Below are 72,089 nucleotides of genomic sequence, written 5' to 3'. Positions count from 1 at the left end.
AAATGAAATTATTAAATCAATATTGTAGGTGGAAAACATGAAACACTGTTAAAAAATTGAAACATAAATTACATAACTTTTAAAAAAGTATCGATCCTTTTTATAAAAAGTATGGACACTTTCAATATAATAGGTAAACATATGATGTAATAGGTAGCCCTTATATAATGTAATAGGTATCATTTATATAATGTAATAGGTAGTGGTTATATTGTAAAGTGTCTATCCTTTTTATAAAAGTGTCCATACTTTTTCACTGTGGAAAACATTAATTTAAGGTTATCTTTTGAGTGAGTTTTAAGATATTAATTTAGTAATTATAGGCGTATAATGATTTATTTTTTACGTTACGATATATATTATTATTAAATTAAAAATTCTAAATATTATTTTATAAAATATCAAAACAATCAAATAATTTTTTGTGCAAATGAAATTATTAAATCAAATAATTCAAATTGAAAATTAAACAACAAATCAATTAAACATTGTTGTGGGTACATTAATTGAACATTGTTATGGGTACATTATTTGGATTAATTTCGTTGAGATGGGTTATGTATAACAAAACAATCTATCTCGCATGTGAGTACTTTATTCCAACCATGTGACAAGTGTGACAACTCCATCAACTCACAACTCAGCTTTGAACTCAATCAATATTGTCTTTTAGCTTGATGATTCATAAAGCATGTTACTTGAACAGTATGAATCAATTATGCAATTTTCATGTTCAATTTAACCTGCATTTCAAATTCATTTCATATGTAATTGGAGTTTGAATTTAAATTTCAATTTGAGTTTGAATTTCAATATATATTTCGGCTCCACTATAAATATTAGCCCAAGCCAATATGCATGTTATCATTGATTATTCATAATTTCCATTGTTTTTTTCCAACGTATAAACGCGAGGGAAATCCCGACCATTTTATTTTTTGGTCAACTTTAAAGCGTCAGAAACGTTTCGGGCGTATGATCTGGGTGGTATACAAGAAATGTAACAAATAGCAACTAAAATCATAAGTTGAGTACCACCCAAATCATAAGTCTGAAATACTTCCGATGCTCATCAAAATCCAAAGCTCATATGGTGCCAAGCAAAAGGAAATCAAAATCCAAATCTCATATGATGCCAAGCAAAAGGAAATCAAAATCTACAACTTGAGTTTGAACATTGATATGATATGTTCAGTTGTTATCATGTTGGGATTTTCTCGTTTTTGATTGCTTGGATAGTTGTTCTCTTGCTTCTTCAAGTGTTCTTAAGGTTATCCTTTGAGTGAGTTTTAAGATATTAATTTAGTAATTATAGGCGTCTAATGATTTATTTTTTACGTTACGATATATATTATTATTAAATTAAAAATTCTAAATATTATTTTATAAAATATCAAAACAATCAAATAATTTTTTGTGCAAATGAAATTATTAAATTAATATTGTAGGTGGAAAACATGAAACACTGTTAAAGTATCGATCCTTTTTATAAAAAGTATGGACACTTTCAATATAACATAATGTAATAGGTAAATTTGCAATGCTATCGGTATAAATATACCGGTTTACTTATAAAATAGGTAAATATAAGCGCTACCTATTACATTATATAAGCGCTACCTAGTATGTTATTGTACTTTATAATATTTCCGGTTAAATAATATAACATAACCGGTCTAAATTTTAACCGGTCACTTGTTTAACCGGTCACGCCGTATATTAGCCGTTTTTTAGGCGCCGCACCGCAGAACCACCCGAAAAACAACCGATAATTTCACTATATATATATATATATATTCTCTCGATTTTCAAGATTTCGTTCTAATTAATTTGAATTATCCACGTATCATATATTTAATTTTAGTAGATAAATTTTTTAACAGAAATTTTTTACATATATAATAACTCGAAATTAACTTAAATAATATAAAACTATTTATTAGTTGAACCAAACTTAGTGATTCCATAAAATATAAAAACATGCTCAAGATTCCACTGTTTCGGGTTTTGGTCTTTGCTGGTTCCTCACGCCTCACAATTAATCTTGGGTCCACCCTGTTTATCTTTTGCAATTTGAATTTGCTCACTTTCTGCCGATGGATTCATTGTTTAGAGTAAACTTCAATTAAAGGTGTTTATGTTCAGTTTGTATATGTTTAAATTTTTAATGTCGTATTTATTTATCTATTTTTAAGGTATTTATATTTAATTTGTTTTGCGTTTAATAATGTGTTTGTTTATATGTTCACCAACAAATTGATGAAATTAAGTCACTAGTCTTTAAGCTTCTTAGATTTTATAGTTTGAACTGCAAAGTTCACCATGCATTTAATTTATTCCTTACTCTCTCTCCAATATATAAAATGTAAAGAATATAAGTAAAAGGAGAGTCGGGTGAACGAGCTTATAAACGAATTTATTTGTGAACATAAACGAGCTAAACACATCAATGTTCATGTTTATATTCTTATTTGTTTATTTATTAAACGAACATAACAATTTTGTTCCTACTCATTTATTTAACTTTATAAACGAATAAAAATAAATATTATAAGAACTGTTCACGAATAATTCATTGATCACAAAATAAACCTCTAAACTGGACACAGATGCATACGCCCAACTTGAATGATCAAAGTGCATATTAATACAAATGCATTACATAATGCAGTTTATTAGAATCATAGTGTAAAATTAGCATCTAATTAAGTTTTAAAATCTAAAATAAATGTATATTTTTATTGATGAAAACTATCATTAATTATTATAATAATTTATAATACTAACATGATATATATATATTACAAATTTTCGTATCCTTAAATTTTTTTATATTTATATGGTAATCAATTAATAAAATTTATTTAAATTTATTGAGTGACCTCAATAATTAAAAAGAATATTATTCTACTTTGAAAATTGAAACTCTAGGTTCAAGCAGGGACAAACTATGAAGGGCATGGGAGGGGCTATGTATCCCAACCCGACAATATTTTTTACATTTAATTTATACATAAAATTTAAATATTTATAAGATAATTATAAAATTACCCCCATAATTTTAAAAAATTATACTTTATCCCTTTAAGTTAAAATCCTAACTCCGAGTTTAAGTAACCGCATCTCGAGTATCCTGTTCCGGTTTTCATCAATTACATACCACCTCATGTGTCGCTTTCACTGCGGGCTTTGTCCTGTTAAAATAGATGCCAAATTGTTTGTTACAATATATGCAAGTTTCGCAATAAAATTCACTTTTCCATTTCTCATAAAGAAATTGGTTTTGCATTTCCTTGCTTTAAACAAACAAACAAAACAAGGTTCTGTTTGCAAAGAAAGCGTTTTGTTACATGTGCTGCTAACGTACAAAACAGATGGTTTTCTTATCAGAAGGGGAAAAAGTGGGTTCAATTTATAACTATCGAAAGTTTCAGTGACCAAAAGGATGTTATTTTCTCTTAAAATATTAGATTCGAACAATTGTATATGTAAAGTGTGTATATTATAAATAATTAGAAATATTTGAATAAATATTATGTTATAATCGTAGAACAATATACAACTTAAGTTTTAGTTAATTGTGGTTTGAAACCAAATATCTTAAGAGATATGATATGATCTTTCTTTCTTTTTTAAACCAAAAATACCATAGAGATATAAATTGATACACATTTAATGAAACGAGTCGTAATCTCAAAACTGGCTCACTTCAATGTGATTCTTTGGGACCACAGTATCCCATTTTATTCAATTTCCTATGATAAAAAATAGCCTGACCCTTCAAGTTGAGAGATCTGGGAACATCTACTACACTGTTTAAAGACTTGAAAGAGAGAGAGAAGGGTCAAAAGCCCTGGTCTCTGCAACTCCCTTCTCTACGGTTCCCAGATGTACCCTTTCGACTTTCCTTCTTCATATATCTCTTCCTCCTCTCCTGTTTCTTAGGGAAAAACTTAAAAAAAAGGAAAGCTTTTTCCTGCTCTACAATGGTGGTTTATGCTAATGCACTGTTGGGGTTCCTGGCTTTCTCTGTTTCCAGCTTCCATTGATATTGGCGGGTTATGTTTCTAAAGCTTAGCTCTAGTTTGCTTTTGTAAATAAGTTGCAGTTTTTGTAAGCTTGTTATCATTTCTTTTTCCTTTTGTAAAAGATGCTGTTTTGGGTTGGGTAAGAGTTGAATCCTGGAAAATAGGCTTTGGGTTTGAGTAAGAGTTGAATCCTGGAAAATAGGTTTTGGGTTTTAAAGTAGAAATTTTGGAATTTTGATTTGCAGTCGTATAAAAATGTGTGCTTTATATGTTTATACATTTTTTTCTTTTTATTATTGTGATAAGCACTAGAGTGTTTGAGTTACCTGCACTTTGTTCCCTGCAACGTGGTTTAGAATATTTACGGGTATTTCTTTTTGCTGACTGTTTAATGAACTTGAAGACAATGCACTGTTCAATCCAATATATCTTCAATATTTGGATTTAGCTTAATGGATACTAAGAGCTCTCGGTGTGAGGAATTAATGGCTAAACTGCTGTCATTACAACTGGATATTTATGGCTTGCGGTGTATGTTTTTGCTTAGTACAAATGATGTGGCAATGTGATTCCAATAGTATAGTGTCGATTTCCCACTGATTTAGATTTACAAATAAGGGCAGTCGAAGAGAATGCTGGATTTTAGGTGCTTTTATCTGGATTCAGTTAATTGAATAGGGTACTTTTCCTTATAATAATCGGTAACTAGTCCTTTAAAGGTTACAAAATTTCAACTATCATGCAAACAACGTCTGTCAAACACGTTTCTTGTCATTGTCGGTAATCTATTTTGCGAGTGATTTACTGTAAAGCAAAGATGATGATGTTTTCTTGGTTGAGTCGCTCACATCTGATCAATGGTCTTACTACTTCTGCAGATTGCCCCTTAGATTTGAGTGGATCAAATTTTACCCGTGTGGCTTCTTTATGCTCCAATAAAGATGACAGAGGAAAGTGTTGCCGCTATATGAATGCTTTCGTTGCATTTTCTGTTGCTCGATATGCAAATGTGACGAGTCAACTAGGAGTTTCATCAGAATTGTCTGACATCTGCATCCAGTCCATATTGCAAACTATGGAGCTGCACGGTGTGCCACGGAATGCCACCATTTTCTGTGGGTTTGGTACAAAAATTCCTGTTAGATATGATTGCAGGGGACGAACAACTGTGACACAGATGCTCGAGTCTCCAAAATTTACGGAAGTCACAGAGAACTGCAAACTGTCACTTACGCAGGAGATTGATTGCCGAAAGTGTTTAAATGCTGGCATTGTCTACCTTCATCATCTAGTTGGATCTGAAAATAATATGACATTGAGCACCTGCCGAGATGCAACCTTTGCCGCACTAGCAAGCAAAGTTGACAACACCTCAGCTGCTGAATTCGCAACTTGCTTTTTCCAAGTTCAGGGATTTAATATCCCACCAGGTATGAATATGTTCATATGAACAGTGATTTGATTTCATACAAGAACTGGGTGTAGGTCTATGGTCACATGGATAGTTTTTGAAAGGTTGCTCCCACTTTTTCAGTTTCTTGCATTGCTCAAATATCTACTATTCTTCTTTGCCTTTCCTCTTATCAGGTATAATTAGAGTCGAGAAGTGTTATTGATACATTCCCTTTCGGGTAACTGAAATAGGCGGTCTAGAACAATCATCAACTAAAATTGAGTGCTTTTATGGGGATTTATAATAAACATTATAATGCTTTGGTGCCTTGTTAAAAAAATTATAAATATATGAATATGTTTTCTATGGCTTATTTTTCTTAATTGAAAGAACTTTTATGTACACTGTTTAATCGGCTAGTTATTTGTTGCAATTTTGTTGCTAGTTTCAGAGTCATCTCCTTCTCCATCTCCACCTGCCCCGAAGGTTTCTCCTAGTTCATTGATTGCTGCTAGTCCAAGTCAACTCGTGTTGGGAGTACCTCAAAAACAAAACCGCCATACTTACCGCCTAACAATTATTCCTGGCATTTGCATAGCAGTTACAGTAGCTGCTGTGATGATGCTTATAGTATTTGTAGTTTTGATTCGTAGGAAAAAGAGAGAGTTGGAAGATTCTGAGAGTATGGATAAAAACTCTGCAAAACTCTTTCCTTCTGCTCGGCCCATGCGTAAATTTCAGGAAGGTTTGTTTGATATCACCTATTCTCCATTGATAATGACAGGTTTTGAACATCATTTTTCAAAGGGCAGTTGTGTAATCTGATGGGAATTGGTGTTAAAATGCAGGTACTTCTTTGATGTTTCGAAATATAGCTACAAGGAAACAAAAAATGCAACTGAGAATTTTAACACAGTCATTGGACGCGGAGGGTTTGGGACGGTACACAGGGCTCAATTTTGCGATGGCTCTGTGGTAGCTGTGAAGCGGATGGACAAGGTTTCAGAGCAGGCAGAAGATGAATTTTGCAGAGAAATAGAACTTCTTGCTAGATTACACCATCGTCATTTAGTTGCTCTAAGAGGATTTTGCATTGAGAAGCGTCAGAGGTATGGTTCCTTTGTGTATTTATTTCCAGGTGATTGATCCATATACAAGCAAAACTAAATGCTTTTGCTTTGGGCAGGTTTCTAATGTACGAATACATGCCAAATGGAAACCTAAAGGATCATCTTCATTGTATGCTTCTCCATTCCTTAAATTCACTTCGCTAAAGTTCAATATTATCCGTAAATAGGTTTGTCAAGGGGTTCTTAGGAGTAGTTGCAAGTTAGTTACATTATTTTTGTTTGAAAGAAGAATCTGTCTTCCATTTGAAACTGTTTTAACTTCTCTGATAATTGTATAACAAATTTGTATGCTTAAATACAGTAGAAGGAAGACTTTATCAACTGCTTTCCAATGTTGCTTTTCTATGTTCATCATTGTTCATTGCATGCCTTAAATGGATATAATCTCGTATCGTGCAGCCCCAGGACAAACCCCGCTGAGTTGGCAGACCAGAATACAAATTGCAATTGATGTGGCTAATGCTTTGGTAATAGTAGTTAATTCTGTTGCTTTTAGGATTTACAGATTTTCTTATACAAATTATCTTGCTAAACCAGTTTTGTTTAACTCGTCTGTGATTATTGTTTGCAGGAGTACCTTCATTTTTATTGCGATCCACCTCTGTGCCACAGGGACATCAAATCAAGCAACATTTTATTGGACGAGAATTTTGTTGCAAAGGTATTGCTTCTGTTAAAATGCTCAGTTTGTTGAACTGCCACTTGAATTTTGGTCTCATGTATACTAGGCATCCCCCTATGAAATTCGATAAGTTCCCTCCAGAATGTCGATATAGAAAGCTGAAAGCTGGTGAAAGAACAAAAGGCCATTGTAAAACAAAGAGAATACTTTGAACCTGTAAATGCCGACATCTGTGGAACTTTAAAGAACTTTTATTTTCTGGTGAAAGCATGAAATGACAGTGCTATCAATTCCTGCTTTCTGCTTTACTGTGTCCTCCAGGTTGCAGATTTTGGGCTTGCGCATGCTTCAAAAGATGGTTCTATATGCTTTGAACCTGTAAATGCCGACATCTGTGGAACTCCAGGTTAGACAATAAACCATTGGAAGTTTTAGTGTTTCATGTTGATTAAAGATCTAAACTTCAGAGTACTTTCAGGTTATGTGGATCCCGAATATGTGCTCACTCATGAGCTCACGGATAAAAGTGATGTATACAGCTATGGTGTGTTACTTTTGGAGATAGTGTCTGCAAGACGAGCCGTACAAGATGGCAGGAACTTAGTAGAATCATCGCAGATACTGATGGCATCGGAGTCAAGGCTACATAACCTAGTGGACCCCCAAATTAAGGACTCCTTTGACTTAGACCAACTACATACAGTTGTAACTATTGCGAGATGGTGCACCCAGGGAGAAGGGCGGGCTAGACCCTCAATCAAACAGGTAATTCGACTTCTTTATGAGAGTTCGGATCCAATGCATAGTGGGTTTATACAAGCCGTCGAAGACGAAGATTATGAAGGTAGTGATGGAAGAGGAAGAACAAGCGGAGGCAAAATTCCTAGGAGTGGACCGTATTATCACAGTGGGGATGGAAGGTATCTTGCTTCATCATCGAGTACATCAAGGTCATATTGTAGTAGAAGCTTTTTGCTCGAAACTGGATCACCGCAATCTCCTCATAACATGCTCTCTCTTTGACGTCAATCATACGAGACAGGCTCCTCGATTCGTTTAAGCTATAGTTGTGAACTAGGAGGAGGTGTGCGTGGTGTTTGTTATACAGAATCTTCCTGTTGCAGAGCAAAATGAGGCTTGTTACTTGTACAGAAGGGAAACAAAAGGATTCAAAAAGTGATCATCCTATAATTTTACAGTTTCTCTGCTCTAAATATTTTGGATAAATGGGACATGCATTGTTTTTTTCTTGTAGCATTGATACACAGACAAGGATTTGCAGCCAATCATCAACGTCGTCCTTTATTGATTCAAAAACTAATACATGCCTCACTGTGATTGTTTTATACTCATTATCACATTCTAAATGCTGCTGGTTTTTATGTAGGCAGTTTGAAATTTCATGGAGAAGTACATTGTATTCTTGGTTTGTCATTAAAACCGTGTATTGGATGGGTTTAGTGTTGTGTTATCCCAAACCCACCTTGGAGATGAACCGAGGGAGGTTGTTGGGGCCATCGTCCCTTAAAATTTTCAAATTATCATATGTTTTAGATATTTTTTTCTATATTTTTCATTGAATTTGATTTCTTTCCCTAGTAAGATCATCTATTTCTAAAATTTTAGAAGTTCGTCTCTCTAGCATAAAATCATGTGTCCATCTATGTCCATCTGGGTCAACATCACCCGTTGTCAGGTCATCTTGCAGCATATCATGAAACATTCGGGCAACTCCACACAACACATACCCCTCCACTTCTTTGATTGAAGAAACACTGCGGGTCATGGTCTGTGGTAGGATTCAGTGATGACATGATCATTGGAGTCCTTGACACGGGCATCTGGCCTGAAAGTGAGTTTAAATGATGAAGGCTTGCAACCGGTGCCGGAGAGATGGCGTGGTACATGCGAAACTGGTACTGAATTCAACTCTTTATATTGCAACAGGAAGTTGATTGGTGCAAGATCTTTGGGCAAAGGCATGCAGCAACAATAACATAAAATATCATAAATATTACTAATATAAAGAAAATCCTAATTGATTTGTTTACGGGGACAGAGCTAAGATTAAACGTTGAGAGGGAGTTAAATTATTTTATATCAAAAGTAAAAGGATCTATTAAGTATATAAATTTAAAAATTAGAATGATAAATATTTATTTAATTAATATTTAAATTCAAAAGGATCTAAAACATCACTACACCAAAATATTAGTATAAAGTAGATTATAACACAACTTTTACGTTTGTAATTCATTTTTTTTTGTAAAAGAACAATACTCTTTGAATTTTATTTTTTTTATTCAAATATGTATGTATAAAAATGTTGTGTTAATCGTAATAACGTCCATTTTTTTTATTATAATAGTCTAAACGAAATGACTTACCTCAAAAAATGTGACCCTTGGGGTCAGGATTTTGTTAAGTCGGGGGCTTGTAGGGTCAATTCTAGATTAATTTTAAGTAACATAAAATTTTCATGTGATATTTTTTATGTGTGGATGCGGCTCTTTAGAAGATGCAAATAAATTAGATTAGAACAAATAATAAAGTTTAAGAATAAAGATATTTAGTACAAACCAACTTACCTCAATAGTTAAATGAATCGTTGTTGTTCTTAAAGGGCACATGTTCGAGCACCAGCGATTGCAGGGTGATTGAGCGTTCATTGTCAAATGATTTAAGAGAATACTTAGAACAAATACTACTTTGTAATCACCTTTAACTTAATAAAAAAGAATAAAGATATTTATTAAGTAAAATTTATATTTTCATTATATTTTTATCAGTCCTAAACATATTAAAAATGGAAGAGAGTGTCTTATGCACCACTTTTGTTAACCGTTAACGGTTGGGAGACTAATAAAACTTAATGGACGAATAATGTAAGAGATCAAAACTATTTTTTTGAATCCGTGACTAAAATCGGTCAAAACGAAAACATAAGGAATCAACCGTAAAATTTACCCTAAAAAAGTGATATCCGACAAATTTAAAGTTTGAATCTTAAAATTAATTATCATGTTAGATTAAACTTCTTAGTAACTTGCTACAAATATTAAAAATTGAAAATTGATACTAGTCAAGTCAAATATCATATGACCATAGTAGATGATAAATTTATGAAAATTATTTTTTTTCCTTTTTCTTATAAATGGCTGTCCCTTTTTCCCATATGTATGGGGTAAGGGGGAGGTAAGATAGTAGGCTACCCCCAACACCAGGTTGAGAGCAGCTTCCGTAAGAGACTCCCTTTTTCTTATGTCTTGTGCATTGTATGCCAATGAGAAATGTTGATGTTGTCGTCATTAGCTCCCAGCAAGCCCTAGTTAGTAAAATCTATCCTATTACAGTTTGGCCCAACATCCAACCAGTTACCCTCCTAGCTGACCAGTTTTCCAGCCCATGATGCAACTCTGACTTGTCTGCCAACTCGAGTCCTCTGGTCCAACTAATCAACCCGATAAGATCATCAACTTACAACTCGAGCCTAAACCTCTGACCTAACTTGTTAGCCGGGCATATAGACCTTTGTAAACTTGTAAGTCCATTTGACTTTGAGCCTATAAATGGTCCAGCAAACTAGCCCAATACTTAAGCCAGCCGATCCCAAAGTTGTTTGCTAAGCCTGACCCATTTCAACCAAATTATATTTATGGACTCAACTGTCGAGCCGATACAGCCTGACCCAATGACAATGGTTTATACCAGTATGATTGATTGGACCTGTCGATTGTTGATTGTTGAGCATTGATCATTAACCTTGGGCCACTTTAATCGTTGACTATTGACTTTGATCAATGAACGTTAACTTCGATGTTGACTTCAAATTTTCAGGCTATTTTACTTGATTTTGATTCAAATTTCTGATAATGTGACATTTTGTTGATGTGGCATTGTGTCACATCATTATATGTATTAACCGTTAGTTAATTAATAATTTTTTATTTATGTAATATTGTGTGTAAATATATCACAACAACATGTATTAACCGTTAATTAATAATTTTCTTCTAAAATATATTATTTTGAGCAAAATAAATTAAAATATTAAGGGTTAGAGTACTAAAAATGATATAAACTAAAATGATTGGAACTAATTTTGATATTAAACCTTTTTTTAATTGAGTTCAATTTGACTTAGAGAAAAATTTAATGTAATTTGGGCTAAAAAAATATTTTGGTCGAGCATTATACATTATAGCCCAAATTTCTTTATTTTCCGGTCTAAACGGTATTTTACCTGGTTTACGGTTTTGGGTCAAGCTGTTCTTTAAGGTCCCAACTTCAGAATACGGACCTTATACCAATCTGTTCCCAGTCCGATTTCAGAAACTATTCTGCAGAGTTGAAATTTTTCACTGCCAGTATACCAAATAAAAATGCATATAATAAAATGAAACAACAGTCCCGTTTAACAAGATTTTGTTCCTTCTGTCTTTATTTATATATATATATAATCATTAGTATCGTCGCTAATAATTGGATACTGCAGAAATAAAGACGACTCTCAATACAATTTGTTCCATTTGTAAATATCAAGATTCAGATCTTTGATCTTACTTAAGTGTCTCATCCCACTAAACCAACTGGTTGTTGGTCCTTTTGTCTTTTATTATCAATCACTCAACCTCTGCTTCCCATCTTGAACTGAACATTTCTAACTTTGAACTTGAAAAGCACTTCATATATATTTGTATATAAGAGATTCAGACACCGGGGGGGGGGGGGGGGGGCGAGATTGTATAGATAGAACAGTTCGAAGATTTAAGGTACCAATTTCACTTGGAAAAAGGACAACCCTGAACCAAAAAGGATCAAACCAAACATTTCCAGCCATGTGTTAACATCAACCAGCAAGATACAACTAAAGGATGTACAATTTATGCATTTATAACCCAGCTAACAACACATATAGGCATCTGAGAGAAAAAGAAAAACATATTAAGGCAAGAAAAACTGAAACCTTCACCAGAGATTCTAGTTACGCACTATATCATTGTTTACGACTCCAGAACCCTCTCTATGGCAGCTATATAGAAGTCCTTCGGCATGGTACCAACAATGGACTCTTTTCTCTCCACTTTTGAACAGCAACACGACCGGTACAGCCTTAATTTTAATCTTCTGCAATTGGGAAGTCATTGTCGGTATTGAGAATAAAGCAGTTGAGTTTCCCAGCATACTCCCCGGCAATCTCATCAATAATCTGGTGAACCATTCTACAGGGGCCACACCAGCTTGCATAAAATTCAACAATAACAGGCAAATCACTGTTCAATATTGATTTCTCCCAAGTGTCTTTAGTAACAACTGCCGCTGTATTTAATCAATCAATGAATGTAGGTCAATTTGGCCTTCAATTTTTCGTACCGTCATCAGTAAGATTGCAGCAAAACCAAAGAGGAAGAAACACACTCAATATGGTTTAATGCTGAAGCTCCTGAAGTTTACAAAATAAATCGATATCACAAGTACAAAATCTCTATTCCAGGCTGCTGGTAATATCTCAACAGATCGACCGCTAAGATATATGACAACATCACAAAACATTGATAACCCTTAACATATGCAATTATAAGGTTACAAGGAGAACTGACCCAAGGTTTTAAATAGCGTTCGCAGCCGCGTTTTCGGTCGCGTTGCGTTTATCACGGTTACGGACATAACGGACGCCATAACGGTCACTGCGGGTGTGATGATCGTGAATTTTTTTAAATTTCACACAACTTATACTAAAACATAATAATTATAATTATAATTAATTATATTTATAATTAAATATAATTATAATGAGTCATTTTTAATATCTTTAGAATGTTTTCTAAATGAAAATGATATATATATATAATATAATTTAACCAAATAGAAGACTTTAACAATCCGATAATAGGGTAAGATAATTAATGATGAGTTGATGACATTGTGAATACATTATTATTTAAGAGAAATAAGATGTTCAATCATTAAAGTAAGAACATAAAACTATGGTGTAAAATAATTAAAGTAGCAACACGACTAAATTGAATAGAATTAAAATAAAAGTATAAACTTAAAGAACACAAACTTAGGATTAAATTAAATAAAAACTCTAAAATAAAGATTAAATTATAAATTCTAAAAGATTAGAGGGATGATAAATTAATATATCCCTTAAAATATTTAAGAATTTATTTTAAAAAAAAAATTTAAAAAAGAGAAAATGAGAAATAGAAGTAGACTGCCCAAAACAATATACTTATTGTTTTTAAATTAAAAATCAAACATAAAAGCAAAAGAAATTACCAGAACCTATTTAATATTTTAATATAATTCTCTCCAACTTTTATATCCCTTCTCACTTTCAAGTTAATCTTTCGTTTTTCATAGGAGCTGAGGAGCATATTCTACCATATTTTTCATCTGGCGACGAAGCTCATAAGACTCAAGATTTTCCCCAAAATAGCTTTGTTTTGTTGGTTTGTTCCCTTCTCGGTTTGATCTTTGCCTTGATGACCGGTGACCGGTGTGTCTTGCCCGATGTGTTTTCTATTTTTTTTAGAGTTTAAGAGCTTTTTTGAGTGATAATTCCAGCTTTTTTTACATTTTTTCTGATGGTGGGTCTTTTCCGGTTAGATCTTTGCGTTTTTAGGTGAGAATTCCAGTTTTTTTTTCAGAAACGGTTGAAAAACGGCGATAGCGTTCCGTTATCGGTGCTATCCACTGTTATCCTGTTAAATTGCGGGCGCGACGGACCATTACCGGCGTGAATCCGTTACCCACCGCTAAACTCACCAATATCAGTTTCGGACGGTGGCGTGACCGCGAAATAGCGGACGCAATTGAGTTTGCGTTCCGCTATTTGAATCCCTGAACTGGCCATCATTTTTCCAATATACTCACTTCTTTGTAGTCCATGATTTCAAACTTAAATTGTAGTTATAGATTAACAGGTGCTTAGCAGGACGCTGGACATCACTACAACAAATTTTTCAATTCTAGATCATATCCAGTTTACCAAAGGAGTAACCTGTGAAAACTTAAAGAACACATATAATTAACCTTTACAGCATGTGAAAGTTCTCCTGGGATCTAATCTGCCAATATAAAGAGACAAAAAAAAAAGCATCTAAACAGCCACCCTATATCACTGGTGCCAAAGAAAAAGTAAATCATTCTTGGATTATCAAATATCTCATCCAATGCCAAACAGTTCACCATTCCACTTCTCCACACTTGCTCTCTAAAGAGGGCTTATTAAGAAGGAAGGGGAAAGGCATTGCAAACAAGTGATACAAGACATGCTAGGACTAGGAGCTGAAAGAGAGGAAGATTGGAGCAAACACTGAACTATAGAGTGCAGCAACAAGGAAGGTAGAGGGTGAAGCAAGCAAGGCTACATAGTATGGAAGAAGGTTGTGAAAGAAATTAGAAAATAAAATATTACATGGATAGGTTGTAAATATGCAAAATAATACATTGCAGCATATTTAAAGTTTCAAGAATTACATATCATGAATATTGAATAAGAATAACGACAGAGATTGATTGTTATTAATGTTCAAATTATTAGGAATAGTGAGTAATAATACTCTGCATGTTCTAAAAGGATAGGAAAAATACTTATATCTAAGAGAAAGATAACGAGATGGTCTTTTAATTACCTTCATATCTGATAGATTAAGCCAAACTCTCCTAACTACGAAATTATGCAAAAAAAAAAAAATCCCTTATGTTCCTGGGCTACTTTTACATTTCGGTTTCTTTTGGTTAGGTTTCAAGGAGCTGCTCAGTGAATGAACTTTCTAATGGTTAAGGATTTTTGTGAAAGAACGTCAGTAAAGTAAAAATGAAACACCTTTATTCCTGTTATAAACCCCTTCACCTTTTACATACGAGAAAATAATTTCATACAGAGTATTTATTAATCTTCAATTAGCATCTTATTTCCGATCAGATTAATCTTCAATTAGCATCTTATTTCCGATCAGAAACACCAAACATTGAGAAAAGTAATAACATTCTCACTGTTGAAAATCAATTTGAGGTTTCAAATTGGAAGGCAACAGATCTTAGAAGTCAAACAATATCCTAGACTTAGTCGATAGTGAGTATAATAACTAAGATCAACTAGATATTTTAACAAAGGGACACACAGCCGGACACTCCTTCTATGGCTTTAAGCTAGATTTTCATAAATTCTGGGAGAACTTAATATAGAAATAACATCTTAACAACATAAATAATGTAGTAAAGTAGGATCAGATCAAAGGAAAACCCAGCGTAATGAAAAAAGTGGAAGAACGAGAAAGAGATTACCTCTGGATTGGCGAGAAGAGAATGGCTTGAGAGCGAGAGAAGGGTGTTTAGGAAGGTTATAGGAGCCGATTTTCAAAGGAAATGAGATCCTTGAAGTGGTGACGGCTGGTGGAAGCAAAATAAGACGGAGTAATCCAAGTAGAAGAAGCCATTGAAGAAAGCAAGAGAGGTTTGAATCTATTTTTTTTTAACCAGAAAACTACGGAAAGGAAATTGCAGGAAAATTTTAATTTCGAGTATAATTAAAGTTTTATAATTTAAATATCCAAAAATCAATTAACAAATTGGTGCATGTCCTCACTAGTCACTGTCCATTTAAAAATGGTAAATTGATTTTCTAAATAGAAAATTTAAAATATATTAAAATTTAAGAAATGGGTATAAAAAGTTTTTATACCAACAATTAATTGGTATTGTGGAATGAGACACTAAAGGTTCGAATTCTCATTTTTGTAAATAATTAGGGATCATTTTATAATCTTTAATAGTTAGGTATTCTATAAAATAATATCCTATAAACAGAGGACCATTTGTGTACTTTTACTCAATAATTAATTTTTGAGGTAACTGAAATTTAATTAGGTTTAAATATTAAATAAGTAAATTATTAAAGCTTGGTTATGATATAAATTTTTTTTTTTTATTTTCCTTTATATATATTATTTTTAAATTCAATTGATTTTCTTTATAAAAAATTAAATTATTGTTACCCAATAATTACTTTACCTCAAAAATTAATTATTGAAATTAAATTGAATTAAGTAAATTATTTTCTTTTATTTAACATTTTTAATTTAACTCAAACATATTTATTTAGTTTAATTAATTATTTAAACTCGAATTAAATAAAAAATTTAAGTAAAATTCAAATAATAAAAAAAATTCATCAATTCAGTTGATTTAATTTTTTCACTCGGTTAGACCAAATTTCATTTTAAAATCTCAGGAAAGATGATAGTTCCAGGGACGCCCCCTAAGATTTTGGAAAAAAATTTCTTAACCCCTCCAAATTTTAGAAAAATCTTACTTAACCCAAAAAATTATAAATTCTTATTAAACCTAAATTATTTTAAACATTTTTAAGTATTCCGATCAGATTTTCTATAAATTCTCATTGATCCTCTAAAAAATTAAAAAAAATAATCCCCAACTTCTAAGAAAATATTTTTTGAATGCCTTAATTTTTATTTTTAAGAAATTATTAGGCCTCCAAAACTTTTAAAAGTTTTAATCGAGCTTCTAACAATTGGAGCTCAGCTCAACTAGAGTACATTTATAATATATAAATATTGAAATTTAAGTCTCAAATTTGTTGATTGTCATCGTTTATAACTTTATGAAATCCATGGAATTGTGTAAACGATTAGAGAGAATATTATTCTCTTGAGATCCTGAGTTAGAACAACTGCATGATATGTGTGCTTTGTTTAAACCTGGAAAAGTTGACTCGTATCCGATTACCCGAATTGATTTACCTGATTTGAGACCCGATATAGATCCAAATATGATGACCCAAAATTGATCCGAAACCCAAAATAAACCGAATCGAAACCGACCTGAATTTTCATTGAACCAAAAACAACTCGAACCGAAAGCAACCCGAATCGAAATCAACCCGGACTGAAAGCAACCCAAACCGAGAACAACCCAAATTTAATTTACCGTATTCGCTCTGAACCGAATTTCAACCCGATTTTAACTCGATAATCGAGTCTAAGAAAATGAATAATTTATTATTATTATTATTATTATTATTATAATCATTATCATTAATATTATTATCTTTTTTAATAATTTGATAAATAATAAAATAATGCATATTTTATTCTCATTTTGTATATTACTAGTTAACTATTAGTCTATCACCTTAATAATAGTTGAATGGTTCAATATAACATTTCTCATTTAAATGACCCTCTTTATATTTGATCCAATAACTTTAAATATTTGAAATTATTTATATCATATGATGCTGCCAATATGTTATGCAATGAAGGTTATTTTGCAAGGCAAATCCACAGTAACCCAGGGAAAGTTACTATTGATGAGACCCTAATATGCTAACAGGATTTAACATTTGAAACAACGCATTATTGATTATGAGCTGCATTCCATTCTTATAGAGTTTGGGTACATAATCATTTCGGGTCGGAAGAGTACTGACTTACAAGATTACATTCGGAATACACCATATTTGGTATCTTCTAATGGTCGATTCATGGATGCAGAGATACAAAGCCCAACAATTTTCCTGGTATCAGCAGGATCAATAATACCATCATCCCACAGCTAGCAGTTGAGTAATATGGATTTCCTTCTCTCTCGTATGCCTCTTACCTTAGCCTTGAACTTCTCTTCGTCCTCACTCGTCCACTATATTACAGAGTCTGAATATAAGTTCTTGGATGCAGTAAAATGATAAACAAGCATTCACTCCTTGAGAAGAAACTAAAAGTTTACCTGAATTCCTTGCCTTTTCTTGTTGGCCCCTTCAATTTGAGACAGCACACCAGCTGCCTGATCGTTTCAGGAATAATTCAGTAAGTTCAAGCAAACAAAACTAACACAATAGTTAATAGATACCTGCATAACTATTAGATGTCTGGCTACCTAAGCACAAGGAATCTCACTTGCAACATAAATAGAGAACGGAAGATTCCAGAGTCGTAACATAATTCAAATGGTGCACATCCATCCATGTTTTTGATATACAGACAAGAAATCCTACTTATTCAGAAGTTAAGCCACAAGCACAATGAAAATTCATGGCATGAATAGGATGACAAATGCAATTTTAAGATTAGGACAAATAACTCTATTCTTATATGTGAGAAAATAATTGATCCCCTGTGCTCCGCCCATCACAGATATTCTTGAATTTGGCCAAAGGAACAGGAAATTGGGTTAAAAGCACGACCGCACATTGCATAATTCCCCGCACCAAAACTTCCACCTATCATAATAGTAACTTTTGGTACCTGTAAAATCATCATTCAAGAGATGTGCTTGTTTTAGAAAGAAATCTTTGATCGTCAATTCGTCGCCGATCATTGCTATGTTTTCGACACATCTCGCACCATCGTGTTCCTTGCGTTGTCTTGAGTCCACTGGTGTCCTTCTTGTCTCCGTTGTTGTCGGCGTATGAGGGGGTGAGGAAGATAAAGTTTTTGACGTTCGAAATCGAGCTATCCGTCTTCACCATTGTGAACCGAGCTTGGTAAGTGTCTCAAACCCCTTAAAACACACTTAGAATTTTTTTTTAGAATTTTTTCCAACCCCCGTAGGCCATGCACGCGCCCTCACGCGCGGCCCCTATGGTGAAGAAATCCACCGCCTAGTAAACTACTTGAAAATGGGCTGATCCGACCCGATCCGTTGACCCATGTCCGACGAGCCTACTCGATTCGACCTGACCCGACCTGGTCCAACATGGACTGTTGACTTTGACCCAAAAAGTCAAAATTTTTGAAAAGTCATATGTTATGCTTTTTGACGTCATGAGTCTGATTCCGAAGTCTATTTTGCCAAATTCTGACCCTAAAGCCCCGAATTAAGCCCGTTAATTTGAAAATGCTTAGTATTTTTAGTATTTTTGCTTATTTATTTGAGATTTGGTTATGAAATTGATCCAAGAAGATATTTTTATGAAAATACTCATGTTTCACCTGACCGAGGGTTAGTTAGATCGGTGTTTTCCGTCCGTCAGATCCCCTCGATCCGTATTCTACGAGAGTTACGTAGGTTCCGTAATTATTTAAATAAAGGTTAATATTATTCATTTAGGATTCTGATATGCATTTTTCGATTCGTAGGATCTAGCACTGCTGATCGATACAGTAGTAGACTTTCTTATTAGACTACTCAGACCGACACAGGTGTGTTTCCTGTTGGTTACATTACTATTTTCAGCTATCTGTCTGAATTGTTAGGATTTCTGATAATACTAAATATTTTTAAGACACAATACTTGATTTTCTGAACACAATTTATCTGATATCTGATTTACTGTATATTTATGATATGATCTTTGGATTACTGTATTTTCGTATCTGATTTCTAAAAATTGAATATTTTCATGTTTTAATGGATTAAACTACCGTTTTCATTCGACTACATACATATTATTTATGTCATTGGGGTTTTATTAGAGGAAGTATCTCATGCCTAGTCTATGACTTGTAAGACCTTACCGCTTACCACAGGCTCCTCAGCTTTGTGCTTAGGGTAAGTCCTTACTGTAGGCTCATCTGCTTTGTGCACAAGATAATACCTTACCACAGGTTCCTCAGCTTTGTGCTCAGGGTAAGTCCTTACTGCAGGCTCATCTGCTTTGTGCATAGGATAAGACCTTACCGCAAACTCTTCTGCTTTGTGCACAGGGTAAGCCTTTACTGGGTGTACAGGTGGGTGTACGGTTATGGGGAACCTATACATTCTGGTGATCGGATGGGGGTAATGTTCATATTTTGAAAACATGTCTAATAAATTGATTTTACTGAAAAATATTTTATTTGTATATTTTTATACATCGTAAGGAGCACACTGAGCTTTTTAGCTCATTTCGTAAATTTTAACCTTTTCAGATAACAACATACTAGGCTAGCAGACTTGGCATCAGGAGGATCGACTACTCCTACTTTTGTACTACTGTATATCTCTATATGCATTATTACTTTGGTGACACATGTTTTTCTACCGTCTTGATATATCTGTATTACCGGTATTTTTTCCGTAAAAGTTTCATACAGTTTTCTGATATATGTATATATATAAATTTATCGTATGAATCCTTATCATGAATAAATTTCATATTATAATGTTATATGGATTTAACGCTGTTTTAAATATAAAAGAATTTTTGAATGCGATATGTGACCGTCTAGATTTGAGCAAAACATCCAGGCCGAGTTTAGAGGGTTACAATCTTCTGTAAAAGAAGATTTGGCCCCTTAATAGCACTATCCGTAATAAAATCGATCATGGAAGCAAAGTTGAGAAAAGCACCCAACGCCACTCACCTCATGATCCACCATATCTGCCACAAACCTTTCCAAAATTAAACATAGTATGTGACAATACATGTTTGATTAAGGGACCTATTTCGGGACCCAATCATCATGCCAGAAATCACATTCATCCATTACCAATACTCCAACACATGTTATCACAGACATCACTCCAAATAATCCCAATATCTCCATAATCTTGAACAACTACCACGGCGTAAATAAATCGAAATACAATCCTCACATTTATATTTAGCACAAAGGAAACAGAACCATGAGGCGTCTTTTTTCGCGACTAAATTAAATGCCAATTTCACTTAAATGCTTTATTTTGGATATTCATCGACCAAAATCAAGTCCTCCTTGCAAGTCAGCCTACAACGTCTTCCCAGCGAATAAAGATGAACACCCTTACTATCCGTCACTATCCCCTAAATGAACCGGTGATTAGGTGCTCTAATTCAACATAATTTTTTTAGGAAGCCCCTTCGTTTGCATCGTAAAGACGGAATTACTGATAAGACAACTTTGGAGAGGGTAATTCTCCCATCAGGGAAATAGTTTGTCTTCCACGCACTTAACCATTTATGTACCATTGCAGCAAATATAGAAAGCCGCCGTAACCCTCGAGTAAGGAAGAGGAACACCCAAGTATTTCCCAAGATTCGAGAGCTCAATGAAGCCCAAGGACATGCTTATATGTGCTCGAATATCCAGGGAACATTTTGGAAAAGTACAAAGTAGTCTTTGCAATACTCACTTTTAAACCCGAAACACGTACCACTGCTAGTTGATCAAGAGAAGCTTCCGCAAACAATATCATATTGTCTGCAAAAAAAGAGATGAGAAATTGTCCGACATCGCTTTAAAGTACGAAAGGGCTGCCATCGATGATTATTAACTTCAATTTGAATTCTTTGGGCAGACGTTCCATACACGAGATAAAAAGATACAGGGAAATCAAATCACCTTGACGGATACCCCTAGAAGATTTGAAAGTCCATCATCGACCATTCCAGAGAATTTATGTAGAAACAGAGAATACACATTGCATTGTAAGATTACGTATGGAATTAGGAATCCGATGTCCTGAAAGTATCATTAATAAATCCTCATTCTAAACGATCATACGCCTTTTCTAAATTGATCTTGATCGTCATCCATCCATGCTTCCTAGTTCTTCTCCATTGTATGAATGTCTTAGGAATTATAATATTATCCGTAATTGATCGATAGAGAACAAAACTGGTCCAATTTCGAAACCCACATTGGAAAGAAACAGTTTTAGCCTGTTCACAATGATCTTTGTGATGATTTATAAAAACCGTGCAAATACTAATTGATGAAATTGATTAATCCCAACCGGAGAGGAAACTTAGGGAGAATAACCAACAAAGTTTTGCTGAACGAGTCATGAAGTACCCCATCAGTAAAAACTCTTTCATACAATCACATACCATTGACCCACAGTACCCCAATTCGTCTGAAAGAAACCTGCATTAAAACCATCCATACTCGGAGATTTCAGCGGTCCCATATCAAAGAGAGTAGGGGTGTTCAAAATTCGGTTTTAACTGAATTAACCGATCGAACCGAATTAATCGAATTAATTCGGTCGGAGAACGGTTAATGATTTTTTTGGATATTCGATTAACGGTTAATTCGGTTTGAAATCGGTTAATTAACCAAATTAACCTTTAAATATAATTATATAACTTTGCCAACACAATGCCCCAATCCATTTAAAACCCATTTAAAACCCAATTCAATTTTAATTAATTAAAATAATCTAAAAACTAAATATAAACCTTTCAATCTCATCTCACCAGTGACCCGAGCTTTCATCAAACCCTTATTCTCTCTCTCTCTCTAATCTCAGTTATGCTCTCTCGATTCAGGTTAGCTTCCTAACTTCAAAATTCTAGATATCTTTGATTAGTTTACTTCCCCTAAAAATTTTAATTACTTGTTTGATTTAGGGTTTGTGATTTGATATCGTTTCTGTGTTTGGGATTTTTGCTCTTTTCTTTCATTTGTTTAATGTTTCTGAAATTTGTATGATTTTTTCCTATCTATTAGTTATCACTCGAATCATTAGTACTATTTCGTTAAGTCTCGTTTTTATTTGAAACATATGTTGATCGGTTGGTTTGATTTCATGATTTAAACTATTTTGATTTGATTTGATTTTGATTCTATTAACTTTTGTTCCGTTATCCTTCATTTTTGGATTTGGATAATATCGATCTGAGTGTTTTCCTCACTTAAAATTATATGTATATCCAGCCTTCTTTTGTTTTTAAAATTATGTCGAGTAACCCCGTTCTACCTCTGTAAACCCAACATTGGCAAATAGCCCAAAGATATGAAAAATTGCATGAAGCTTTCTTTTATTTTAACAACAACACTTATTACAAGATTACTTAAAAAATTAAACTTTTTTTATTATGGGAAGGGAAGCAATATTCTGCAACATTACATACACTTTACAACAGTCAAACAATGAATAAGTGATGATTATAGTTCAACTACATTATCATGGAGTATATCCCATGTTATCCTCAATCTTGAAATGCATTACAACCTACCCTAAATTCATGAGCTTATAGGATTCTGCACTGGCATCACTGTGAGCATAAGTTAAGGATATACATTAATTGTAAATTGCATTATTGCAATGTACTTTTTAGTTTATATATGGTTTTTATACTATATTTTTAGTTTTAAAATATATCTTTTTATTGGAGAGATATTGTATATGAAATTTTTTTGGGAGATTCAATTGGTGCAAATGGAGTATTTGAATACTGTTTTTTTGTGGTAATTTCTTCTCATTACATTCTTTTAATTTCATTAGCCTGAGTAGTTACTAGTTAGCACAGATCTTGATGAAGTGATGATGTTTACTGAATAGATTGTATTACATTAGTTCAGTTAGCTTAGCACTTATAATTTTAGCATTGGTGATACTTAGATATATTTGATATTTATACCTTTGATTGTTTTTATTTTTTTGATGGTTCGTACTGATTTGCATCTCTTTATTTCTATGTTGTGTACTGTGCAGGTAATATGTTCTCTTAAGATATGAATTGTTCTGCACTTAATAAAGAACATCTTGGTTGGTATGGTAGCAGTAGTACACTTAGCAGTTAGCACAACCTTCACGCACCAACACTTTAAGTGTAAACTGTTTATATAAGACTGAATTATGCTTCCAGTTATGCACTTGTTCTGATTTATTTGTAGAACTGCAGTATTATTGGGTTTTTTAAACTAAATTGATAGATACAAATATCTTATTTTTAATATAATGTTTTGAATCAAATTAATTAGATATTGTAAAATGTTTTTTAATTAAAAAAGTATTAAATTTGAAAATTATAAAAATTTCGGTTAATTTTCGAATTAACCGAATTAACCGAAATTTATTCGGTTCGGTTAATACTTTCATAAAAAAAGTTTAATTAACAGTTAAAGATTTTTTTTGGTTAATTCGGTTGAAGGAATTTCAATTCGGTCGGCCACCGTTTTAACCGAATGAGCACCCCTAAAAGAGAGCATGTTTAATTTCAACATTCGAAATCGGATCTTCCAATAAAATATAAAAATAAATTCTAATATTAAAATAGTACAAGAACTGAAATACATTTAAACATAAAATATTTCAAAATTATGAAAAATATAAATAAGGAATTCTGCGAAATACCACGGTGCGGGGGACAGTTCTGCGGTGCGACGCCTTATACGACTACAATAAGGCGTTACGGTTTTGTTATTATTTTAAATAATCAAACCGATAAAAAATAACCGAAAACATCATTATTTTGGCCGATTCTAATTACCTATATAGATAAACAAGGTAGAAAAAATTCGGTCAAAACATAATGTTTTAGGTAGTACTTTAACGAAAACATCATTTTTTAACCGGATTTTATTTTACCACGTTTATCTATACAAATAATTATAACCGATCAAAATAATGATATTTTTGATATTTTTTATTAATTTTATTATTAAAAATAATAACAAAACCGATAATACCTTATTTTAATCTTATACAAAGTCGCTGTACGTTAGCGTTTTCCTGCCGTACTCAAATTTGCACCAAAAATGGAAAAGAGTAAAAGCGCGTGAATCCCAGATGCGGGACACCGAATATCCCAATTTGCAGAGAGGAAAAAAATATATGGTTGACATTGGGCAAAGATATTATCGTTCTTGATGACGTGGCATATAGCGATGGTATTTGACACGTGTAATGCGTCGCCATGTGGAGTCTTTATTGGCTTTCCCTCCCCCACCTCGACATCGCCGGCCTCTCTCCATTCTCTCTGCTATATTGAAGGTGCCATGTTTTCCCTTTTTCTAAAGTGAAATAATTCTCACGTTTTCTTGTTCAATTTGAAAGAAAATACAATGGGAGATCATCTGCGGCTGAGTTTTCCGTTTGCGACTCGGCGCTTTTTGGATCCTCAGCCTCGTGTACTTGAGTTGACTCGAACCGACTCGGATTCCTCCGACTCAGGTGTTACTATTCAGAGCTTCAGAGATCCTACTGCAGATGCACAACAGGTAGTTTCTCTTTCTAATTTTACCTTTTATTTTTCCTTCAAAGTTTCGGATTATGGTTTTGCATTTGTTATTCTTCCTTTAGAAAATAGTACTTAGTTTTTAAGTGTTATATAATAATTCTAGAATATTGTTTTGACCGCAGATAATCTGTTAGTTTAAAAAAAAATAATGTTTGAATAATTTCTGTTTGAAATCTATATAGGAAAAACTAGAGAGTTGTGAGCTCTTCATTGAAAAGAGTGCAGTTAATATTATTCTTTTTCAGTTTTCTTGTTTTTCGAATATAGAAGTTTTATTGTTAAATTCAAACATAACAAAAGCACTTAGTAATGCTTTTCTGGAATACAGCGACACTATTTTGATGAGTTCCTTTGAGTTGCTTAAGTTTTGAATTACCGATCCGTAATTGAGAAACCAGTTTCTGTGAATCTTATATATTAGGTATGATTAGCGGGTCTGGAGTGGAGAAATGGAATTTCAAACTTGCAGTTCTATAAAAGTATACTATATTCTCTATGGGTTCATATTTTGCACTGAATCATAGAACAAAAGTTTTGGTGTCTATTAACCTCATACTTGCTTGATATTTGTGGGGACCAAAACTATTGGAAGCAGTTCCTGCTGAAAGGTTTAAGAAAGTTTGCCCACGATATTAATGAAAAATGTGATATAATTTTAAACCATCCCCTGCAAAGAAAAGCTGATGAGCTCCAAGCAGCTTTTTTTTTACCTGGATGTGATTTCTAGCATACCAAATGAACCTGAGAGAACATAGCAACCCTTTGTTCCCTCTACAAGACAATATGGTTAATCAAGGTGCCTTAATTGTTAATTTGGCGTTTGTTTTTCTTTTTCTTTTGAAAGAAATTTAGTTTCTGATCATTTAATAGTGGAATTGAAGGCTGGATGTAGGTTAAAGTCAAATTTCTGGGTTCTAGTTAGAACTTAGAATTGGTTACATTTTTGTTTGAGATTGGTCAGGAATTGGTTACATTTTTGTTTGAGATTGGTCAGTTGTAGTTTTGGCATTATATTTTAAAATTGTTTACATTTTCATGTTCTTTTATATTTGAGGAACTTTTTTTTAAAGTAAAATCTGAAGTTTATATTAGGCATTTACCTTTGGAAAAGTATCTCACTTTCTAAACTGGTATGCAAATAAGGCTAATGCTAGGATTTTGGAAAATAGCCTATGCACCATTCTCTTTGTCCGAGGCTATGCTTTTGGTTTACAAGGGTATTAATCCTAAATGAAAGTAGATGTTTTTCACTTGGATTAAGTGATTATTTAACTTGTTTAAGTTGATCCTCCTCCATGCTTTGCTATTTCTGTGGTTCCTTGCTTCCTATAGAAATATTTTGTTTGCCTTTTTGATGAAGAAAAGGTTTGTACTTGTTATTTATGACCCTTGGGATCTAGTTCCCTCTAGATCTTTAGCATGCTCTTGTGCCCTTTATTTATACAAGACCATCATTTCCTTGTTCAAGTTCGTATATAAGATTGTGTTCTGCTAGAGGTAGTTAGGTTCCCTGTAGAATGCCTCAAATTTGTCGTGTTCATTAGTTTTTTTCTATCAGAGATTTCTTATCAGCAGCTTTAATTGTCCTGTCATCCAAGTTCCTCATGTTTTTGGATTGCGTTTCTGGATTCCTTAACTTTTAACTGCAATTTCCTCTTGGTCACCAACTAGTGCTTCTAACCTAGGCTAAGTATTTGTCAGCACCTTTTCCATCTGTTTCCTAATAAAATCTATCTGAGAAATCCATAAAAGTCAGCATGGTTTGGGTAGAACCTAGTTGTATAAAGCTGTCGTGATTTAAAAACTATTAGAAAATGAGTTTTTGTTTATCTTAAATTCTAACTTCAAATTTACATAGGATTTGGTTTTATCTTTTTAGATAATAAGTTTTCTTAGGAGATAAAGGTTAAGAAAAAGATACCTAGTTAAATTCTACTTTTGTAATTCTCAGCCTGTAAAAGCAATTCGAACAGAACTTAGGTTCTCTCTTCATTCAAAATCTCCCTTCTATCTTCTTGGAATATCTCTTCCATTCTTCTTCGAATATTCACACTAGCAGAATCTTACTTCAGCTATTCGGGCTCCCTGTGGATTGGATGGCAAGTTAAAGATTGTCCTCTTGCTGTACGAAACCATTTTTTTATTGATTAGCGTTATATAAATGGTTTAATTTGTCCTCTGCGTGCAATATGTTTTATTCAATTTTTCTCTTTATTATAAAGCTCTCATTTCCTCGTGGTTCAGCTTTAATATTTTCCTGTGTTATTTTAATTTTTAATGTAGCAGGGAAACACTATGGTTTGGACAAATGAGAAGCACAACTCTTATCTTGATTTCTTAGAAGCATCATTTGTAAAGAAGTTGCATTATTCTAAGAGTTTACATGGCTGTCACCAACAAATGGGAATGTGGAACAATGTCCATTCCCACAACAGCCACAAGAAGGACATCATTCTTCTCATCAGGTCGGAGACTGAATCTACTTGTGCCTTCTTCTCGTTAGGGTTATATCTCAATTAACTATATCTCAATTAACTGGCTTGCTTCAATAATTTATCTTCATTTCGTTTCAGTTTTCAGTACTACGAGTGGCTGTGGCCAGAAGATGAACCATAAGAGTCATGACCATTTCTTGGAAAGCACAGCTGACTCTGGTGCTGTCATGGAAAGTCCAAGGTTAGGTTTAGGTCTGCAGACAAAAGCAGCATAACATTCCTGTTCCAAGAGAAACTGTGGTTCCCAGTGATGGAATATACTTGGGAAGTAGTACAAACTTTTCTTGCAAATCAGCAGTAAATTCAGAGCAGAATCCCATCATTGATCCATGCAATCACAGCCTGGGTAGCTGCACCGCAGGTAAATCTACTTATAAGCCTCGATCTATTCCTCCCCCCCCACAACAACCCACCCACCATTCACATCTATTTTGAGTTTCCATATTCCGTGCTAGTCGTGCATGCTTTTACCATTGCACTTCCTCATACGCATGCCTTAATTTTCTGGAAATTTCTGAACACAGGCATGTTTTCTTCTCCTAGTATGCTTTTGATGGAAATGTTTCATGGATGAACTTTATGGGTTCTGTTACTGACTTACTGGTTTGACCAGTCACCAGTGAAGGCTTGATGCTTTAGCTATCTTTCTCTCTATCTAGACTTTGCATGATTGGTGAAAACAACTTGATCTTACATATTTTAAGTCTTGTGGGCAGTTGCCTTTATTCTGCACTGCCTCCAAATTTCACAGTTAATGTACTGTTCATACGTGTGTGGTGTGTGCTTGCACATGGATTTCGTTGTTTGTTACTAGTAGCTTTAAATGACGGATTTCAAGGAGGGAGGACCTACAGACGATGTTTTTTTATTAGAATAGACTGGATGCAGTACTTGGGCTGGGACATGTGTGGAGGGGTGGCCCTACACTTCATCCAAACAGACTCAAATTGCAGAGATGCCATGTGGGGCATTGTGTTTCAGTCAGATCAGGCTAAAAGGAACGTAATGAAATGATCAGGATTTGCAGTACTAAGTTGAAAGGGAACTTTTATGAATGGTTTGCTAGTGGAGCCCTGCTTTATCTACCAAGAGCTGGGGCGGCTAAAACATCTTGATAGTTGTAGTAAGGTTATGAGCTTATACAAGAAATGACAGGATCATAGTAAAATGTTTGGTAAAAGCACCAATTACCTAGTCTTTTAGATGTTTGGTCATCTGCTTATGGATCTTAAAATTTTTATGAAATAAGAGTGTTTAGATGGGAATGAGTTTAAGTACTGAAAAAGATTTGTAGCTTTATATTCTATCGGTTTTAGCCATAAACCTCTGTCTTGCGTATTATATGGGGTTTCTAAATGGGTTACTATCAGAAATCATCCAACTGATTTATAAACCTATTGGCTATTCCTTTGTATCTGTGACTTGAGGATTTTCTGGCCATTGGATACATTTCCTTTGCATGTTACTTGAGAGGATCATGTTTATATTATTTTGTTTATTCCCTTGGAGAATTTTCAACCTTTTGCTGATGTGTATTGATTGCTTTTTTCCCCCCTTTTTTGTTTAACTGAAGTATTTAGTCTTTTATAGAAGCCTTAGATCAGAATTTTGTGGATACCAAGAAGAAAAGACTAGCTGTATGTCGGGGGCAAAACGCTTGAAGATGACGACAGTTCTTAATGCTTCAAGTAACAGTCAAGTAATGATAAAACTTTGTGTCTTCGACATGTATTCAAGATTTGACTTATTCAACGATGTTTCGTGTTTTGGAAATCTCACATTTATTATTCAAGAATGCATATTCAGGTTGCCCCAGTTGGAAAATTACATACAACGGATGACTCGATGATCAGCTATATGTCTGCAAAAAGAGGTAAAAGGAAATTACTGTCAGATCATCCAGAGAGCTTGACGGGCCCAAGTCTGACATACATTACTTTCTAAGGGAGAGTTCAATTGCTACACTGAACTGAAGCACTGATACATGTTTAACCCAACATATGGAAACAGATTGAGCAAGTTTTCCTCGACTGGTTGCTTGAAGAACAATTTTGTGCATTCATTAGAACCCTTTCTTTCACCCTTTGTTATGGGATCTGCATTAAAAATTTAGGATTGACATTGACCTAAACTTGCATGCTAACTAACTTGTAATGGTTAGTGATGTTAATTCTTGATGCCTAAGCTGTATGTTTCTCTGAGATGTGTAATAGCTCCATTGTATTTTGGTAGTGAATGTAAATTCAGATTTTTTGAACATGCTGTAAATTATAGAAAACAAAGAAATTCCTATGGTATTGTTATATCATTGAGCTATATCGAAGTGTTATTTGTTAGGTATGTATTGTGTTTATTGGTGAATAATAGAGAATTTTCCTTGTATGAATTGTTTTTTGAGTAATCTGGGATAAGTACAAGATAATATATGTTTAAATATAACTCTCAGCCATTTGACATTGAATGCTAAAACTTTTTATATTCATGGTGTTCGAATCTGAGACCTCAAGGAATGACAACAATTCCTTGTATGAATTGAATATGCATTTTCTTGCATCTTTGTACTTTTCTTTTTAGCAACTGAAGTAGAAAGAAAAGGGAAAATCCCAAAAGCTAGTTTGGTTGGAAGTGGGTTTTTGTTAAGCTATGATTGGCAATTTGATATCATTACGATTACTATATGCATTTATTATTGTTCTAGCTAATCGAGTTGAGCTAATAGCTGTTTGTCTTGTGGTAACCTTTTAATAAGATAAACTAACATACTCTTCCTCATGAAAACAAATACTGGAGCAAGTACCTAACATTCTTGGAATTATCTGTTCAAAGGTCTAATTATTATACTAGGCATATGATAATCTGTTGGATTTTAGGCACGATATATATTTCAATTTTATTATAATTTTTTTTCTTTAAAAAAAACTATAGTTTTACAAGGAATTGACTTCGTCAGCCTACGTACAAAATTGGAATTTTGGTGGATTTGCGGGGAATATTCATACAGTTGTTGAGTTTTGGGGTAAATTCTTATTGATATGTTTTTAATAGAATCAGATAATTTTATTTAAAAGAAGAAAAATTTAGAATTATAATGAATGTCTGTATCGATAATTATAAACTAAATATATAATTAGGACATTTTTTTATAACTATTGACACAAAAAGTTAGTCATTTAAGATCACACAAGGATCATAACGGAAAAAGTTAAAAGAACTTATTTAGAAAACTCTAATAAATGATAAAGATCACATAAGGATCATAACGAAAAAGTTAAATAGTTTAAAGAACTTATTTAGAAAACTCGAATAAATGATAGATAGATATGAATATATCTGATCGTATCACCAGTAGTTTTAGGGTTAATAATGATATTTTAGCAATAAATCCAATAAATCTAAGTGTAGTCTTTGGTGTATTGATTTTTTTGGAAAAAGGAGGGCACCATTTATCATCGAAGACTTTTGTCCGAAACTCTCTCTCTCCTTTTTCTTGATCAATAGCTTTTTTTCTTTTTTGCTTTTTCTTGACTTCTTAATCTTAATTAAAATTTTAATATTAAAAAGTTAATTTAATATTGTTGAATCATGTTTTATAATATTTTGATATAATAAATTAAGACAAAATTTTTTTGGACTTGATTGAATTTGTTCAAAATTTTCAAAGATAATTCAAAGTTCATTAAATTAGAATTTGAGCACAAAACAAGTTTCCTGGGTACATAGTACCGATACTGTTCTTACAATATTGATACTACATGAACAATACTGATACCAAAGGTAAGAGAAGTATCAATACTCTCTAGGTAGTATTGATACTACTAGATGATTTCCAAATTGCTCAAATTCCAGAATGCAAAATAGGTATCGATACTCAAGGGGGTACCGATACTACTTTACACAGTAGTTTATTTAAAAATTAAAAAGGTAGTACCGATACTCATTAAAGGAGTATCGATATTCCATGTCCCGGGTAATTTTATTTGCAGAAAAGTAATCTCCAACGGCTAAAAACAACTACAACTCATTCAAACATATAAAAATAAGTTGAAGACACTTGAAGAAGGTTGGAACACCTATCCAAGCAATCAAACACAAGAGAAAAGCTTTTCATTCTTATTTTCCTTTATCTTGTAATATTAATGTTTTGTGAGCTTAATTTTGTAAACACCTACCTTGTGAGGTTTTCTTGTTTACATCTTGTATTCCTTTTGTAAAGGGGAGTGGTTCTATCTTAGCCATTGAAAACATAGGGATTTGTAAATGTTCTCTTTGTCCTGGAAAAAGAAAGAACAAATTAGTGAATTTGTTAGAAAATCCTTGGTGAGGAGCTAAGGTAGTGGATGTAGACTTGGTTTAGAAGTCGAACCACTATAAACCTTTGTGCATCAAGTTTCTCATTCTTAAATCTCCTTAATCCCTAAATTTTTTTCTCAAATGGAAAAAATTATTCGGTTGTTTAATTTGAGCTTCATCGAAATCCCAAAAATTGGTATCAAAGATTGACTCATTAGAAGGTCTAACAACATTAAGACAATCCTTGAATAAGTTTTACCAATTTCTGACACAACCGAGAAAGATGACTTTCACCTCCGGCTCATACTACATTGAAGATTCTCAACGGGTCAACAAGCCACCTTATTTCAATGTAGCAAATTATGCCTATTGGAAGAATTGGATGATGCTCTTCATTCAGGCCAAAGATCTAGGAGCTTGGAACTCAATTATGAAAGGATACTCCATTCTAACCGATGAGATGGATAATTGAAGCGATGAAGAGAAGAAGAAGTTCCAACTCAATGTAAAGGTTATGCACATTCTATTTTGTGTATTAGCCCCAGATGAATATGGAAGAGTCTCCTCTTATTCTAATGCCAAGTAGATTTGGGACAAGCTCCAAGTCACTCACGAAGGAACCAATGAAGTGAGGGAAACAAAAATTAGTCTTCACATTCATAGCTATGAGAATTTCAAGATGAACCCGAATGAAGACATCAAAGCTATGACAGATATATTTTCTGTGATTGTCAATGGTCTCAAGGGATTTGGAGAAGTTAACCCTAATGAGAAGTTTGAGAAGATGATTTATTCTCTTCCAAAGTCTTGGAAATCGAAGAAGACAACAATAATCGAAGTTAAAACCTAAAGTCTCTCACTCTTGATGATCTTATTGGTTCTCTTCTCACTCATGAGTTTGATGATAAAGGAAGAGAAGAAGAAAAAATAAAAACAAGAAGAAGAAGGTAGGCATTGCCTTCAAATCCACTAATGAGAGTAATCAAGACACAAGTGAAGAGGTGGATGAAGATGAACAAGAAGAAGAGAGATGGCCAAGCTTTTCAAAAGATTCAAGAGATTCACGATTTCTAAGTAAGTGAAACATGAATCAAGGAAAAGAAGGGTCCCTCGGTGTGCTTCGAATGTCAAAGAACGGGGGGCATATAAAGTATGATTGTCCCCTCCTAAAGAATAAGGGATCAAGTAAGAAGAAGGAATTTGTGGTAGTTTGGAGTGATGAAGATGACTCCAATGATGAAGATGAAGTAGCCAATCTATGTCTCATGGCCATTGAAGAAGATTTAAAGGTAACTTCTAGCTCTAGTGAATCAAATTCCTATTCTTTTAATGAGTTACAAGTTGCATATGATGAATTGTATTTGGAATTTGAGACTATGAATTTAAAATATAAGAAACTGATTTCAAAATTCAAAGTTGAAAATGATTTTCTTTTGAAAGCAAAATTAGATTTTGAAAAACAAAATGAAATTTTGAAAAATGATTTTGAGCTTTCAAAAACCAAAATTGAAGATTTGGAAAAAGAAAATATTGAATTGAAAGTTAAGATTGAATGCTTTAAAAAAGAAAAAGAAATCATTTCTAAAAACAATTCATCTATGTTAAAAATGACAAAATGCTCACATTACCATTTTCATGGTCACTATGTACATACTTGTCCTATAAAGAAGAAGGATGGGTAACCTCTAACCTTAAAGCTTTTTGATTTTGTGAATTGGTTGCGTATTGATTTTTTTATGCATGCATGAGTTTTGATTTTAAATGATTTATGTTTTCTATCTCATGTATGTTAAAAATATGTTATGATGGACAATTTAAAGTTTTAATGATTTTTCATAAATGTTTGTTCCCATATGAATTTTTGTCAAATTTGTTTCGCATGTTGTTTTAAACAATTTTCTTATTTTTGATCTTAATTTAAATGTTTATGCTGTGATTTTATGTCATTTTAACCTCATAAGGGTATTTTCATAATTTCTTAACCAGGTGATTTCAGTATTAAAGCTTTTAACAAGATCAAATAAAATTTAGAGATTCTGAGGTTATTTTTTTTCCAGATAATCACCAAACTTGAAATCATTCTTATCAGTCTTCTTGTGTCTAAGCTTGTAGTCCGAGCCTATTCAGTTTACTTTACTTTATTTCACACTTGGATCGAGTTTAGAAAGTTATCACTACATACATGTGACCATTATACTCATCCATGTAGAAATCAATACCAACATGTTCCATAAAGCATGAAATAGGTAGTAATGTATTACCTCGGTTTCTGTGACATACCAATTAACCATTTAAACTCCATTTGATCACCCTTGAACTTGAATTCAACGTCCAATATATCTCGGATACATAACAACAAAAATTACATTAGAAACGGATCTTAATTGCGAAAAACGGATCGAATCGGGTGGTTAATCAGTGAAAACAACTTACTGAGTTTGAATTTGGCAAAACATACCTAAAAAACGGACTGAAGATGTCGAAAAACATCAGAATAGGTGAATTTGGAAAAAGTCAACGACCGGTCAACAGCTCACCTAGGCGGCTCGACTCGACTCACTCTGCTTGGCTCGGCTCAGCTCGGATCGGCCCAACCGGGTCATACCGATCCAACCGGTTCGACAGACCCTCTAGATGGAAAACGACACCCACGCGTAACAAAAAGGTCACTGCAGGGACTGTTTTTATGATTTTAGCATTTCTGTCCATGCCTTATATTTTTTAGTCTAATTTTCTTTTAGTCCCCCTACTTTTAGTGTGTTCTTGCACTTTGGTCATGTGTAGTGACCTTTTAATTTTTTTAAACATTTGTGGACTGATTTTGTAATTTTTCCTTTTTATTTTAACATATTGTTTAGGCTTAAATAAATGTTATAATTTCCTTTTGGTCCCTGTAACTTCCGCGTGGTTTTACATTTTTATCCCTAAATCTATTTTTTTAATTTTATTCGAATTAGACTTTAAATTTTAATTTATTTTAATTTGGCCACTGTTTATTTTTGATATAGCTAACTTTATTTTCTTGCATTTTAGTCATTGTTATTTAATATTTATGCAATTAGGTCCTTATTTTATGTTTATTTTATTTTTATTCTATGTTTTTACTTTTTTTTATATTTTTTATTATTTGTTGGTTTTTTAATTATGTTTTAAATTGTTTTATTTCGTAATTTAATTCTAGATTTAGTTTTTAAATTAGATTAATATTCGAATCAAACTTAGAAATTAAGATTTCACATTAGTTTTAATTAGGGAGCAATTCGAGTCGAGTTTTCACAATAGATGTCCGATTACTCGAATTTATTGCTCGATTTTTAAAGTTTATTAATAATTAATATTTTCAAAAAAAATAAACTTTAGGTTTAATAATTTAGATAAAAATTAGGTTTTAATTAGCCCCCCAACTTTGGAATTTATTAATTTAGGTCCTTAAACTTTTAGTTTCTTAGAACCCGATATTTTAGTTCTTTGACCTTTTAGTCCCCGAACATCGATTAGTGTTTTAACTTTGACATAATTAAATAGGTTAAATAGAGCCTCCACTTTTATTTAGATTTCAAACTAGTCTTTTAATTTAGGGAATAGTTCGAGTCGACCTTCACATATATGCTCGAGTGACCATCTCGGTTGTTCTATTCAATAATCGGTTTAAAATCAAATAAGGTTAATATTAGAGCATACATATTTAGGTTTGAGCTTCTATGTTCCTTTAATTTCATAATTTGACACCTTAAGCTAGAAAAAACCTTTAATTTACCTTATCTTAATTATGATGGAATAAAAATTTGTTTGATTGCATTTTATTTTTAAATCTAAGGCAATTTTCATTTATTAGGGAATTAATAGTATATCTCTTGCAATCATGCTCAGGGGGTGACTACTGGTGATTCCCAAAATAAGTTGACATCTTTTTTAAAGACCACAACATGATTTTCTAAAAACGAGGCAATATTCGGTTATTAGACACAATAGTTGATCTGCCGCATTTACGCTTGGGAGCGAATGCTATCAGTCTTGATAAACAAATACCCTTTTCAACTTTGCATCCGTAATGATTTTCAAATTAAATAAAGATTGAACTCAAAATTTCTGATTTTAAATATATGGTAACCAACTAGGTACCAATTTTTTGGCGCTTGTGGGGATGCTAATCCTTCCCCACGCGTAACTCCCCACGCGTAACTGACTCCCGAACCTGATTTCTAGATTTTCGCAGACCTTAAAACTTGGTATTTTGATAAAAATAAAATGTTTTATTAAAATCACCAAGTTTTTATGGTGTTCCAATCATACCTTAAATGATTGGTGGCGTCTCCTCATATTTTGAAAATTCCTTTCAAAGAGAAAACCCCAAGTTGTTATCGGTCTTTTCCTCTCCCGTGCGAAAAAGGGTGCCGACAGCGTGACGACTCTGCTGGGAACGTTTTGTTTTTAAAACAACTTGAGAGTCGAGCCACGAGTTGGTTAACCTATATTTAGGATTTTGAGAAATTACGAGTTCAACCTTGTTTTAATTTATAGTTCATTATGTTATTTCAAAAGAAAAAAGATTTTCTCTCTGATTAATGCTTACACTTCTATGAATATTTAGGATTGTTGCATATCATAGCTCTAAACTCGAGCTCAAACTCGGTTTATGTTGAAAATATTTTGATGTTTCGATATAACAAATTAAGTTAAATGAATTTTAAGATTTTACAAAAGATTTTCTAAGTATATTCGATATAATTATTCGAATATAAAAAATTACTCCAAGTCTTTCAAAGTTCATTTTAATCCTTACTAAAGTGTAAAAAATATATTTTAATCTTTTAAACAAATTTACAAAGTATTTCGAGCCTTAATCGAGTCAAAAACCATTTCTTAATTAAAATAAACTAAAATGGGCAGATTACCCAGAGGGAATCAATTCCCCCCCAGGGGGTACCGATTCCCCCTGAATGGTTTGGCTCCGAGAAATAACAGATTGCTCGGAGGGAACCAATTCCCCCCAGGGGGTACCGATTCCCCCCTGTTTAACGATCGAAACATTTGAATTTTACACTGCAAGAACTGATTCCCTATGAGAGGGTATCGATTCCCCCCACGCTCCAAGTAGTTTTATTTATTGTTCTCACACTTAAACGCCTCCATTGTCTCCACTAATCATCCCCAACATTTAGAATCAATTGAAGGAGTATTTAAACAAGCTTAGAAGCCATTGATCAATAACAAGAAACAACAATCAACAAGAATTAAGAGAGAATCAAAGAGAAAGCATCAAACCTCAAGTTTGAGCATTTTCAAGTCTGTTTCATTCAATATTCATTTTTTGTTTTCAAGAACACTTATTGAGTGTTCTCAATTTTTTTATTCTTGAGTGTTCTTTCTTTGTTCTAGAATTGTGCAAACATCTTGCCTTGTGAGGATTTTCTTGTAAGTTTGCAAAATTTGTATTATTCTCAAGAATTTGGGGTATAATTCTTGAGGGATTTGTAAGGTTACTCTTTGTCCTCAAAAGAAAGACAAATTAGTGAATTTGTGGAAAATCCTTAGTGTGGATAGCTAAGGTAGTGTACGTAGACTTGGTTGAAAAAGTCGAACCACTTTAAATCGCTGTGCAAATATTTTCAATTTTCTACAAAAGCTTCCACCGAAATTTTTATTGCCAATTTACCCCCTCTTGGCCTATTTTGTCGATTGATTAACTCAACAATTGGTATCAGAGCCTCACTCATTTAAAGGTTTAGTCATCTCTTGATTCGATTCGAGAAGAGTTACATCGATATTCAAGTCATCAATGGCCGACGCTTCAAACTTCGACTTCGTTCTCGATTCAATGCCCATCAACAAGCCTCATTTCTTCAATGAAACTAATTATGCTTATTGGAAGAATAAGATGATGTATTTCATTCAAGTGAGTGACATGGGACTATGAAATATTATAGAAGACGGATACATCAAACCTTCTACCCATCCATGATTGTGGAGTGAAGGAGAGACAATAATATTCCAGCTCAACTCCAAAGCCATCCATATTATCTTTTATGCTCTTGGATTGGATGAATATGGAAGAGTTTCATCTTGTACAACCGCCAAAGAAATATGGGACAAACTACAAGTCACTCATGAAGGCACTGACGAGGTAAAAGAATCTAAAATTAGTCTTCTAACTCGTAACTATGAAAATTTCAGGATGAAACCGGATGAAGACATCAAAGCTATGATAGATAGATTTTCCACGATTGTTAATTGTCTCAAATCATATGGAGAGATCATTCCAAATGAAAAGCTTGTTAGGAAGTTGGTTTACTCACTTCCAAAATCATGGCAATCAAAGAATACGACAATCATCGAGGCTAAGAACTTAAAGTCCTTAACCCTTGAATAACTAATCAGTTCACTCTCACTCATGAAATGATGCTTCAATATGAGGTAGACCTCGATAAGATTGAGACACCGAAGAGAAGAACGTTGGAGTTGCTCTCAAATCCACAAAAGATGAGAGTGATTCAGATGAAGATGACGAGGAAATGGCATTATTTACCAAACGGTTCAGAAAATTAATGAAGCCCAACCGAGGAAGAAAATTCAAACGAAATAAAGGCTTCAAAACTGAACCAAATGAGAAGGACCCGATCATTTGCTATGAATGCAAAAAATTGGGGCATGTCAAATATGATTGCCCACAATTGAAGAGAAATGGTCAATCAAAGAATAAACACAAGGCTCAAGTGGCTACATGGAGTGATGAAGAAGGTTCCGATGAAGAGGAACAAGAAGTAACAAACTTGTTCTTGATGGCATTCGGAGAAGATTCTAAGGTAACCTCTAACTCATTCGATGAATTATCTTATGATGAGTTATTAGAGGATTATAATGGGTTGGCTTCGGATTATAAGACTTTATTTTCAAAATACAAAAATGATATTTCAAAATTAAAAAGTGATAATAGTCTTATGTCCAAAACCAACAATGATCTTGAAAGTAATATCAAAGAATTGAAAATCAAATTAAATGAATTTGAAAAGAAAAATATTGATTTGCATAATCTACTTTCAAGAGTCAATGATGATCATCAAAAGAAAATTGATGATCTTAAAGCTTCTTTTGATAAAGTTGGATAAAAACGTTTTGAAAAATGAGAAAATTCAAAAACCAACTTTGTTAGAAAAAGTTTTAGAAACTAAAATCATAGAGGCCCTCAACGAACCTTAAATGGAAAAATCGTTAGAAGTATATGGGTTCCTAAAGAACTCATTACTACTAAAGATAAGGATATCCTACAGAAATGGATACCTAAGGGGACTAGGATTTTGGAAACTAATGAATATGGACCAAAAGAATTTGGGTACCAAAAATAAAAATTAATCTATGTTTGTAGGAAAAGGAGCATTGCTACAAGGCACGGAAACAAATTCAAACTCATGGTACCTTGATAGTCGATCTAAGACACATGACCGGAGACAAAAACCGGTTCATAGAGCTCAACCAAAAATGGAGGAGAGGTGACTTTTGGTTATAATTCAAAAGGTCACATTGAAGGTATAGCACTATAGGTAATACCTCTTCCATACAAATTAAGAATGTTTTATATGTGAATGGATTAAAGCATAATCTATTGAGTAATAGTCAATTGTCGATGATTCAATGATGTTTGATACTAATGGTTATAAAGTGATTGACATTGCATCTAATCGGATTATGCTTGTTTGTCATAGAATAGGAAACATTTACATGGTGCATTTAGATTCTATAGATATGACTAATTTATGCCTAGTTGCTAAGGATGAGCATGATAGTTGGTTATGGCATAGGAGACTAGGAAATGCTAGTATGAGTGTTTTGCAATGACTAATTTAAGGAGACTTAGTTAGAGGGTTGCCAAAGCTAAAATTTGATAATGATAAAATCTATGATGCTTGTGCTAAAGGAAAACAAAAGTGAGTTTCTTTTAAATCCATTAATGACGTATCCACTAGTAGAGTATTACAATTGATCCATTTAGATCTTTTTGGGCCATATAGAACTAATAGCTAGGGTGGAAAAATATGCATTTGTATTGGTAGATGACTATTCTAGATACTTGGGTTCTATTCTTAGGCACTAAAGATGAAGCATTAGAAAAATTCATCACGTTTTAAAAAGTAATCCAAAACGAAAAGGTTACTCTATACTAGTGTTAGTAGTGATCATGGAACTGAATTTGAAAATCTTGGATTTACTGAATTTTGTAATTCTAACGGTATTAGCCATAATTTTTCAGCACCTAGAACTCCTCAACAAAATGGAGTTGTTGAGAGGAAAAATCAAACTTTAGAAGAAATGGCTAGAATCATGCTTTGTGAAAATAATTTGCCAAAATATTTTGGGCGGAAGCCACAAATACCGCTTGTTATGTTATTAATCGAGTAATGATTAGGCCTATTTTAAAGAAAACTCCATATGAACATTTTAAAAATAAAAAGCCTAACATTAGTTATTTTCATCCTTTTGGATGTAAATGTTTTGTTTTAAACAACGGTAAAGACAATCTTGGCAAATTTGATGCTAAAAGTGATGACGGAATTTTTCTGAGTTATTCCTTAAATTCTAAACTTATCGAGTATTTAATAAAAGAACTTTAGTTGTAGAAGAGTCTATACATGTTGTTTTCGATATAATCCCTTTCCGAGGAAGGACTCTTGTGTGAATGATGATGTAGGTATTATAAACATAAATAATGTTGGACATGATGTTGGAGAACCATCATCAAAGGAAGAAACGAAATATGAGGAAACTCAAGATCCTCTCGAGAATCCAACCATTGAAGAAAGGGAAGTCTCTTATCCAAGGGAATACAACTATGTCAAGGATGGTGAAATAATAGGTGATCCATCCAAAGGGGTAACAACTCGATATTCTCTTAGAAATATATGTAATTATGTTGCATTTATTTCATGCATAGAGCCTAAGAATATTAAAGAAGCATTAAATGATGAACATTGGATTATGGCTATGCAAGAAGAGTTGAATCAATTTGAGAGTAGAGTATGAACATTAGTTGAAAGGCCTAGTAATAAATCTATTGTAGGTACTAGATGGGTATTTAGGAATAAGCTAGATGAAAGTGGTAATATAGTGAGAAATAAGGCTAGACTTGTTGCTCAAGGCTATACTCAAGAAGAAGGCATAGACTATGATGAAACATATGCTCCCGTAGCTAGGATGAAAGCAATTAGAATGTTATTAGCATTTGCATATTTTAATGAGTTTAAATTATATCAAATGGATGTTAAAAGTGCATTTTTAAATAGTTTTATAAAAGAAGAAGTGTATGTGGAACAACCTCCTGGTTTTGAAGATTCAAAATTTCTAGATCATGTTTTTAAATTAACAAAAGTACTTTATGGTTTAAAACAAGCTCCTAGAGCTGGGTATGAAAAATTGTCAAACTTTTTAATTGAAAAAGGTTTTTCAAAAGGGAAGGTTGACACTACATTTTTTTAAAAGCATAAAGGTAAAGATTTATTAGTAGTTCAAATTTATGTTGATGATATAATATTTGATTCTACTATTGATGTTCTTTGCCAAGAATTTTCTAAGCTAATGCAAAGTGAATTCAAGATGAGCATGATGGGGGAGCTCTCATTTTTCTTGGGACTCCAAATCAAGCAAAGAAAAGATGGCATCTTCATAAATCAAGCTAAGTACATCAAGGATATGCTCAAGAAGTTTGGAATGGAAAATGGGAAACCTCATGTCACTCAATGAGTTCATCAACAAAGCTTAACAAAGATGAAGGAGGTAAATGTGTGGATGTTAAATTGTAAGGTCAATGATTGGCTCTTTGCTTTATCTAACCGCAAGTAGACCAGGCATTATGTTTAGTGTTTGCTTATGTGCTAGATTTCAATCATGTCCTAAGGAATCACATTTACTAGCTGTTAAAAGAATCTTTAGATACCTTAAGAACACTTCTAGTTTAGGACTTTGGTATCCTAGAGACTCTAGCTTTAGCTTGCATGCCTTCTCTGATGCAGATTATGGAGGATGCAAATTAGATAGAAAAAGCACCTCCGGTACTTGCCAATTCCTTGGAAATATTCTGATTTCTTGGTTTTCAAAGAAACAAAATTGTGTTGCATTATCTACCACTGAAGCGGAATACATTTCAATTGGTAGTTGTTGTGCACAAGTTTTATGGATGAAACAACAAATTTTTGATTATAGAATTGAAGTAGGTACCGTTCCTATCAAGTGTGACAATACTAGTGCTATTTGTCTCACTAAAAATCCCATCCAACACTCTAGAACAAGCATATTGAAATTAGACATCACTTCATTAGAGACCATGTCGCTAAGAAAGATGTAGTTCTAGAATTTGTTGATACTTTGCACCAATTAGCAGATATCTTTACAAAACCTTTAGATAAAGAAAGATTTTGGACACTTAGGAGAGAATTAGGTTTAACTGACCTATCTTTACTTAGTGTTTAAATTAATTTTTACCACTTTTAAAGAATAAATGAAAAATACTTATAATAATAATAATTTTGATTACATTCTTTGTTATTACTTAGGGGAGTTTATGATTCTTAGTAAAAATTAATTTTATGTCCAAATGTAGTTTGAGGATAAAATTGATTGATTGAACATGATTAATTTTCAATATATAAGTTGCCAATACCACTAGAACAAATTAATTTAGCATTTTGAGTGTTTAAATTACAGATTTTTATTTTTCTAGTAGTAGGAATCGATACCTCCTTACAGGGGAACCGATTCCCCCTTTGAAGGGGAACCGATTCCCCCATGAGGGAATTGATACCCCCTACGGGGTCTTAATAAACGCCCAAATATCACTCTTTCTCTCAAAACCCTCTCTTACTCTCTCACATTTTCATCCTCTCCTATCCCTAAATCTCTATTTTTTTCCAAAATCATCAAAAACAAATCGGATTTACTTCATTTTTTATCTCCTAAACCTGTTGGAATCATCAAACTAGTGCAAAAATCATCACATTCTCACAAAATCCGAATTTATCAAGGTAATATCTCTAAAACCATTGTTTTATTAATTTTTGAACTTAGAACTAGTTTTGGTTAGTTCTAGGATGAACATTATATCGGGCATTGATTGTTTAGCGTTTAGAAACTAGATTTTACAACAAATTTCATCAAAAACGAACAATTTTTCAAATTTTTTCTGTGAATTTCGAAATAAAAAATATTTTCGAGAATTATTGATGTTTTTGATTCAATTATGTTGTCTTTCATGAAAACTATACGGATTAAGACTTTCAAACATTATTTTTCAATAGTTTTCAAAAACTTTGCCCATTAGGATTGTTTTAGAGAACCTTGAAATATTGAGGACTTATTTGAGTTTTGAGATTTATATTTGTTGCATACATGTGTTTTAAAATTGCAGGTTACGATTTCTATTCCGATTCTCTTAAGCCATATCTCAAAAATGTTCTAGGCCTTCCTCTAGTCGATCAAACCAACCACCAAATCCACCTCAAAATCCACCTTCTATCCAACAAATTCCTAATCCCAATCCCGATGATCCTAATATGACCATTCGTAATTCATGCTTCAATGAACCCGGTCGTAGAAAAAAAAATATTTTCTTTAGGTATTCTCAATACTTTGAGTCTTACAAAATCCAGGAAGAACGAATCCCATCTCTTCAAGCCATGTTAGACATCAATTTTTGACATCTTCCTACCCTACGAGAGTGGAAGTTTATGGATTAGATAATGCAGGCTTAGACAATGAAAAACAAATGGTAGGTTCTCAGTATAAACGAAGGGATAATGCTAGTGTTTTAGATCACCATGATCGTTTCCTTCATCTAATGATATCTTGGTGGTTTCAACCATCCGGAGGCAGATATTCCACTCTTCGAGCCTTGGATCTCTTTTGGATACATTGTATCCAAAATAATATTAAATAAACCTACCTCATTTTCTTTGCTGAAATTGTCGAAACCGTAAATATTGCTCCTAATAAGAAACTCTGTTCATCTCTAGTTTACGATTGTATTCTGAGTAATCTATTTTTAAAAACTGAGCTTAGGGTTGGTCTTGATGCCTCTTTTCCTCTTAAAAATCAAATCAACCTCTTTTCTTTAACTAAATCGGGATGGAAGGTCAATGAAGAAATGGGTCTATGGGTTTGTACCAGTGAGAAACCTCCGGAAGCTGACAAATCCGACGATGAGCCGGAGCAACACGAAGAACAAACACATCAAGAAGATCAAGTGCCTCCATACTTCTGATCATTTATGGAGAATCTTGATATGAGGTTTATATCCATCGAATCATATATGATGCTACCAACGAAACAATGAATCGTCGTTTCGACACTTTGGACGAGAGGGTCGATGCACTTTCACGTGATGTGACCAATATTTGGACACATTTATCTCCTCCTGATCCACCGATGGACAATTCGGCATGCCTTGTTTTTGCGTAGCTTTATTGAATAAAAACTTCGAACTTATTGTTTTCAACATTTTGAATGCTTTTGGTTTGTCTTACTTTGGTTGTTGGATGTTTGACTTTGTTTGATATTTTATGGATGATTTGAAATTATCTAAATATGTGGATTTGCTTAAAGTTTTATTTTGTGCATCATTTACATCATGTTAGATATATGACCAATTTTACCATTTCACATTCGTTTAATAATATTGATTATGAAACTAATGGCTAATAGCTCTTTTGATTGTGATCTTAGCAGCTTAAGGCTTTAATTTTTCTAATTCAATTGGCCAAATATTTTTAAAACCTTGTTTAAAAACGTTTCAGAGTCCTTTTGATTTAACAAAAGGGGGAGAAGTGTTAAAGTAAGGGGGAGTAATTTAAAACTTGATTTCAAAATTTATTTTCAATTAGAAAATCTTAAAATTACTAAAATATTTTTATATCAAAAAGGGGAAGATTGTTGAAAACATTTTGATGTTTCGATATAACAAATTAAGTTAAATGAATTTTAAGATTTTACAAAAGATTTTTAAGTATATTCGATATAATTATTCGAATATCAAAAATTACTCCAAGTCTTTCAAAGTTCATTTTAATCCTTACTAAAGTGTAAAAAAATATGTTTTAATCTTTTAAACAAATTTACAAAGTATTTCGAGCCTTAATCGAGTCAAAAACCATTTCTTAATTAAAATCAAATCAAAATGGGCAGATTGCCTAGAGAGAACCGATTCCCCTCCAGGGGTACAATCCCCCCTGAATGGTTTGGCTCCGAGAAATAACAGATTGCTCGGAGGGAACCAATTCCCCCATGGAGTATTGATTCCCCCTGTTTAACAGTCGAAATATTTGAATTTACACTGCATGAACCGATTCCCTATGAGGGGGTACTGATTCTCCCCATGCTCCAAGCAGTTTTATTTATTATTTTCACACTTAAACGGCTCCATTGACTCCACTAATCATCCCCAACGTTCAGAATCAATTGAAGGAGTATTTAAACAAGCTTAGAAGTCATTGATCAATAACAAGAAACAACAATCAACAAGAATCAAGAGAGAATCAAAGAGAAAGCATCAAACCTCAAGTTTGAGCATTTTCAAGCCTATTTCATTCAATATTCATTTTTTCTTTCAAGAACACTTATTGAGTTCAATTGTATTATTCTGAGTGTTCTTTCTTTGTTCTAGAATTGTGCAAATATCTTGCCTTGTGAGCATTTTCTTGTAAGTTTGCAAAATTTGTATTGTTCTCTTTGGGAGAGAGTGTTCTCAAGAATTTAGGGTATAATTCTTGAGGGATTTGTAAGGTTACTCTTTGTCCTCAAAAGAAAGAAAAATTAGTGAATTTTTGGAAAATCCTTAGTGTGGATAGCTAAGGTAGTGGACGTAGACTTTGGTTGAGAAAGTCGAACACTCTAAATCGCTGTACAAATATTTTCAATTTTTTGCAAAAGCTTCCAACGAAATTTTTATTGCCAATTCACCCCCTCTTGGCCTATTTTATCGATTGAATAACTCAATAGTTTACCCAAGTATGGAGAAACGTCACCTCATGAGGAGCATTGGGCTTCCTTGTGTGGGTCTGATAAAGTATCTTTGGAAAGCATCCTAAGTTGCCTATCCAGATATCAGATCTGAGGTACGCTTTTAGTGGTGTGATCCCCTGAGCGAAATCCGATTCGCAAGTTTGAAATGGGCCAATATTGGAGTCAACCTTAGCAGGTTGTAAAGATGGCTCGGGAACCTTTGCTAGAACCCATCCTCTTATATAGAATTTAGTAAACCTACCCCGCTAGAGACATGTGGGTAACCTAGGAGAACTAGAACGCATGCGGTTAGGATTATTAGTTTTCTTTTATGCTTTTTTTGCAGTCTCAAATTTGAGTCGAATTTATTATTGTTGCTAAGATTACATTTCTCTGACTAATCATTTCAACTGGTTTGATTCTTTTGTTTCTACTAACATTGATTTCCTTTTGTCTGGTCTTGTTGCATTTTTGCATGAATCTGACATATCATTCAATGGTATTGATCCCTTAAATAACTGATCGTTTAGAAGTTTCTTAAAAAACAAAGCCACAACAATGCCTTTCACTAGGATCAGTAGAATTTTGAAGATGCTCCATATAGATCAAATAGCATCAAGAGAGAGTCTATCTACTAAGGAGACGAGCCAGACGTATGCCTTATGAGGTAACAAGTTGTAATCGAGAAGATTCGACGCTGAAGCCCACAGTTGAACTTCACAAACTAGCTCGAAAGATTTCTGAAAGTAGGAGATAAAGTAGAAGCTTTGAAGATGATGCAATACCCATATGCTCGTAGGAGCTAGGCGACTTACAGATAGACCAGATTTTCACTTCCCTAATGTACCGAGACATTGTCGATTTTTCAAGAATTATTCAAGGAATAGTTATTTTTGGGATCAATTCCTTGCTATATTTGCATCTCGCATTTTGCACACCCATTTTGCACACCCATTTTGCATTTGCATGTGCACCTTTGCATTAGCTTATATATATTGTACATTACATGGTATACATTGCATCTCAACATGCATTAATTACATATCTTGGGAGTAACTTGCAGAGAATCCCATGATAAGAGTTTTGAGGTAATATGAAGTCACCCCATTCGTACTAAAAAAGGATTGAGAGTTATGGACATGATGTCAGTATTGTCTGAAGTTCGAGGCACATCTGTAACATCCTCAATACCGGGTTAGTGATTTAAGTGTAAGATTTTTTAAATTCAATGACCAAATTAAATAAATTGAAAAGTGAAAGAATTAATTGAAAGATATTGGTGTAGGATGGCTTAGAAAATGAAAGAAGATTCAAAGGGAAAATGAGTCATTGAACAAGTAAAATAATAAAATAATAATTACGGGTATTATAATACCCATGTAGAATATCCTTTGAAGAGATAAGTTTCCAGAGACTTATCTTCTTCATCTTCTTCTTCTCCCAAACATGAGGTCTCAAGCTCAAGGTAAGTTTGATTTCTTTTGGTTAATCCTTCAAATTCAAGCATGTTTTGATTCATGAGGCTTAAGGAAACATGATGGAAGGAAAAAGAGACTTAGAAACTCAAAGAGTTTTGAGTTATGAAAGATTAATGATAACTCCATAAAAGGCCACATTTTGGGACCTTTTAACTTAAGTTATTGAATGTCTAAAGGCTCATTTAGGACCATGTAGATGCATTTAGAAGCATTTAGTTGCATGTGGTGGATTTCGGTTTGCCATGGCATTTTACTTTTACAGCGGTGCTGCTTTATGGGAAAGGTATTTGTCTGATGATGTGCAGGTATTGAGAGCAAGGAAAAGATGAAAGAAAATGCCGTGACATAAGTAGATTGATGAGCTAAATAAAAATCCCAAGTTAGACTGGCATTTCGAAAGCGCACAAGGTGAAAGAAGATATTTTCTAGCCAACTGTCCCCAACTCTCCGTGTCCTCTGCCCCGAGAAATCCACCTCGAAGATCCGCCTGGAGGGACTGGCACTGCAACCGTTGGTTCTGCCGATGACGCCACCTGACCCTGCAGATCATGTCTGTCCTTAGGCGCCTGCAACAGGATTTTACCTGTCCATCAGTCAGCTACCCAGGTTGTATCATTGCCTGTTCAGCCCGACTCTCAAGCAATTTAACCATGGTTTTGGGGTTTCCTAGAAAGGTCAACACCAAGTCCTAGGATTAGTTTTCCCCTATAAATAGAGGATGAAGCCACATTGTTGAAGACTTTGGTTCCACCCAGATTTGAGCTTAAAAAGTTAGAGAGAGAAGGTCTCATCTTTCTCCGTCAATCCTACTTGTCGTGGCATTTCTCCTTGACAAGCTTGAGGGAGTAGCGTCCTGAGCATCCGAGAGGAGCCAGTTTGCTAGGAGTAGTTCTTGGTGGCCGAGGGAAGCATTGGGCAGTGCACGTCGAAGGATTTCTCTCCTCCCTTTAGTTCTTTGCTTTCATATTTTGTTATTGGGTTGTAAGGAACGAATGAAACTTGCTTTGTGCTTGTTTATTTCGAACCTCACCATGAACTAATCCTATTTGGTGGAGTTCACTTGGATGTTTAAGTTTTTATTTCAATAAATGGTTGTTTTCTATGCTTCACTCTGTTTGTTTATGAGACTTAATGCCTTAAGGTTGTAGAGCTACGAGAGTAGCCTTTCCTTAGGAGATCTTGAGGGTCAGAGAGAATGCTTTGGCAAATTATCCTTAGTGTTCGAGAGAAACTAGGGAGGAACTACATAAACAAGGGGTTTTAGGTAGTAACTAGGCCTAATCCACCTTAGAGATAATGATAGGATTTCATTCGACTAAAAGGAGTTGTGCAAGAATGATAGGTTAGATGTTAATGCTGCCGCAAAAAGGTATTGCTGAGACATATCCTATTATCTGAACCAATAGGATCACTGTAGGGGTTTACACTAATCGTTTTTGCCATAGCATCTTTAATCTGTCGAGTCCCTTACTAGAGATAGCATAGGGCACCTTAGTAGACTCTGTAGGGCAGGTTAGGCATAGAAGAAATATCATTTGGTGAAATAGACTTAGATTGTCCCGACGACTCCTATCATTCATTCTCATAGCAGTTTGTCGTGTGAGAAAGCTAAAGTCATATATATATATATATATATTAAATCCAATAATTGCACTTTATTTTGCCTTGACATTTCTTTTTGTTTGCACTTATCACAATTGAATTTGCCATGACATTTCATTCAACTTGCCACGACATATTCAATTGCAACCACACTACCACCATTCCATTTTCACATCAGTCATTCCATTTTGCCACAATATTCTCATTTGTACATACGTCACTAACTTTACTTAGGTGACAAAGTAAAGTGCCTTGACAAACCTATTTGATTTCCCCAATTCCCTGTGGAGACGATACTCAACTTATCATTGTATTACTTATTCGATTGTGTATACTTGCACATATATCCACACTCATTTTATAGTACCCACAAGAGCGGACAATTAAAGAGAATGAGTTTCAAAGTGAATTTTTGAAAAAGAGTTAATAAGTGAATTTAGAAGTTGAATTTGACTTGTCATAGGTGTGAATAATAAGTTATAAGTGTTAGAAATAAGTTTGGATAACATGGAAATTTTGGTATGATTCTTAGTTTTAAGAATTTGAATGAAGTATTGGAGATAATAAGGTGTGTGAATGATAGAAGTTAGTTAAAATGGTTGTAGTTGAATTTAGTGGTATGAAAGGAGTTTTTTATGAGGAAATTCAGTGATGAGTTGATGATTTTCAGGTTTGAACAGTAAATTCTAGGTTTTTACATATTATGCAGGGGGAACCGATTCCCTATGGGGAGGGTATCGATACCCCCTAAAGGAAAATTAAAGTTTGGTTCATTTATTCTTTTAAGCTATTAGTATCAAGTTATAAAGTTTAGGCTTTTGATAATTGTCTCAGAAATTATGTTTATGTAGATATCGAGCCTAAACGAGTTCCGGAACAAGTGACAAGTAAAATCGATCGAGGAAAAGCCAAAGAGATATAGGTGAGTGCATATGCATAGCATGGATATAGTATTATAATCAGTTCTAGACTTGTGATAAGTCTAGATTCAATATTTTGATACATGATCACATTTCATATTATGAAAAATGACATGAATTCATATTATATGCATTATGTGACATGAATTCATATTATATGCATTATGTGACATGAATATGCAGGAAACGTTATATGAGCTATGTGATAAAGGTATGAAAAATGATATGTCTATGTGAAAAAGGTATGGAAATGATATGTCTACGTGATAGAAACTATGTGAATTGTGAAATCCCATGTTATGTAGATAATAACTATAGGTATAGTTGGCATGCCAAGAGTAGAGGGTCTACGCGGTCCTTCGGGACAAATTCTACGTGGTCCTTCGGGACATATATGTATTCTTTGGAATATGTATGAGGTCTTTTGAGACACCTACTTGATCCTTGGTATATGTATATGATTCTTAAGGAATTTCTATGTGGTCATTATGGACAATCTTACATGGCACTACGATGCATTTCTACGCGGTCCTTCGGGACAAATTCTACGTGGCACTTCGGTGCAAATTTATATGAGCTGTGGTGACAGCATAGTGCACAACCTCACAGTACTCACATACCTCAGGTTCTCAGTATTGTATCATGGGCTATTGAATCTATTGAATTATTAATATGAATTCATGATGGTTAACTTGATGAGATTATTGGTAAGATACATTTTCATGCAGCTTACATGGATTGTATATGGGATTTTATTACATTTTATCTTATTATGGCATCATCATTATATTTCATTGTTGTTAGTATTATGCCTCACTAAGTCTATGACTTAGCGTGTAAGTGATTTACACGTATGTACCAAGAATACAAAATAGCAGAAATAGGAGTGGCAAGAACAACAACACTGCTAGAAGTTCAAATCATAAGTAAACAATAAAGTATGTATTTTGATTATATATAATATATTTGCATGTAAGAAATGTTTAGTACGAACGCTCTGATTGACTTTTCTAATATTTTAAATGTAATTATGTAAATGTAAACGTATAATAATGAACAGTTAAATTTTTTCGAGTTTTATGTACATTTTACGGAAGTACTGTAGCAGGGGAATCAGTACCCTGTAGCAGAGAATCAGTTCCCTGTTTGCAATCTGGAAAAAATTTGATTTCACGGTACTGTTCATCACTGTTCACGGTAATGTTCATTATTGTTCATGGTATTGTTCATACCATATTTTACTGTTCATAAATACGTTTTTGCCTTAAAATTTTATAACAAACATTATTTAATAGTATATTATCATATTTTCTTAAAATAGGTTCAAATATTTTTGTTATTTGGTAAGAATATTGTTTTAAAAAGGCAATGTGACATCTCGGACTCGTATTCGGGTCGGGTACGGGTTGGGGGTGTTACAACATAATTGAGATTGTAGGGCATTGAAGCGCAAGGTTTAACATTTAATCGATTCAAGGGCATGTACATTCGATGAATGATGGGGCATTCTGATGCAAACCGAGAAAAATCGTTGCAACCACTACGAATTTTTGATGCACTTTCATATTGTCTTGTTTGAGTTTTTTTCTTTCTCTTTTCATTAAAGATTTGTAAGTTAGTTGACAATCAAACATTTTAAATAAAATGTTACCTTATGAGGTTATGAGCAATGAGTAATTTTTAGACTCATAATTCTTTAACTATCCACTGGATTAAAAGCTCTTTTAAGGATCAGAATTATAGATCTTCGACAGAATGAGAAGATTGAAAACTAATAAAACAAGGATCCTTAACCTTGCCCAGATGATACATTCTAACACCATACCCTTTTCTTGAAGGGACCACTATAACCTTCTCCTCTCATGAGGAAATGATCAAAAGGCTTGGCATTCATGTATGAATAGAAGCAGACAACATAGGGCATCTCTTGTGTATGACATTACAAAACTGGCTAGACTATACTTCTGTTGAAGCCGTTCAGTGATGATAATAATCTTCGTAAATGGAATGGTGAAGTAGACGAATTTAGTTTAGGTAAGTTGTTTGGGAACTGAACTCTAAATGTGGGATTTCTTGACCATCAAAGACACCTAGACTATAACATGTTCTTCCCGATAAGCTTAAGAAATTCTAAATTTGAATACTCAAAAGGTTAATAAATTATTATCATACAATAAAGTTGAGTTATTCTGCTAAACCAATTAGTTATAGAGGCAACTCAAAAGCCCTGGCTTTATGAATAGATTGCATTCGAACAATGACATTACTCGGATAATTGGATTTCAGTGTTTGCTCCACTGTAATTGTCAAGTCGAAGATCTTGTGATAAGACGAGCCCTTTAGCTAGCCCAATGAAGGCGATTATAATACATATACAATAAAGCTGAATTCAGCTAGCCAAATAATGGAAAATGAAATCAAGTTGATCTTATAATGAGTTTCGATGAAAATGGACTAAGGGAATCGAGGAACACCTGTTATAGTCAACCTCACACAAGCACGCAGAAATTTTATGTTTAGACTGATGTCCCTGCACTACCTTTTTTAAAGGAAGTCTATGAAGATTGAACAAATGAAAGATTTTAGAGAATCAAAACATAAGTGTTCTAGAAAGTCTAGTGATTGATTATGCTAGTTGCATCATTTTTGTCCACATCTGATTAAAATGCCAAGCCAAAGAAGAGGGCCATGTGTAAGGTTCCAAGGACCGGAGAAGAAATGACATTTCGATGACTGAAACCTTAGAAACTTTAAGGAGCTACCTGAAACCAACCCATAAATTTTGACACTTGTCAAAGGGGTATAACTTTGAAAGATTAAAAGAGTTATTTATTCTTTTGATATTTAATGAACTCATGTTCTGTGATTTGCTCTAATTGTGAGCCTAAAAGAATGTCATTTTTCTTAAACGAACTTTCCAAAATTTGAAAATAAAAAGAAAGAAAAGATTTCCAAACAGGACAATCTCTCTGGAGAGTTATAGCCTGGAAATTGACAAAGGTCCCTCAGACCTAGAAGCTCAGAATCAGAAAGTGGGGCAAAAATTGGAATGTTAGGGAGCGAGAAAACATATTATTGCAAAGAAATGCAACGACACACCATGGTGTGAGAGGAATGAAGACGAGCAGATCAAGAAGATAACTAAGATTGCATGAGCACCTTTTCACTTCTATTAATCAAGAAAAGCATGCATTACACATAAATGAATTTGCATCTTTGCATCAAACATCCATCATCTTATGCAATGAAAACTTTAATTTTCCCTCTCACGAGGGTACTATTAAAATTTCTCTTGAAATCCTATTTTTTCAATGACCTCAACAAGAGGGATCAATCATCTTCAGATTCAACATTTCCAAAAAAAATTATCTCGCTTGAGACAGTCTCATTTAATACAGAAAATTTATCTCACTTGAGATTGTTTTTCTTTAAAACCAGATTTGTCTCTCTTGAGACAATTTTTACTCGAAATAAGATATTTCATTTCACTCAAGATTGTTTTTAAAACAAGATTTATCTCTCTTGAGACAGTTTTTACTCGAAAGAAGACATTTCATTTCACTCAAGATTGTTTTTAAAACAAGAATTATCTCTCTTGAGATTGTTTCACTTAAAACAGAAGATTTCATCTCACTTGAGATATTTTCACTTGAAACAGAAGATTTTATCTCGCTTGTAATAGTTTCACTCGAAACATAAGATTTTATCTCTCTTGAGATTGTTTCACTCGAAAAAGAAGATTTTATCTCCCTTGAGATTGTTTCACTCGAAACAAAAGATTTTATCTCGCTTGAGATATTTTCACTCGAAACTGAAGATTTATCTCACTTGAGATTGTTTTTCTTAAAACAAACTACGCCTCGCTTGAGGGATTAACATTTCAAATGAAGAGTTCATAATGAGAAGAACTCGTTCGACAGAGGGAGAAGAAGTTCATAATGAGAAAGCTTGTTCGACCTATGGCTCGATTAACGTTATTTCGAATCAGCGACACATTGCTTAAGGTATTATCATTTCAAATGGAGAGTTCATAATGAGAAGAACTCATCCGACAGAGGGAGAAGAAGTTCATAATGAGAAGAGCATGTTCAACCTATTGCTCGATTCACAACACTTCGAATCAGCAACACCTCGCTTGATGGATTGAAGTTTCCGATGGAGAGGTCATAATGAGAAGAACACATTCAATGAGTGAGAAGAAGTTCATAATGAGAAGAACTTGTCCAAACTTAGCTCAATCATCGCAGAAGAAGGTGGATCAACATTCCAATTGAAGGATTCATAATGAGAAGAACTCGTCCGAATAGAAAAGTGAAAAGTTCATAATGAGAAGAACTTGGAGCTCAGAGACATCAGATGACCAAGCTAGATAAAATTGGTGCTTTATGTCTTCGCTCCATTCCTGTTTCACAACAACGAGCGAAGAGGGGCAGATGTAATCACCAATTTTATTCCAAAAATTAATTTAAAATAAAAAATCATCAGCCTACTGCTGCAGCAAAGCCACCAGCACACTTCACGCAACCCCCTGCCATGACAGCACAAACAAGCAATAAGAAACCATTTTCAATTTTCTTTGTAATATGGGTATAAAACACATACAACAATCTATAAAGAAAACTCTCTCGGGGTTCTAAAAAAAGGAGGCACTATAACCCCTTCTTTAAGGCAATATAGAAGCAATTTGAAGGTTATTTATTTTTCAGTTTTCTTTAATATTCGAAGGTCTTTTTTTCTTCTTTTTTTCATTGCTTTCGGTTATGAATATATGAAAAGAAAATAGTTTTTTTTTAAATAAACCCCCTTTTTCTTCATTTTATTTTGAAGGCATCATATTCGAACACCAAAATAATTTTTTAACAATAATAACAAACAATCAACGATCCAAGCCATTTTTACAGTCACAAAATGCAAAAAAATAAAAAGAGAGTAGATCAGGTGTACCTGAGTCACCGGGTGGGCGGTTCGTGGTCGACGGAGGGAGAGGTAGTCAAACGATCTCAACTATTTTTACGACGTTGAGAGTCGTTTTTCATAAAATCGAGCCTGGATCCGTGACCACCACGTCGAGATCAGCCGACCTGTGAAATTTGGTGGCCAACGACTATCGGAGGTAGCGGTCGGGCAGGGGTCGGCGAGGGCCCGGCGAGGGCCCGGCGACCGGTGATGACCGGATTCCTAGAGAGAAGCCAGAGCTTCCCTCTTTACTTTTAAAAAAAATTAAAAAATGAAATGTTTAAAAATTTTGTATTTATAGAGGAAGTTAGGGGAAATTGCACTTTGGTCCCCCTAACTTACCAGTATTTTTACAAAAAGGTCACTAGCAAGGACCTTTTTGTGATTTTACCATTTCTATCCATGCCTTATATTTTTTGGTATAATTTTCTTTTAGTCCCCCTACTTTTAGCGTGTTTTTATACTTTGGTAATATGTAGTGACCTTTTAATTTTTTTAAAAAAATTTGTGGACTGATTTTGTAATTTTTGTTTTTATATTAACATATTTTTTAGACTTAAATAAATGGCATAATTTCCTTTTGGTCTCTGTAATTTCTGCGTGTTTTTACATTTTTATCCCTAAATATATATTTTTTATTTTATTTCAAATTAGCCTTTAAATTTTAATTTATTTTAATTTGGCCACTATTTATTTCTGATTTAGCTATTAACTTTTATTTTATTGCATTTTAGTCATTGTTATTTTATATTTATGCAATTAAGTCCTTATTTTATGTTTATTTTATTTTTATTCTATGTTTTTACTTTTTTTTATTTGTTGGTTTTTTAATTATGTTTATTAATTGTTTTATTTCATAATTTAATTCTAGATTTAGTTTTTAAATTAGATTAATATCCAAATCAAACTTAGAAATTAAGATTTCACATTAGTTTTAATTAGGGAGCAATTCGAGTCGAGTTTTTGTAATAGATGTACGATTGCTCGACTTTTAAAATTTATTAATAATTAATATTTTCAAAAAAAAATAAACTTTAGGTTTAATAATTTAGATAAAAATTAGGTTTTAATTAGCCCCCCAACTTTGGAATTTATTAATTTAGGTCTTTAAACTTTTAGGTTCTTAAAGCTCAGTATTTTAGTTCTTTGACATTTTTAGTACCCGAACATTGATTAGTGTTTTAACTTTGACGTAATTAAATATGTTAAATAAAGCCTCCACTTTTAGTTAGATTTTAAACTAGTCTTTTAATTTAGGGAATAGTTCGAGTTGGCCCTCACATATATGCTCGATTGACCATCTTGGTTGTTGATTCAATAATCAATTTAAAATCAAATAAGGTTAATATTAGAGCCTACATTTTTAGGTTTGAGCTTCTAGGTTCAATTAATTTTATAATTTGACATCTTAAGCTAGAAAAAACCTTTAATTTACCTTAGCTGAATTAGGATGGAATAAAAATTTGTTTGATTGCATTTTATTTTTAAATCTAAGGCAATGTTCATTTATTAGGGAATTAATAGTATATCTCCCGCAATCATACTTAGGGGGTGACTACTGGTGATTCCCGAAATAAGTCGACATCATTTTTAAAGATCACATCATGATTTTCTAAAAACGAGACAATATTCAGTTATTAGACACAATAGCTGATCTCCCGTATTTAAACTTGGGAGAGAATGCTATCGGTCTCGATAAACGAATACCCTTTTCAACTTTGCATTCGTAATGATTTTCAAATTAAAAAAGATCGAACTCAAAATTTCTGATTTTAAATATAGTGTAACCAACTAGGTACCAATTTTTGGGCACTTGTGGGGGGTGCTAATTCTTCCCAACGCGTAACTGACTCCCGAACCTGATTTATGGATTTTTGCAAACCTTAAAACTTGGTATTTTGATAAAAATAAATTTTTTTATTAAAATCACTCGGCTTTTATGGTGTTCCAATCGCACCTTAAATGATTGGTGGTGACTCCTCACATTACGAAAATTCCTTTCAAAGAGAAAACCCTTAGTCGGTATCGGTCTTTTCCACGCCCGGGTGAAAAATAGTGTCGACAATATTATTCATGTGGTACCGATACCAGAGGTAAGAGAAATATTGATACTCTCTAGGTAATATTGATACTACCAAATGTTTTCGAAATTGCTCAAATTCTAGAATGCAAAATAGGTACCGATACTCAAGGGGGTATCGATACTATTTTACACAGTAGTATCGATACCATAAGCATAGTATTGATACTGGTCAAGCCTGATGATCTTTAACAGCTAGTTTATTTAAAAATTACAAAGGTAGTACCAATACTCATTAAAGGAGTATTGATACTCCGTGTCCTGAGTAGTTTTATTTTGCAGAAAATTAATCCCCAACGGCTAGAAATTGCCACAAACTCATTCCAATATATAAAAAAAAATTGAGGACACTTGAAGAAGGTTGGAACACCTATCCAAGCAATCAAACAGAAGAGAAAAAATTTTCATTCGTATTTTCTTTTCTCTTGTAAATATTAGTGTTTTTGTGAGCTTAATTTTGTAAACACTTACCTTGAGAGGTTTTCTTGTTTACATCTTGTATTCCTTTTGTAAAGGGGAGTGGTTCTATCTTAGCCATTGAAAAGATAGGGATTTGTAAAGGTTATCTCTTTGTCATGGAAAAAGAAAGAACAAATTAGTGAATTTGTTAGAAAATCCTTGGTGAGGAGCTAAGGTAGTGGATGTAGACTTGGTTTAGAAGTCAAACCACTATAAATCTTGTGCGTCAATTTTCTCATTATTAAATCTCCTTAATCCCTAATTTTTTTCTCAAATCCACTTCAACCCCTCTTGGCAAAAAATTATTCAGTTGTTCAGTTTGAGCTTCATCGGAATCCCAACAAATACACATAAAACTAAAAGAATACATAAAACTATCGATTTTTATCAATCTTACAAACAAGATCCCATTTTTTTCTTTGTCGGTAAATAAACCACAAAAGGGGATCAAGCTACTATAAGATCACTAACAAACTGTAAATTAGAGTCGAGCGACATGAGAAAATTATCCACGAATGTAAATAATGTATTCAAATTAAATTTGATGTCTAAAGTTAGGAAGATAATCATGATAACAAATAATCACCATTTTGATCAGTTTGATGATGTCCAATCCAACCATGAGAAAAAAGAAAAATGAAAACAACGATCAAACGACCGAAAATATATCAAAATACAGAGAAAAACATGTCATAAAAGTAGAGTTATTGAAAATTAAAAGTAGTAAAAGAAAAATAAAGATGTGATGTAAATAAGTAAAGGAAAAATAAGAAAATACTAACGGCATCTACTAACACCAAAATTAATATTGTCGCCTACCAATCAAGAAAGAAAAAGTAGCAAGTGCCTAAACACTTTCAGGGTCAAGAGAAAAACTTTTAGGGATATTAGATTCTAATGGTTTTATTTTTATTTACATCTTCTACAATTATATTTGATAATGGACAACCATAATTAATATGAGATCTAAACCATTATTTAACGTCTTCCATTCTTTATTAGAATCTCTAAATTATAATTTACATTTTAAATTGTTATTTAACATTAGAATTTTTAATTACTTTAAATTATTAATATCATTTCAATGATGTTATTTTGGTCATCATCTTAAACATGAATAATTAGCTTAGATTAGACTTTTACCATCTCACCTTTATAATTATCAAAAGCTGGTTAGCCGTGCCACTTCCGGTCAAAAGAATGTTGTGCCTAAAAATTATATTTAAAATGTGTAGTCAAGTTTTAGAAATACTACTGGACAATTTAAATTTGACGTGTTAAAAAATAACTTTATTAAATTTTAATAGCACAATTTATTTTTTACATGTCCGATTGAAATTGTTTATATAACATGAGTACATGTATCTAAAATGTGATCCGAGTATTTTAAATACATTCCACATTAGATCCAGTTAACATTTAATACTCGGGAAAATTGTAAAGACTAATGAAAGCAATTGATTGAGACTATATTCATAATTTGAGGATTGAATTAGAATATTTTAATCTTTAAAGAAAAATTAAAATTTAGATATCATTTGGGATGTCTAATGTAATTATCTGGTTGTTTTCTTCACAAACAATTTAAGTCAATCATTACGTGTTCTTAACTAACATTTAAATAAATAATTAAAGATATATAATGATAGATAAAATCTACAATTAGAGAAAAAAAACCCAACTACCGATGTATCAAATAATTAACTGTATTCAATGAAGATTTAAATTTGATTATTTTTTAACAAAAAATCAAATTCTGAACACTGAAATAAAATATTTAGTACAAAGAACAATAAATAAACATTTTTTTATTATATTAAAGTGATTACAAAGTAGTATATGTTCTCTCAACCATTTGACAATGAACATTTAATCACTCTTGTAGTCACTGGTGCTCGAACCCATAACCTCTAGGAATAACTACGATTCCTTTAACCACTTAAATAAATTGGTCGTGCAAAACAATAAATAAACTTAAACATGAGTTGTTTTATGAATGTTAATACCATGGTTATCAAAATCGGACCGGTTCAACCGGTTGAACCGTGAACCGGTAGCCTGTCCGGTCCGGTTACCTCACAAAACTAGTCTGGCAATGAACTGGCTGAAAACCGATAAAACCGGGGTGAACTGACTGAAAACCGGCAAAACCAGTTTGAACCGCCGGTTCACTTTTTTTCTTTTAAAAAAAAATTAAACCAAACAACGTCGTTTGTTCAACGAGTCAAGTCAAATTCGAGTATTGCTGAGCTCGACTCGAACTCGAAAAATTTAAAAGTAAGCTCAACTCGACTCAAAAACTCACGAGCTAAAAATTATCAAGTTCAACTCGAACTCGAAATATAATATTAAAACTTGAACTCGAAAAGGCTTGAACTCAAAAAAAATTAGAAGTTCGATTGAAGCCTAAAATTTGAGCTCAATTGAAGCGAAAGAATAGTTCGCTTGTGCTCACCAAAAGGCTCCATGATTTTGAATGTCAAATTACCTCTATTATTTATAGAAGTAAGTTGGGATGCTCTTCTATGTTTCTTAGCCATGTGAGATTGTTTTGTTCTCATATTTTTACTCTTTAAACTTTTGGGATGCTCTTCTATGTTTCTTAGCCATGTGAAATTGTTTTTTTTTAAAAATTAAACCAAATGACATCATTTGTTATGATTTTTTAAGCCCCAATTTTATTTTTTTGATTATAGTTATATAATTATATTTATTATTTAATATTTTTACCTTAAATATTATGTTGTAGTTGATTTGAATCATTTTGTTTCACTTGATTTTATGGTTTTTAATTTATATATGTTATGACTTGTGATATTTTTATACCTTTTAATATTGTAAACTTAAAAAAAGTGTTACATATATATTAATATTGATTTGAATATTATGTAAAATTAAAAAAATTATTTTATATAAAATCCGGTTCAACCGCGATTGAACCAGTGAACTAGTACCTTCAACGGTTCATTGTCCGGTCCAGTTTTAAAAACATTGGTTAATACAATATTTAAATTATTTTTAATCTAAATCTCTAAATCAAAACAATTAGTTGTAAGTATAGTTGAATTCACATCCTAAAGAAAATATTAAGGTGATTCAAAAAAATATTAAGAAAATATTAACGGAACTAAGTTTATCGTATACGCAGTGGTATGAGTGTTTATTGTTAAAGGGTTGAGAGGCTTTGAATATATATAATTCCTTAGGATTATTTTTTTCTTTCTTTCTTTATAGATATTTTCTCTTTGTTTGTCAAAAAAATATAATATCACTTGATTTTTGGTCAAATGACTATCATTCATATTTTATCATAGTCCTTATTGTTTTCTATTTTTTTCTTCTTGTAGTTCTTTTTAGGTATAATGCCATAAATAGCATTCAATGTTTACCAAAACGGTCATTTTAGATGAAATGTTGAGGGGGTAAAATGCCCTCCAAAAAAAAGAATAAGGGATAAAGTGATTATCATGTCAAATGTTAGGAGTCTTTTTGTCCTAAAATGAAACGTTTAAGGGTCAAAATGCTCCAAAAAATATAATATAGGCTAAAATGATCATTTTAATTAATATTGGGGGGGGCTAATTTTGACATTTTGTCTTTTTTATCTATTTGTGTTTATGTGTTGTTTTATTTAATAAATCTCTCTTTTAAAAAACGATAGATGTTTTTCTTGTTCTCGTAGTATATTTTCCTCATTCTTATAAAACGTTATTCTCATTTTTTAAGGTTAGATTTGACATTGCCTCTCAAATTAACATTTATTTAATTATTTTGTTAATCCAGTATTGACTTGGATTATCATATTGGTTCTATCACATTGATATCATAATCATCCCAGATAAGTAGTGTTTGTGTTGTGATAAAATCAGTTTCCAATGTGTCATCTTCATTATACTCATTGTGTTGATGATTCTTATCTTTCACAGATGACATTGGTGATTTTTTAAATATTATATTTGAGTTGTTTGGTTAAAATTTTAGCCATTTCTATATATGATATTATTTTCATTGTTTAGTGACTAGTGTGTGCTCTTTAATAATTGTAAGAAAAATGACTTGTTAATATAATTAATCTACTATTTAATATTAAAACACAATTTCATATTTTAGATAAGATGAACAAAGAAGAATAAATATATATTTTAGTATATGAATTTATCTTTCATGTTTAATTTTTTATCTGATTTTTTAATTTAATTAAATATTTTTACTTAAGTTTTTATTTAACACTAAATTTATTTTTTTAAATACACGATTTGATTCATTTGATAGTTATAATTTTTAATTCAATTAATTATTACATTGAAAATAAAAATTATATTCTATAAAATCTAAAATTAATTGAATTTGCTTAAATCCACTCAAACCAAACGAATTTAAATTTAAATATAAATAATTCAATTCCAATTTAAATAAGGAAATAAAGGTCAATACAACCTAACACGGCCCGGCCCATGATCAACGCCGCCATCAGACCTTTTGAAGGAGTGAAGTCTTTGCCCTAATTTCTCCAACCATCTTTATTAAGGGTAAAGTACACAAGGGGTTCTGTTTTTGATAGATGGGTATTATTTGGAATCTTAGAGGACCGGGCTTGCCCGCCTCCCATACTTTGCCACCTTCTTCTTCAGCTTCCAACAAAAGGAAATGCTCCACCTTGATGCCTTTAGTTGTTGCCCTTGTGGTCATATATATTTGAGAGAGCGAGGGAGGTTTAAAATGGATTCTATTTTCTTGAGGTAGCCACCTTACTCTTTAGCTATTAGTACATTGTTACAACACATTCTTATTGATCCTTTTTATCCGGACTCGGGTTTGATTTTCTTTAAACATACCAATCACTGAGAAAGTCGTTAAAATCTTCAAGGTGTTACATTCTTAAGCATGAGCCAAGTTGTCAATGTGTTGATAGGTAGCAATTCGATCTCCACAAATGTGGAGTTTAATTTTACTTGGGTTTTTTTAAGTAGACACTGGAGGAAAATCCTTAATTTCTGACATTGATGATCAGGTCTGGTAAATTGACTCTCAAGGCCTTGGAGGCTGCAGTGCTTACAAAGTTCAAGTCTCTGAAACACGTTCCGGTTTGGAAGCCGGAAAGACCCGAAAGCATAAGATGAGGGGATGAACTAAAAGTATACAGAATATATCCTGTTGGCCTTGACACAGAGACAAGCTTTATATACCTTCAAGTTCAAAGGGGATGCTGATCTCAAGAGTCGCATTGAAAACAACCTTTGTCCAAAGTTTGAAGTCATATTTGTGTAGATTGAAGGTCCCATTTTCCGCGATTTCGCCAATAGACAAAATCCCCGGTTTCCGCACTATTCTCGCTGAAAACATGCCCGGAAGATCAAGGTGTTACTTATCCAAAAAAAAAAACCTTATGCAGGTGTTATGACTAGAGCTGTCACAGATCGTGAGCTATTCGAGATCGACTCGATCAAGGCTCGATAAATACCCGGATCGAATGGACTCGACTCGAGCTCAAGCTCGACTTGAGTTCTTAACGAGCTGAAACGACCTACTTGATATTCGACTCGAAAAGCTAGTGAGCAACTCGAAAATATAATATATTAAAATTTTATTTTTAAAAAAATAAATTATTAATAATATTAACATTTATGTATTGATTTTTTTTTTAAAAATACAATAAGATTTTCATGTATTTAAGATTCAAGTTCGAGTTTGAGGCTTCAATCGAGTTAATTTTAAGAATTTTTTTTATTTCGAGCCTTTTCGAGTTGCTCACGAGCTTCAGTTCAGGATTTCGAATTCGAGTCGAGTTTGAAAATTTTAAGCTCGCGAGTTTTAAAATCGAGTCGACCTCAGCGCTACTCGAGCTCGACTCGGCTCGTTTACACCCCTAGTTATGACTTGCATTAAATGTTCCTTGTAAGATTATCACATATATATTTGGAATCATTGATGAGCTGATAGGATGAGGATGTTTATAGGTTTACTGATGGCTCAGTTTTTAGCTCCACTTGCATCTGATCCGACCCTTCGAGATTTTGCTTCGGTATTCTTCAAAGCATTAATGAAAATATTGGGTAGTTGAGTTTGATTTAGATATGTTGAAGAATCGTTGTGTATAAGTTGCAGGGGAGTCTCTTGACTTTGTGAATAAGGTTTTTTTATGCATATGAAAAGGGGGATTGATATGTTTATTTAAAATCTTGAGAGGATGAATTTCAAAAATTTTAGTGGAGGTGAACTTATGAAATCTTGGGGGACGGAAATAAATTATTAATAGAAAATATAAAAAGAATATTTAAAATATATAATGATTTAAAATTTTCATGAGATGACTGTCTTTGATCGCTCCTTCCAAGGAGAATTTCTTTAGATAAGTTCATAAAATTAAGAGAGATTTGGACTGTGTTAACTAAAATTATAAGATGTAATATTAAATTTTAGTATAAAATTTTGGTGTTTAATTTACAAACATATAGAATTTACGATTTGTAGATCAAAGTTTTACAAGTACAAATATTACGAGTAGTCAAAATTCAAAGAATAAATCTAAAACTTTGATTTCTAAAAACATATATAGTTTTTACTTAACCCATGTAGCAGTAAATGAAATTGAGCTTAATTTTGAATGGGTAAAATAGCTTAAATTTTGGAAATATTGTGGACGAGAAATAAAAATTTTAAAAATATAGGTGTTGAAAATTTATTTGAGATCCAAGTCATTTGCTAAAGTACATGCGGAACTCGTCATGCTTTCATGACGAGTTTCATAAAATATATTTAAAAAATATAACTTATCATGTGAATTTGATAAAAATTATATAGAACTCATCATGACTAGTTTCAAATATTTATTATATTTTATGAAACTCATGCATGAAGAGTTCCAAAAATATTGTAGCAAATGACCTAGATCCCAGATTAATTTTCCAAACCTGTATTTTCCTACTTTATTTTTCTGTTTAGATTATTTACTCAACGAAGCCAGATAAAATATGTTCTTAGTGTTCATCAATGGAAACAATGGGTAGCCAAAAAAAACAAGAAGACCGATGGATGAGGATGAGTTTTTTGTCTGAAACAAAAAGAGGAAGATTGGAAAAGGTTAGTTTTGACGGTAAAAATGAAAAAAAAATAGTATATTGTTTTACCATGAGTTAGAGTAATATTTACTTACGTGTTATAAATTTTAATTAAATCTAAACTATCTATTTATTTAAATTAAATGATTATAAATTAATGTAAAACTTAATAGTTTTACATAATATAAAATGGCTGTCCTAGTAGGCTACCCCCAACACCAGGTTGAGAGCAACTTCCGTAAGAGACCTCCGAATTATGAAATGCCCTCCGTGAGACTCGATCCCAAAGACCTCAAATTTTACATAGTATAAGTGGAATATATATATTATGCTATGCTATTAGTTTAGGTGAATTACAAATTTATTTCGGTTTATACTATCTTACTTATTAGTGTGATTTGAGTATTGAGATTTAAGTCATTATTTAATTTTATTTTTTAAACAGTTTTATTTAATTTTATTTTTAAAAGTATACAAAAGTTGATAAAAGTAATATGGACCAAAGAGCCGAACCTAATATTTATCTCAACCACTTTTTAATTCCTTAGAAAAATAAAGCCCTTCTAGACTCTTCCCTACTCAACTATGAGATGTTAGATGATTGATAGCTCTCTTTATCATCGTTCTATCCTAGTTTCTCAGTTTGGTACGGTTTCATGAGCCACACTCCTATCATGAATAACTCATTAATTATTGTATATACCTATTTTTATCCGGGTATTAATTGTTTATTATTTATTATTATTATTATTATTAATTAATTAATATTATTATTAATTATTATATTATTATTATAAATAAATACTAACATTTTTTGTTATTGGATAGATCCAAAATACAAAATTGGCCCAAAATGCCATTAAATACAAGCTGGACTATTGAAGCCCCAAAAGATCGCCAAACTCAATGGTTCAGGCCCAACAAGGAGCCCAAGCGTGCGACCCAAACTCGATTATGTTTTCATCCCAAGCCCAGTCACCGCTAATCCTCACCCGTTCGATCTGTTGAAGATCCAACGGCTTGCATGCGTCACTCCCTAGGGTTTTTGCTGAAACCCCCAACGTCGCAGCCTCTGTGACTACACAATCTGGACCCATTCAATGATCCAGAACAATGTTGTAATTAGGGTTTCCTAAACCCTCATCCACCACCGACCGAAGATGACCATCCATAACCGGTGCGTGTAATGCACGCGCCCAAATTTTCGGCTCCCCAGTCGCATGAGCACGCTGCCATCACCATCGGAGCTTCACACTGCTACCGTCGTCATCAGAATCAATTGAATCAAAGGACAACGGTAAAAAATCATCAAAACAGTGAAAAATCAAATCCAACAACCTATAAAAATTGAGATAAATCTTGAAAAATCAGGGTTTTAATCTACCAAGCCTAGGGAAATCATTTTATACCAAGAGAGCTCATCATTCTCATCCAAAAAAGACCATTAAATGGGCATGCAACAACCAATGAGACCAGAGAGGGATTTTCAGGGAACAAAAAAAAATGAACATATTCGGGAAAAAAAGAAAAAATTCAGAAAAAAATACCACGATTCGAACTAAAAACCCACCTTTAGGCGAGACACGACTGCCGATTGCTTCACTGGAGGAACATTTCCTGTCACCGAAGGTAAATCCTTTACTTTTAGGATTTGGTTTCCATTTTCGGGTGGGTACTTTTCAGGTTTATTATTAGGAGGTCAGTTGTAAAAGGGGTGATTTCGGGAAAGGGTTTCGAGTGTTCTTCGCCCCGTAGCTACCGATTTACGGTGGTCAGGGTCTTGGGTTTCTCTATTCGACAGCGGAAAGAAGAAAGGGGGAAGGAATATGCACAACGATGGAGGGATGTTGTATCTCAAGTGCATCCACCAATGATTGAGAGGGAGTTCATCACTTTATTCATTGATGCATTAAAATCTCCATATATCAACCACATGTTAGGGGTTGTCACTAAGAGTTTCTCTGACATCATCATGTGTGGAGAAATGATTGAAAGGTGATCAAGAATGGTAAACTGAGGAATACAAGCAGTACTGACGCCGAAGAGACAACTGAAATCAGTACGGTAAGAGCCTATTTATGGTCGTAGGGTTAAGCCTTATAAGATGATTGAGAAAAGAGTCAATTTGATCCAATTCCAATGACCTATGAGGAATTACTTCCAAAGCTGGTTGAGAAGAATCTTGTGACTTCAGTTCAGTCCAAGCCAAAAGAGTCCCCATATCCTGAAGGCTACGGTGTCAATGTCGTATGCAACTTTCACATAGGAAGTTCAGGGCACTCCATTGAGAAGTGTAGGGTATTGAAGCGCAACGTCAAAAATCTGAGTGATTCAAGGGCTTAGACATTCGATGTGTAATGGGGCATTTTGATCAAAAGTGGGCTACAACATCCATCATAATTTTTTTTGCACTCACATCAAAAGCATTTCATCTTGTTTGAACTTGTTTTCTTTCTTTCTTCCTTCCTATGTTTAAATTTTTGCAAGTCATTTGACATTCTAACATTTTAAATAAAATATTACCTTCTGAGGTTATAAGCAATGAGCAAATTTTAATCTTGAAATTCTTGGAATATCAACTCAATTAAAATCTCTTTAATAATTGAGGTTATAAATCTTTGATAGGTGACAAGATTGAACCCTTGTAAAATAAGAACCCATAATCTTACTCTAGAAGATACACCAGAATACATACCTTTCTCTTGCAGGGACCAAACTAGCCTTCTCCTCGTATGAAGAGACAATTAAGGGCTTGACATTCAGGTATGTAAGGATGTGGACAAAATGGGGCATCTTGCACATGAGATTGTAAAGCTGATTGGTTTCTACTTCTGTTAATGATGTTCAATGATGATCATGATCTTCATAGATGAAATATTCGAGTAGGTGAATCTAGTTTAGGTCAGTTGCTGGTAAATTAAACTCTAAGGATGAGATTTCTGACTTTCAACAACACCTAGACTATAACAGGTTTTTCTTGACAAGCTAAAGAAATTGAATCTGTATACCCAAAATATAATTATATATGTATACAATAACGCTTGAGTTATCCCTCTAGAACAATTGGTTAAACGCCCCGACATTATGGATAAATTTAGCTAGCCAAATAAAGACAATTATAAAATATATATGTATAATAAAGTTGAATTCAGCTATCCAAATAATGGCAAATTAAATCGAATTTAACAACCACACATATTTAGACCTACCATAGAGAACTTATGCTAATCTTTTATGTTGACAAACAATTATTCTAAGTCTATAATGAATTATTATGACATGCTTAAGCTGCCTGACTGGATTGCTAAGTATTCTTAGACAGTTGCTATGGTAATACTACTCAACATTAATTACAACCCTTGGTTTGTCATACTGTTGTTGTAGCAATACCTCTCAGCGTGAACTATAGTCATTGTCTATCCTACTCTAGCATCTATCCCTTTTAGTCGAATGAAACATGCTCCTTATCTCTAAGGTAGACAAGTTAGAACATCACTATCCCGGATCTATTCCATTGCTCACGTAGATCTATCTTAATTCTCTGATCTAAGAATCAATATCTAGATACAAGGTAATCTCTTGATGATCTTACATTGCCAAGACATGTTTCACCAAGACCCCATGCAATCTCTCAAAGCTCTTACAGTGTCAAGGTAAAATATTTAAACAATGAACAAAATAATCATGAGCAAAATCATAATTCATCATTCAAAAAGCAGAAAATAATTGTCTAGGCAAAACAAAGTTTAACACCAAGTAAGACAGTCATGATGCTATCAAAAAGTCATCCAAGTATCATCATTTAATACAACTCCAAATATATAAAGAAATTAAGAATAAAGGAATAACGACTCCCAAAACCGGGGGCTCTGTCGTGACAATTCTGATCATCACCGCGCCTACCTTGGTGACCAGCCTCCTCAAGGAATGTCGGTTGATAAACGGTGGGGAAGCACTGCAGTTGCTCACTCATACTTTCAGTAAAGCTCTAACTTCCTTCTCCTTCTCCTTGGCGGCTACATCTGGATATTAATAGAGGGGAATCTCCTAGGGTTTCACATGAGTAGAGATTCCTTAAATAACCGTTGCTATCTTATCCAGACTAAAAAAGAAAGGTGACTGGCGACTGTCAAAATTTTGAGGGCTTGCTTGCACGTGAAGGAAGTCGTACAGCTGGCTTGTGACATAGGCAATTTCGTCATACCCGCTTCAGACTTTCCAGATAAACCTTGCCTTGGCGAGATAAATATGTCCTCACATTCTTTATCTTCTCTATTCCATTAGCCCTTACGAATTTCGTTGTCGCAACTGAAATGTTCTTCATAAGTAAATTTCCTGTACATACACAATCCACACAAACCCTTTCTCCTCAGCAGTATCAGTTAAACCAAACAAATCTTGTCGAAGCAAAACTTATCCACCAGAAATAAATATAACCTAAATACGACTAAATGAAACTAAATACAACTAAAATGATGTGCATACTTTGTTTGGACGAGAAATAACTTAAGTGAAAAGGCTGAAAATTGAGTCTTTTTACGGAGTTATCACACCCCCCAAACTTAAGCTATTGCTTGTCCTCAAGCAATGTACAATAGCTAGAAGAAAATTAAAATTGTCATGGCAAAGCAGTGTTAAGAAAATCATATGGTTTGAGATTTTAGCCCTCAGCAAAAAAAAAAAATTGGCCTCAACATGTTCGATAGTCATATCGATCAAGTCCCTTCCCTAATCAGGATTCCTTGCTATTGTGTGCGTGATTATAATCAGTCTATGCATTGAGGAAATTAGAAAACTTAAAGTAAGTGCTTCTAGTTTGTCAAAGCATCAAATTATTTGTCAGGCTTAGTTTATACTCCTAGTTATTTATCAACTTCTCTTTTTTTTGGAGTCAGCTCATCACACATACCTTCCAACACTCTAGGTGAAAGGACCTTAAAATATTTTCGATGTCTTGGCAAGCAGAAAGTTTTTTCCTAAAAATTTTACTGATTACCTTAAACAGGGACAACCTACAATCATGTTTGTAAATTTCAAAGAATCAAGCCTAGGGTTGGTTCTCTTCTTTCGACAGTCTCCACAATAGTTCTAGCCTAGGCAATCAAATTATGCATTCATCATTGGGCATCCCTAATCCATTCCAAACAATAAACCTAATATGCTCATGTCATGACAACCAAAATTTTCAACCAAATATCATCAATTGCTTTTTAACAAAGTATGGAAAAGTATGGCATAATACCTCCCCCAAACTTGAGGGATGTATTGTCCTCAATGCATGAGAACTTAAACTACATGAATATATATACAAATGTGAAAATAAAAAAAACTAAAATGTGATCTTACTGTGGTGGTGTGGCTTGACTGGACGCCCTTGTTCTGCGTTGTTTAGGAGGAGGGGGACTCTATGATCCCGAATCTACTATTGTTATCGTCGATGGTGATGGCTGAAGGACATGGCCTACCGTTCACTTGATTTGTCTCTTGTTGTTCAGGGCTCGTGCTGGTGTTGGTTGGTTTGTGGCAAGAGTGGATTATGCAGGAACTAGAGCTTGGGTTTGAGCTGTTTCGGGTACTGTCATTGCTTGACGGACGGGGGACTGTACTGGAGCTTGCGCGGCTTGCGTCAGGGCTGGAGTGAAATCTTCATCGCTGAAGAAGTTGGGTGGAATCTCTTGAATACTTTCAGAGGTTAAGAAGGATGAGGAGTTGAGGGACTAGTATGTGTTGCCATGGTCTTTCTCTGGAATAGGCGAAACATGGGTGGCCAGTGGTGGAACGTTTGTGGGTACTTCTTGGGGAACATTCGATGTTGAGGCATGAAAGGTGCTGCCCCTAGTAGTGTGTTTCAGAATGACGTTGGGGAAAGGTGGTAGATTATCAGTTGTGATCGGGAGTAACTCCTTGAAAAAGGTGTAGAGTTATACGTCTCGTGCCTTGACGTACTCAAAGAAGATCTCCATGTGATTCTCAAGGCACCCGATCTTCTCGCGCGTTTCTCGTGTGGATGTGACCACTGCTGCTATGCTGGCCATGGCAACAGATTTTGCTCCTCGCTGTAGACCTTCATGCGGGGAGTTATCATCGAAACTCATCAGTTCTGTACTTTCTTTTTGGTTATACCCTGTTTGGATTTGATGAACTGGGACATTATTTTTTCATGCACAGAGAAGTTATCAAGTTAGAAAATACAAGATTTCCCCGGTTTCTTTTGGCGCACTCATGGATTTGCTCGAAGATGAGTTCTCCAACATCAATCTTTCTCCCGTATATTATCGAGTATAAAAGCATCAGTCTTTTCATGGGCATGGTTGTGTTATGAGATGTTAGCATGAGTTTGCCCTTAAGAAAGTGATTACATATCTTTACAATCGGTTTAAGGGCTCGACGATCGACTCTCTTCCTTGTTGGCGCATTCCCTTCGAACTTAGCCCACCGAAACAATGATCTTCAAGTACTCCATTGTAGGTTTCTTGGTCTGCTTCAGCCACAAATTTCTTATGCTACTCCTTCACTTTCTCAACTTGAAGTATCTGTTGAGTGACGAATGGGAAATCGAAGGAGCTTCCCTCGGACATACACATTGTGGTTGGATGGGTCTTCGAGATGGGCGTAGAACTCTCTGACCATTGCTGGTGCTACGATCGGGTGGCGAGCAAACTTCTCCCAGTTGTGCTTTCAAATCACGTCCATGAACTCTGGTCTAAATGGATCTTCTCCTCTGATGGAAAGACGAACCCGTCTTCTAAATACACTTGTCATTTTTGGAGGTTTTTGAAACGTGCCTTGGCTTCGGCTGTTTGAAAACTCTCAAAGCTGGGTGTTGGGGTTGGGTTTTTCTTCGATCTGGCCATGATACTTGTTTGGTGCAATGGGTTTAGCGGCGACGATGGGGAAGTTGTTGAAAAAAAAAATTCTTGTTGTAGAGAGAGAGTGAAACACGATAAAGAAGATGGAGTTGAGGGTGATTTTTTTGGACAGTAATGGGTGGTTTCTTTGGGGTAATTCGGTCAAAACAAAAGGGGGAAAGATATGGTATTAAGCGTGATATTTGATTGGACTTAAAGTTGGGGAAAAAGATACTTTCCCTCCTTAATTATTCCGCCCAAACTTCTTGCACTAGGGTTTCTCTCCTTTCATGCGTGAACAATCTCCCCATGCTGCGACGTGTACTCTACAGGCCTGCAATAAAGAAAGAAAAACTACAATAAAGAAAGAAAAACTAAAATAAAGCAAAAGGGATAATGTGTGTATAAAATAACTTAATTTATTTATGTATAAAATTCAGATTTTCGTTGTCGAGGCAACGAATTTTATTCAAGTAAGTAAGGCAAACTCTTGGGCATCACGTGTTGTTGATGCCAGTTTGTCTTGCATGACTGGGGCTCCTTTGTATTCCTTTAGCCTCTACCCGTTCACCTTGAAAATGGAATCATCGTCTCGGTTCTTGATTTCTATTTCTCCATTGTTATAAACTTGATGTACGACGAACGGTCCTGACCATCGTGACTTTAGCTTGCCTGAGAATAACTTGAGACACGAATTGTAGAGAAGTACTTGTTATCCAAAATAAAATTCCCTAGACAATATTTTTCTGTCATGCCATCGTTTTGTTTTCTCTTTATATAGGTGGGCATTTTCGTATGCTTGTGCTCTGAATTCATCCATCTCGTTCAGTTATAAGAGTCTTCTTTCTCCA

At 33.5% G+C, this 72,089-nt stretch overlaps 1 protein-coding gene, 1 long non-coding RNA gene and 2 pseudogenes across 3 annotated transcripts; 3 read left to right on the top strand and 1 right to left on the bottom strand.

The window, feature by feature from the left end:
- The first annotated feature begins 4,906 nt into the window (after positions 1-4,906).
- Positions 4,907-8,510, top strand: LOC120201442 (annotated as a pseudogene).
- A 3,425-nt stretch (positions 8,511-11,935) lies between these two features.
- LOC120201441 lies at positions 11,936-15,658 on the bottom strand (annotated as a pseudogene).
- A 9,148-nt stretch (positions 15,659-24,806) lies between these two features.
- LOC120201440 (cold-regulated protein 28-like) lies at positions 24,807-27,948 on the top strand. 2 transcript variants are annotated; one of them, XM_039202056.1, is made up of 3 exons: positions 24,807-25,052; positions 27,359-27,537; positions 27,646-27,948. In XM_039202056.1, exons 1-3 carry the CDS (start codon positions 24,897-24,899, stop codon positions 27,686-27,688), a joined length of 378 nt encoding a protein of 125 aa, XP_039057987.1. In that variant the 5' UTR covers positions 24,807-24,896; the 3' UTR covers positions 27,689-27,948. The 2 variants fall into 2 exon arrangements, with proteins under 2 accessions (XP_039057987.1, XP_039057986.1); XM_039202055.1 differs by having other exon boundaries at positions 27,356-27,537.
- Positions 27,949-29,142: 1,194 nt separating this feature from the next.
- On the top strand, positions 29,143-29,441 carry LOC120201439. Its single transcript, XR_005523648.1, has 2 exons — positions 29,143-29,266; positions 29,374-29,441. It is a non-coding gene; the product is annotated as an uncharacterized LOC120201439 (long non-coding RNA).
- Positions 29,442-72,089: the final 42,648 nt, after the last annotated feature.

The sequence above is a fragment of the Hibiscus syriacus genome, unplaced genomic scaffold (genome assembly GCF_006381635.1).
Source record: "Hibiscus syriacus cultivar Baekdansim isolate YM2019G1 unplaced genomic scaffold, ASM638163v2 tig00007204_pilon, whole genome shotgun sequence".
Lineage (NCBI taxonomy): Eukaryota > Viridiplantae > Streptophyta > Magnoliopsida > Malvales > Malvaceae > Hibiscus > Hibiscus syriacus.
Note: the sequence above shows the minus strand (reverse complement) of the source record. Positions and strands in the feature narration are given on the sequence as shown.

What these genes read in the sequence shown, in the direction of transcription:
- LOC120201440 (XM_039202055.1), top strand. Translation starts at nt 24,897, where the DNA reads ATGGGAGATCATCTGCGGCTGAGTTTTCCGTTTGCGACTCGGCGCTTT. An exon ending in CTACTGCAGATGCACAACAG is followed by an intron (nt 25,053 to 27,355) that starts GTAGTTTCTCTT and finishes TTTTTAATGTAG; the next exon opens with CAGGGAAACACTATGGTTTG. An exon ending in GACATCATTCTTCTCATCAG is followed by an intron (nt 27,538 to 27,645) that starts GTCGGAGACTGA and finishes ATTTCGTTTCAG; the next exon opens with TTTTCAGTACTACGAGTGGC.